This window comes from Cetorhinus maximus, chromosome 2 (genome assembly GCF_964194155.1).
Source record: "Cetorhinus maximus chromosome 2, sCetMax3.hap1.1, whole genome shotgun sequence".
NCBI lineage: Eukaryota > Metazoa > Chordata > Chondrichthyes > Lamniformes > Cetorhinidae > Cetorhinus > Cetorhinus maximus.
In genome coordinates, this window is record NC_135880.1 from 194,508,652 (window position 1) to 194,580,740 (window position 72,089).

Below are 72,089 nucleotides of genomic sequence, written 5' to 3' on the forward strand. Positions count from 1 at the left end.
AACCAGAGGACACAAATTTAAGATAATTGACAACAGAACCTGAAGGCTTGTGAGTTTTTTTTAAATGCAGCAAGTTGTTACAATGCGAACATACGAAATAGGAGCAGTATAGGATATTTGATGACTCCGCCTCCACTGCCTTCTGAGTCAGAGAGTTCCAAAGTCGCACAACCCTCTGAGAGAAAAAAATTCTCCTCATCACTGTCCTAAAAGTGTGATCTGGACTCACCCACAAGAGGAACCATCCTTTCCATGGCCAACCTGTCGAGACCGTTCAGAATATTATATACTTCAACCAAGTCACCCCTCGCTCTTCTAAACTCCAGTGGAAATGAGCCCAGTCTGTTCAACCTTTCCACATAAGGCAACCCACTCATTCCAGGTATCAACCTAGTAAACCTCCCCTGACCCACTTCCAATGCATTTACATCCTTCCTTAAATAAGGAGACCAAAACTGCACACAGTATTTGAGATGCAGTCTCACCAATGCCCTCTATAATTGAAACACAACATCCTTACTTTTATGTTCTCCTCTCATTATAAAGGATAGCATTCCAATAGCCTTATTAATTATTTGCTGTACCTGCATACTAACGTTTTGTGTCTCATGCACTAGAACATCTAGGTCCCTCTGCACCCCAGAATCCTGCAGTCGTTCTCTGAATCACAGAACCACAGAATCACAGTATCTAGGAACATAGGAACAGGAGAAGGCCATTCAGCATGTCGAGCTTGCTCCTCCATTTAATACAATCATGGCTGATCGAATACTTCAATACCTTTTATCCACACTACCCCCATAACCCTTTACATTATTGTTAATCAGAAATCAATCAATCTCTACCTAAAACATACTCAGTGACTGAGCTTCCACAGCCCACTGGGATAGAGAATTCCAAAGATTCATAACCCTCTGAGTAAAGAAATTTCTCTTCATTTCAGTCCTAAGTGGCTTCCCCCTTATATTGAAATTGTGTCCCCTGGTTTTAGACTTTCCAACCAGGGGGAACATCTTCCTGCATTTACCCTGTCTATTCCTTTAAGTATTTTGTAGGTTTCAATGAGACCACCTCTCATTCTTCAAAACGCTAGAGAATACAGGCCCAATTTCCCCAACCTCTCTTCATAAAACATCTCGCCATTCCCAGAACCAGTCTGATGAACCTTTGTTGCACTCCACTATGGCAATAATATCCTTTCTGAGGTAAGGGGGCCAATACTGCACACACTACTCCAGGTGTGGTCTAACCAAGCTTCTACACAATTGAAGCAAGACTTCACTACTCCTGCATTCAAATCCTTTTGCGATAATTTTATTAGCCTTCCTAATTGCCTGCTGCACCTGTATGTTAACTTTCAGTGACTTGTGGACAAGGACATCCAGGTCCCTTTGTACATCTACGCTTTCTAATCTCTTACCATTTAGGAAATACTCTGCACATCTGTTCCTTCTACCAAAGTGGATAACCTTGCATTTTTCCACATTATAATCCATCTGCCATGTTCTTGCCCACTCACTAAGTCTGTCCAAATCCTCCTGTAGCCGCTTTACATCTTCCTCACAACACACATTCCCACCTAGCTTTGTATCATCCGCGAATTTGGAAATATTACATTTGGGCCCCACATCCAAATCACTGATATATATTGTGAACAGCTGGGGCCCAAGTACTGATACTTATGGTACCTCACTAGTCACAGCCTGTCAACGCGAGAATGACCCGTTTATTCCTACTCTCTGTTTTCTGCCTGTTAACCAATCCTTAATCCATGCCAGTACATTGCCTCCTATCCCATGTGTCTTTATTTTGCTAATCAACCTCCTATGGGGGACTTTATCAAAAGCCTTCTGAAAATCCGGGTATACTACGTCCATCAACTTTCCTTTATCAATTTTGTTAGTAACATCCTCAAAAAACTCCAACAGGTTCGTCAAACATGATTTCCCATTTATAAATCCATGCTGACTGTGCCCAATCAGATCATGATTATCCAAGTATCCATTTATCACATCCTTTATAATAGATTCTAGCATTTTCCCTACTACTGATGTAAGGCTAACAGGTCTGTAGTTCTGTTATAGATTTGATCATCAGACAACTTTTCATGGTGGAAACAATGAACTTTATTTACAAGACAGCATCTGCAACTACACGGGTGCATCAAACCCCATAACTAAAGAAGAACTCCCTTGTAGAGTTTCCCTGGGCTGTTCGCACATTGGTTTACATAGATCATGTGATATTACAACAAAGGATTATTCTTAAAGCTACAGTCCTATGTTTATCAGAACTATAATTACTGCATTCCTCCCCCTTTAACTTTTCTGTACATTCTGTATTTGCAAGGACATTACACAGGTCATGAAATTACAAGTTCAGTCTTTCAGGTGGTTTCCTGATCCATGTGGAACATCATAGCTCTACGACTTTTGATTATTTGACAGGATTCTCTGGAACAGCATTAACATCAGGTACCTCATTAGGCACAGGCAGTTCAGTGTCAACCACTCCGACAGAGACATCAGGCATGTCTTTCCTTGGTTGAGCAACTTCAACAGGAACCACAGGTTCTGCAATAGTTACAGGTGGAACATCATTTTGTTATGGTATCACCATTCTTCTTAAATAATCCATGAGCTTACGGGTGATCTGGCCTTCCCCTTTACGTGGTACGTCAATGGTCTCGTCACAGTGCTTACTTTACCAGGTAACCACTTCAGTCATCCACCGAAATTCCTTACATATACTGCTTCACCAACAGTAAATTGTCGCTCATGACTATGCAAATCATGAGTCGCTTTTTTGGTTCTCTTGACTTTTCTCCACCTTCCCTTCCAAATTGGGAAGTATTAGGCTTAGTCTTGTTTGAAGACGGCGCCTCATCAGGAACTCTGCAGGTGTTGCATCTGTCACAGTGTGGGGGGTTGTTCTGTAGTAAAATAGGAAATAAGCAAATTTAATTTTCAACTATTCACCTGTTAACTTTTTCATTGTCTTTTTGGAACCTTCTTCCTTCTCACCTTCTTCTTTCTACCAGAGTTGAGTCCCATCCTCCATTTTGACTTCACAGTCAGCCAGACTTTTCTCAAGTGAAATCACAGCTCATCTCAGCTCGATAGTGAAGCTACCCATGATTTCATTACCTACTCGCCTCTTGGAAAATTCTATGACTTTTGTTTTCAAAGCCTCTTTAGCTTTATTCAGCTGATTCTTCAGCTCTTCTGTCTCCCTCTTGTATCTGTTGGCTTCTTCCTGGGATCTTGAACATTGCAGCCTTTTCTCTGCCAACTGGTTCTTCAGTTTGTTCAGAGTGACGTTAAATTCTTCCTATTTCTCTTCATAATTTTTCAGAGGTACAACCTTTGACCTGAGGGATGCTTGTCAGAATCAGAATCACAGAATCACACAGTGCAGAAGAGGCCCTTCGGCCCATCGAGTCTGCACCGACACGAGAAAAACACCTGACCGACCTACCTAATGCCATTTGCCAGCTCTTGCCCCATAGCCTTGATTGTTATGACGTGCCAAGTGCTCATCCAGGTACTTTTTAAAGGATGTGAGGCAACCTGCCTCCACCACTCTCCCAGGCAGGGCATTCCAGACCGTCACCACCCTCTGGGTAAAAAGGTTTTCCTCACATCCCCCCTAAACCTCCTGCCCCTCACCTTGGACTTGTGTCCCTTGTGACTGACCCTTCAACTAAGGGGAACAACTGCTCCCTATCCACTGTGTCCATGCCCCTCATAATCTTGTATACCTCGATCAGGTCGCCCCTCAGTCTTCTCTGCTCCAACGAAAACAACCCAAGTCTATCCAACCTCTCTTCATAACTTAAATATTTCAGCCCAGGCAACATCCTGGTGAATCTCCTCTGCACCCCCTCCAGTGCAATCACATCCTTCCTATAATGTGGCGACCAGAACTGCACACAGTACTCCAGCTGTGGTCTCACCAAGGTTCTATACAACTCCAACATGACCTCCCTGCTTTTGTAATCTATGCCTCGATTGATAAAGGCAAGTGTCCCATATGCCTTTTTAACCACCCCACTAACATGCCCCTCCATCTTCAGAGAGTTATGGACACACACGCCAAGGTCCCTTTGTTCCTCAGAACTTCCTAGTGTCATGCCGTTCATTGAATACTTCCTAGTCAAATTAATCCTTCCAAAGTGCATCACCTCACACTTTTCAGGGTTAAATTCCATCTGCCCATTTGACCATCCTGTCTATATCTTCCTGTAGCCCAAGACACTCAACCTCATCGTTAACCATCTGGCCAATCTTTGTGTCATCCGCAAACTTACTAATCCTACACCCCCACATAGTCATCTATGTCATTTATATAAATGACGAATAATAGGGGACCCAGCACAGATCCCTGTGGTATTACACTGTACACTGGCTTCCAGTCACTAAAGCAGCCTTCTGTCATCACCCTCTGTCTCTTACAACTAAGCCAATTTTGAATCCACCTTATCAAGTTACCCTGTATCCCATGTGCATTTGCCTTCTTTATAAGTTTCCCATGTGGGACCTTGTCATGTGTGAAGGTCTTTCAACAGGTTTTCCTTTTCTTTGCGACGCACACGCACTTCAGCTTGAATTCCGTAATTCAGCAGAGTCTCCTTGAGTTCCTTCTACTGTTTTTCCATGTTGTCGTTTAAGACAGTCTTCATTTCTTCAGGTTGCTGAATGGCTACACATTCCTATCTCATCCAGTTGCGGTCCTTGGACTCTCCAGGCTCTTTCTGAAGCATCTTGCCTTGTTCCTTTCCCAACTCAGGAACTCTTCCTGCTTCCTTTTCAATTCTCACTGGCCAATCAAGGTTAATTTCCCTCAACCAATTTTGACCTAGGAGGCTTGGTCCTCTGCCTTCTAGTACCATCACTGTTAGCTGTGCCGATTTATATCTATAATGAACAGTTGCTCTAGTGATACTTCTTACTTGGATTTCTTCACCTGTGTACATTTTCAACTTGGCAAATGTTTGTTCCAAATTTAATTGTTAATCACCTTTATTTAAATATCTGAAAGTGTGTTCTTCTATTACAGAGGTAGAAGCATTCGTGTCTACTGCCATTTTTAATGGTTTACCATTCACTGGCACTGTAACAAATATTGGCTTTGTCTTCCCAACTTCCATGTTGAATAATGAATAAATGTCAAAATTTGTTGTTTCTGGCTCTTCTACACTATAGACTTCATTGGGCTTCATTTCTTGTTTTGAGGCCTGTTTAAATCTCACTTTGTGACATTATGTATCCACTTCTGTGACAAAAATGACATTTTACTTTTTTAAATTGCCAATCACTAGAAGGTTGATTGTTTCCATGTTGATGAAAGTTATTGTTAGATTTGGTTGCTAAACTGCTTTCTCTTACTTTTCATTTAGCGGAGACTATTTCCTGCTTCGTGGCGGAGTCCTGGCTTTTCGTGCTACTTTCGGCTGACTGTTCTCACCCGACTAGGAGGACGGCACCATTTTGTGCCCCTTGAATTGCTTGCGAATCCCTTACAGCGCTTTCCATCACCAGCGCTATTTCTAACGCTTCCTTAAAATCAAGATTCACTTCAGCCAGCAATCCTTGCTGAATAGCATCCTCCTGCGCGCCACATACTAAATGATCTCTGAGCATGTCATTCAGGGTTTCATCGAAATCACAATATTCCATTAGTTGTTTTAATTTTGCCAGGTAGCAATTGTCTCCCCAGGTGCTCTGTTCTGTGAATTGAACCTGAACCTCTGCATCGTGACTGAGGGCTTGGGTTGAAAATGTCCCTTAACGCGGTCCTACTAATTCACTGAATCTGGGGCACTGGGGGGCTATCAAGGTTCGAATTAAACTGTGCGTCTTGCTCCCAGAAAGGCTCAGGAGAATCACTCTCTTTTCCTCCCCCGTGATTTTGTTTGCTTGAAAGAGGAACGCAAGACATTCTATATATTGGGACCAATTGTCTATGGTTGGCTCAAAGAGATTGATTCTGCCAAACTGTGGCACTTTGGATGAGTACATCTTCTTTTATTTTTAATGATCTTAGATACTCACAATTGCTGGGTGGGGTACAGCACCGAATCTGAGTTATCCTCGTCACCAGTTTGTTATAGAATTGACCTTCAGACAACTTTGCTTGGTGGAAACAATGAACTTTATGAATTTTATTTGCAGAATAGCGGCAGCAACTACATGTATGCATCAAACTTCATAACTAAAGAAGAACTCCCTTGTAGTTGGTTTACACAGATCATGTGATCTTACAGCACAGGATTATTCTTAAAGCTACGGTCCTACATTTATCAGAACTATAATTACTACAAGTTCCCTGTTTTCTCTCTCCCTCCCTTCTTAAATAGATGGGTGGCATTTACTATCTTCCAATCTCAGGAACCATTCCAGAATCTATAGGATTTTGGAAAATGATCACCAATGCATCCACTATCTCTATAGTAACCTCCTTCAACACACTGGGACGCAGAATATCAGATCCCAGGGACTTAACAACTTGCAGTCCCATTAACTTCTACAATACAACCTCCTTACTTATAGTAATTTCCTTCAACCCCTCATTCTCCTTAGTTGATTGGATCCCTCAATCTGGGAGTTTTCCTGTATCTTCCTCAGTGAAAACAGACACAAGGTAGTCATTTAGCTTCTCTGCCATTTCTGTATTCTCCATTATGAATTCTCCTGACTCTGCCTGTAATGGGCCCACATTTGACTTAGCCAAACACTTCCTTTTTACAAACCTGTAGAAGCTTTTACAGTCTGTTTTTATGTTTTTTTCTACATTGTATTCATATTCTATTCTCCCTCTCTTTACCAGTTTCTTGGTCTTCCTTTGCTGTATTCTAAAAAGCTCCCAATCCTCAGGCTTACTACTACTTCTGGCAACTTTATAAGCCTTTTCTTTTAATCTTATACAATCCTTAATTTCCTTTTGTCAGCCACGGTTGACTGGATTTTTTGGGTTTTTGAACCTTGAAGGAATATATAGGTGCTGTAAGCTATGTAATAGTGCTTCGAAGACTATCCATTGCCTATGTACAATCATACCTTTTAATGTATTTTCCTAATCCACCTCAGCCAATTTGTCCCTCATGCCTTCATAATTTCCTTTATTCAACTTTAACGCCCTTGCTTCAGAGGGAACTACCTCCCTTTCAAACATACAGTAAAATTCTATCATATTGTGGTCACTCGTCCCTAAAGGTTATTTTACAACAAGATTATTAATTAGCCCTTTTTCATTACATAATACTAGATCTGAAGTAGTCTCTAGTCAGCTTCTCAACATACTGCTCTAGAAAACCATCCCCAACGTGCTCCAGAAATTCGTCTTCCACAATTTAGTGCTCAATTTATCTACCCAGTGTATATGCAGATTGAAATCACCCATGATTACTGTATTACCCATGCTACATGCTTTTTCATCTCCTGATTAATACCATTCCCCACATTACCACTAATGTTTGGTGGCCAATAAACAACTCCAACCAATGTCTGCTGCCCTTTGCTGCTTCTTAGCTCCGCCCAAACAGATTCCACACATTGTTCTTCTGATCTGAGATCCTCTCTTACTAAAGCACTGATCCCATCCCTTATTATCAGTGCAACTCCACCTCCTTTCCCTTCTTGTCTGTCCTTCCTAAACATCGAATATCCTTAAATATCCAGTTCCCAGTCTTGGTCACCGTGCAGCCATGTTTCTGTAATGATAATTATATCATACCCATTTACCTCTATTTGTGCCTTTAGATCATCTACCTTATTGCGAATGCTGTGCGCATTCAGGTAGAGCACCCTTAACTTTGTCTTTTTGACATCATTACGCATTTGAAGCATACTCAATGCTCTGCTTTGTTTCTTCTGCCATCTAGTCTCACTACTACTTCCTTTTACAACTTTACTTTCTTCCAATTTGGGCCATCCCTCCTGACAAGCTTTACAGCAGAAGGAGGCCATTTAGCCCATCAAGACGGCACTGGCTCGCTGAAAGCTCATTTTACCTAATCCCACTCCCCTGCCTTATTCCTGTAATCTTGCACATTCTTTCATTTCAAGTAGCAATCCAATTCCCTTTTGAATACCTTGATCGAACCTGCCTCCACCACCCGCTCAGGAAGTTCATTTCAGGTTCTAACGAACCTCTGGGTGAAAATTTTTTTCCTCACATCGCTTCTACTCCTCTTGCCCATTATTTTGAATCTGTAACCTCTAGTTCTTGATGTATACTTGAGTGGGAACTATTCACCCTGTCCATACCCCTTTGGATCTTGAATACCCCTATCAAGTCTCCTGTCAGCCTTCTTTTCTCCAAGGAAAACAGTCCCAACCTCTCCAATTTATCCTCATAGCTGCAGTTCTTCATCCCGGGAATCATTGTTGTGAATGTCCCCTGTACTCTCACCAATACCTTCACATCCTTCCTCAAGTATGGCGTCCAGAACTGTACGCAGTACTGCAGATGAGGCCTAACTAGTGTCTTACACAAGTTCAACATGACCTCCTTACTTTTGTACTCAATGTCCCTAATAATAAAATCTAGGATACAAATGCTTTACTAGCTGCTCTCTCAACATGCACTGCCAACTTCAATGACTTATGTTCATATACACCAAAGTTCCTTTGTTCCGGCACCCCCTTTAGAGCTTCTCCCTTTATTTTATACTGTCTCTCCATATTCTTCCTGCCACAGTGAATTACCTCACACTTCTCTGCATTGAACTTCATCTGCCATTTGTCTGCCCAATGCATCATTATGTCTATGTCCTTTTGAAGTTCAAGACTATCCTCATCACAGTTGACAATGCTTCCAATCTCCATACCATCCGCAAATTTTGAAATCATGCCCTGCACACGACAGTCTAGGTGATTAATATATATGAAGAAGAGCATGGGTCCCAACGCTGACCCCTGGGGAACCCAACTACAAACCTTCCTCCAATCTGAAAAATAACCATTTATCACTACTCTCTATTTCCTGTCACTCAGCCAATTTCTTATCCAAGTTCCTACTTCCCCTTTTACTCCATGAGCTAGGAACTTGCTCACAAGTCTATTGTGTGGTACTGTATCAAATGCCTTTTCAAAATCCATATATACCATATCAACAGCATTGCCCTTAACAACCTTCTCTGTTACCTCCTCAATAAACTCCAGAGAGTTAAACATGATTTTCTCTTAATTAATCTATGCGGGCTTTTCTTAATTATCCTGCACCTGTCTAAGTGACTATTGATTTTGTCCCGAACTATTTTATTCTGCCTGCCAAAGTGAAAAACTTCAGATTTTCCCACATCTGCCATATTTTTGCCCACTCACTCAACCTGTCTATATCTATCTGCAATCTCCTTATGTCCTCTTCACAACATACTTTCCTATCTATCTTTGTGCCATCTGCAAATTCAGCTACCATGCCTTCACTCCCCTCATCTTAGTCATTGATATAAATTGTAAAAAAGTAGACGCCCCAGCACAGACCCCTGTGGGACTCTGCTCGTCAGATCTTGCCAATCAGAAAAAGATCCATTTAGAAGCTTGGAAACATAGAAAATAGGAGGAGGAGTAGGTCATTCGGCCCTTTGAGCCTGCTCTGCCATTCAATATGATTATGGCTGATCCTCTATCTCAATGCCATTATCCTGCTCTCTCCTGATATCCCTTGAAGCCTTTAGAGTCGAGAAATCTATCTATTTTCTTCTTAAGTATATTCAGTGACTTACAATATGGAGGGGCTGTGAGTAGCCAGAATATTTCCCAGCACCTACAGGAGCCAATGACTAATATGGAGCAATGAGAGTGTCAGCACTCCAAGTGTATAAATAGTATGTTATTCCCAATGAAGAAAAACCAAAAAAGCCCCAATCTCAGTCTGTTATTTCTGCTGTTAACTAATCTTGGGTGGATGTGATGGAGCCACAGAAGCGGAAATCAATGGTTCTAAGCGAGAGTGAGGATAAAGAAAGGCCATTTTCTGACTATAATAAAAACAGAAAGTGTTGGAAATACTCAGCAGGTCAGGCGGCATCTGTGCAGAGAGAAACAGAGAGCTCAGGTTGTTCGTCAGAACTAACGAAAGATCATTGAAACAAAGCATTAATTTTGTTTCTCTCTCCGTAGATACTGCCAGACCTGCCGAGCACTTCCTGTTTTTATTTCAGGTTTCCAGCACCTGCAGTATTTTATTTTTGAGTTACCATTCCCTAACTGCCCTCCTCACACCCTGCTCGACAGTGCAACTTTTGATTGAGAATGGAGTCAGGTTCAGTCGCAATGCACCCTTTTATCCCGAATTCAGGACAGACTCCTACTTTCTGTTCTACATGCAGGTTCCAGCTACAAGCCATTACAGTTTCAACTCTTGTAAGTTGACGATGTTGGCGACCTCATAAAAGAATGGGGTTTTCCATGTTTGTGTTTTTGAGCTTCAGGGAAAGTCCCAAGCCCAGCTTCTGCTGCTATGTGACCTCAGCCGGATTTTGGGTAGGATCACTGAAGCTGGCTTTAGAACCCATGGAAAATTTCTATCCTGACTTCCCTTGTGCGGGGAAGTGTGTATGTGCCAATACTGGAGGAGGACATGGAATTCGACTGCAGTGTATTTCATACTGTCGAAAGGAGATTGGTCTCGGTCGGTGCTTCCCAAACTGTTTTTCTATGTGACCCCTTTTAACACTTGAAAATTAAGGCGATCCCAGACACCAACAAAACAAAACAGCAATAATGCAGCATAATAGTGTTCAGTATATAATAATTCAAGTTTGTGCATTATCGGTCAACATATAAGAATACATCATATTGTTGCATCTGGGGCGTGGGGGTGGGTAGATGGAGGGATGTGGTGATGAATTGTTCTACTTGCCTTAAAAAAAAGAAAGAACAGGTGTTACCGTGTATAGGTTGAAGTAGCATAAGGTCCTTGACTTAATACATGATAGTGCGATTGCTCATTTAAGTACAAGCAGATGAAACAACTAATCAGATGCAAGGGTTATGATTTTACACATCTCTCTAACGAGTCAAATAATTCAAGCTTGAATATTAAGCCTATCTTCACATAACCCAATGATTATGAGCTTCAGTTGATTACAAAATAATATTCATGGGGGCAGGATTTTCTGTGCCCGCTGGCATCGGGTGTGTTCGGTGGCATGTGTGGACAATATGGTGAGAAGGCCAAAAATTGATTTCATGACATCGCGAAACCAGTGTGTGGTTGTTCACTCAGCCTGTCGATGGTGGGCTGTATTCCTCATTGTCATATATCAGCTAGTCATGATAAGGCCAGCCTGCTCTACTCAATCCCCCCCACCCCCCCACCCGTGCTGTAGCATCCGCCCATGTTGGCAGGAATACACGCTGGTGCAGAACACGTCTTGAGAAGTATGATGTACAGAAGGCGGGACTTACCGCCAGGGCCTTGCTCACATCGTGGACATCCGAGGTGCTGGGAGCCTGACACCAATGGCACTCTGGGGGAATGTCCATGGCACGCTGGGTGGATTCTCATGGACGTGGCTCTTGCTGCGAAGCAGCTCACCAAAGCTGGATAGTCACAACGGATGATGGTCGAGGGAGCGGGGGAGGAAGTTTTAGGATCGACTTGGAGAGGAAGAGGTGTCGGGGTGGGGGGGGGGTGGGTGGGGTTTAAGGTTTGGGAGGAGGGAATGAAGGTGTTGGGGGAGGTTGTGGGGAGGGAGTACGGGGGAGGAGGGGTAACGGGGAGAAGATGGCAGCTGGAGACTTAGGTTTAAGGGGCTGGAAGGTGGAGGGAGTAAGGGTGGAGGAAGGAGTATGAGTGGAGGAAGGGGTTGGGAAAGGGGAAGGAGTAAAGCTGGAGGAAGAAGTGAAGGTGTCTGAGGGTGTCAGGAAGGGGGAAGGAGTAAGGCTGGAGGAAGGAGTTGGGAGGGACGCACTCCTCTGACTCACTGCCACTCTGTTGAGGGCTTCCAACAGCTCTGTGTGATATTCCCCCGCCTCTGCTGACTCCTCCACGATGAGTTGGAAGGCCAAACCCAGAGGTTCATCATCGGACTCGGACCTGACAGATGCCTCCTCCCCAGCAGTCCTCCGAGTGGCAGGCAGCTCGGCTGAACTGGCCTCCTCCTCCTGCTGCGACACGTGTCCGTCTGGTGACCATCAGATTGTGAACCTGAGCCTGCTCTAGATCTAGGTCCCACCGAGGTGTGTGTCTCTGCGCTGATGCAGGGTGTGGGTAAGCACTGTGACAGATCTTCCAAGCTGCTTATTTTCAGCTCTTCAATAGACGAAGTGTCCTCTTGGCTGGAGGTGAGGACTGGATGGAGCTGGGGGACTGGCTGGCTGATAGTGTCAGTCCCTTGGCAGAGCTCCCTGTGAATAAAATGATAGATAATTACTGCATGACAGCAGAGTCAAAAGCAGGAGAAAGAGCGCTCACAGTTGCATTGAGCGAGGGACGATGTGATGCTGGATCCTTAGGTGGGTGTTCGCTGCCAACCTCACTGTCATCACAGGCAGGGTCCATGCCCTCACCAGTCAAAGTGGTGGCACCCTCCTCAAAGTAAGTGAGGGACCTAATGTGGGCCACTCCACCCCCTCCCGGTCTTGGGCCTCTCCCTGCTGTTGTGAGCCAGCTCCTCCTGCATGAAAACAGATGGAGAGAGTGTGAGCAGGACAGATGGAGAGAGTGTGAGCAGGACAGATGGAGAGAGTGTGAGCAGGACACATGGCACTGCGTGGAATGTTTGTGTGGTGAGCGGAGCCATGGACACGATGAGGATGTGAGCTCGAGAGGGTATGAGCCTGATGGAGATGTGAGGGTGTGTGTGAGTTAGTGATGTTGTCCTTGAGGTGTGAGGTCCCTTTAAATGTGTGGTGGGTTTGTGAGTGTGTGAGTTGAGAGTGATGAGACGAATGAATTACCCTGGCGGAATGGATGAGACCATTCATCCTGTAGTGGCACTGGGTGGCTGTCCTCTTTTGCAGGGTATTGGCACTGCCACCACCTCCCATGCTGGTTTGGTGATGTTCCTGCCCACCCTGCAGCCAGAGCGGGGGTAGAGGACATCATGGCGAGCATCCAATGTGTCCAAAAGGTGCTGGAGGGACGCGTCATTGAATCTGGGGGCTGCAGTCTTTTTGCCTTTCGGGCCCATGTCTTCTTTGCAGCACTTGTGGGTTGGAAGCTCTGAGAGGTGCGTGTGTGGCTGGACTTTAAATATGGCGCCGGGCGTGAGGAAGCGGTGAGATGACGGTGTGGTGGGAAAATGAGAGCCCGCCCACCATGGAAATGGCGCGTTTCCCGGGAACGCATATTTAATGCGGTGGGTTTGGGACAATATGGCGTGATACACCATTGCGGCCGGTGAGTAAAATGTCGTTTTACCCGCCCGCTACCGCACTTCGTACAAATCTGGGACAACTCCGCCCTTGGTTTATTCAACCTTAAGACTCTACTTTAATGGATTATAAGGATTAAACTTAAAGCACTAAAGAAGTGTTCCAGCATTGAGTTTTACTTTTACTATGTGTTGTGGATATTCTAGTCATTAGAAAAAATAAAATCATAACCTAGTTCAATGCATGGAGTAATACCAGCATTTCAAGTCAAGTCAACGTGAATCATAAGTTAACAACTGTCCACAACATCTTAAACATAGTCAAACTTATAGTTTGATAAGAATCTTTCATTACTTGGTTACGCTATACAACAATTTGTAAATAGAAATATATCATCCTAACTAAAACAAAAGATAGAAAGGAGACACTGTATATAGATTGAAGTAGTATATGGGAGTGGCAAGATGGCCATTACAGAGCATTGTATTTCCCACTCCCGAGCAGACTGGTTCATTGTCTCTATGGGGGGATTTGGTTGTGAATTAACTTTTAACTTTTAAAAAGCTAACAAAAGGTATATTTGCAAACAACTACATTTTAAGCCCAAAGGCCGGAATTTTCAGGTCCCGCCACTGGCAGGAAGGGCGGATAATTCAGAGTGAGGCCAACAGTTGATATTTGCCGGTGGGAAAACAAGTCGGAATTTTCCCCTTGGCACTCTCATGGCAACATAATGGCCGGTCGACTTTCCCACTGATCCATGTCGGGAACCCCATCTGCATCCATTAGCATATCATGAATACTCATTAAAAATGCAAGTCGCAGGAATCACATTCTCCCTCCTAATTACGTGCCATTCCGGTGGGTAGTTAGACCTGTCTGCATCATTACGGGGTGTAGGTGGCATGCAGCTGTCCACCCTCACTTCACTTGTGGCTTTGAGGTAAGTGCAACATTCAAACCCTACCTGCAACAGCGCTGCTCCGAGTCACCACTGATGCCAAAGCAGCTGTGTAAGGCCAGGCTGCTGGGGGTCGCAGGCAGGGCTGCTCACAGTGGGTGCTGTGGGACTCAGACAGGGCTGCTCACAGTGGGTGCTGTGGGACTCAGACAGGGCTGCTCACAGTGGGTGCTGTGGGTCTCAGACAGGGCTGCTCACAGTGGATGCTGTGGGCCTTGGACAGGGCTGCTCACAGTGGGTGCTGTGGGTCTCAGACAGGGCTGCTCACAGTGGGTGCTGTGGGCCTTGGACAGGGCTGCTCACAGTGGGTGCTGTGGGTCTCAGACAGGGCTGCTCACAGTGGGTGCTGTGGGCCTTGGACAGTGCTGCTCACAGTGGGTGCTGTGGGTCTCAGACAGGGCTGCTCACAGTGGGTGCTGTGGGTCTCAGACAGGGCTGCTCACAGTGGGTGCTGTGGGTCTCAGGCAGGGCTGCTCACAGTGGGTGCTGTGGGCCTCAGGCAGGGCTGCTCACAGTGGGTGCTGTGGGACTCAGACAGGGCTGCTCACAGTGGGTGCTGTGGGTCTCAGACAGGGCTGCTCACAGTGGGTGCTGTGGGCCTTGGACAGGGCTGCTCACAGTGGGTGCTGTGGGTCTCAGACAGGGCTGCTCACAGTGGGTGCTGTGGGCCTTGGACAGGGCTGCTCACAGTGGGTGCTGTGGGTCTCAGACAGGGCTGCTCACAGTGGGTGCTGTGGGCCTTGGACAGGGCTGCTCACAGTGGGTGCTGTGGGTCTCAGACAGGGCTGCTCACAGTGGGTGCTGTGGGTCTCAGACAGGGCTGCTCACAGTGGGTGCTGTGGGTCTCAGGCAGGGCTGCTCACAGTGGGTGCTGTGGGCCTCAGGCAGGGCTGCTCACAGTGGGTGCTGTGGGACTCAGACAGGGCTGCTCACAGTGGGTGCTGTGGGCCTCAGGCAGGGCTGCTCACAGTGGGTGCTGTGGGCCTCAGGCAGGGCTGCTCACAGTGGGTGCTGTGGGACTCAGACAGGGCTGCTCACAGTGGGTGCTGTGGGTCTCAGGCAGGGCTGCTCACAGTGGGTGCTGTGGGCCTTGGACAGGGCTGCTCACAGTGGGTGCTGTGGGATTCGGGCAGGGCTGCTCACAGTGGGTGCTGTGGGTCTCAGACAGGGCTGCTCACAGTGGGTGCTGTGGGTCTCAGACAGGGCTGCTCACAGTGGGTGCTGTGGGCCTTGGACAGGGCTGCTCACAGTGGGTGCTGTGGGATTCGGGCAGGGCTGCTCACAGTGGGTGCTGTGGGTCTCAGACAGGGCTGCTCACAGTGGGTGCTGTGGGTCTCAGACAGGGCTGCTCACAGTGGGTGCTGTGGGCCTTGGACAGGGCTGCTCACAGTGGGTGCTGTGGGATTCGGGCAGGGCTGCTCACAGTGGGTGCTGTGGGTCTCAGACAGGGCTGCTCACAGTGGGTGCTGTGGGACTCAGACAGGGCTGCTCACAGTGGGTGCTGTGGGTCTCAGACAGGGCTGCTCACAGTGGGTGCTGTGGGTCTCAGACAGGGCTGCTCACAGTGGGTGCTGTGGGATTCGGGCAGGGCTGCTCACAGTGGGTGCTGTGGGTCTCAGACAGGGCTGCTCACAGTGGGTGCTGTGGGTCTCAGACAGGGCTGCTCACAGTGGGTGCTGTCGGCCTCAGGCATGGCCTTTCACAGCGGCAGCTGCACTTCTCAGTCAGGACTCCAGTCTACCAACAGAGATCACCATGGGTACTGGGGTGGTGGTTGGGAGGGTTGTTGGCAGAGACAGAGCTCTGAGATGCAGAGGGATTTGGGTGTCCTTGTGCATGAAATGCAAAAGGTTAGAATGCAGATACAGCCGGTAATTAGGGAAGCTATAGAATGTTATTTATTGCGAAGTGAATTGAATGCAAGAGTAGGGAGGTTCTGCTAAAGTTATTCAGGGCATTGGTGAGACCATATCTTGAGTACTGTGTACGGTATTCCTTATTTAAGGAAGAATGTAAATGCATTCAGGAAACAGTTCAGAGAAGGTTTACTAGACTAATACCTGGAATGGGTGGGTTGTCTTATGAGGAAAGGTTGGACAGACTAGGCTTGTATCCATTGGAGTTTAGAAGAGTAAGAGGTGACTTGATTGAAACATGCAAGATCCTGAGGGGTCTTGACAGGGTGGATGTGGAGAGGATGTTTCTTCTTGTGGGAGAATCTAGAATTAGTGGTTTAAAAATAAGGGGTCGCCCATTTAAGACAGAGATGGGGAGAATTTTTTTCCTCAGGGAGTCTTTGGAACTCTCTTCCTCAAAAGACAGTGGAAGCAGTTTTTGAATATTTTTAAGGCCGAGGCAGGTAGATTCTTCATAAGCAAGTTGGGGAGGGGTGGGTTGGGGGGGAGGTGGGGGTCGGGGGGGAGGTGGGGGTCGGGGGAGGAATGGCTATCGGGGGTAGGAATGTGGAGTTGATATTAAAATCAGATCAGCCATGATCTTATTGAATAGCAGAGCAGGCCTTAGGGGCCGAGTGGCCTACTCCTGCTCCTAATTCGTACGTTTGTATTTCCGTATGTTCGAATGAGACATGAGGGTGAAGGGAAGAGGGTAAGGTTGGGGGATGGGGATAAAGATGGCAGGCAGAGGGATGGTTGGGGTGGGGGAGTTGGTCCCTGACATGGAAGGGGTACACGCAGACTCAGCAGGGGAATGGGTGGACTTTGTATGGCATGAGAGGGAGGGGGGTGCATATAGACTCAAGACTAGGAAAAGTGGGGGGAGGGTTTAGTGTTGTGCAAGATGGACTCATGACTGGTGGGGATGGGGTGAGGTTTGCACAAGAGGGAAGGGTTACATAGAGACTTATGTTGGGGGGCAGCGGAGAAAGGGTGCTGTGGTCAGCCCTGAAGGAAACAAGGGGCTGAGTGACAGACAGTCATAGTCCTGAGACTGGTACCAAGGCGATTGAGAGATTAAAGGCAGCCCTGGGGCTTTGTGGGCCTCACAGTCGGCTATGCATGGCACGCACATTGTGATCCCAGTCCAGGGAGGGTCAAGGCTAGTGTGCTCAATGAGGGTTGTGCACAGCTTGGCATGCTGGCTGGTCAGTGCCACATACACGGTGGTCCTGGGAGTGACTGACTCGGTACTGGGCTGCAGATGGAATAGTTATGGTCAGGGGAGGCATCTGCAGCCTGTAACTGGGGAAAACGTAATAAAGTGGGGGGCACTCGAAGCTCTCTTGGTGGTGGAGGGGGAGGTGGCCCCTGTGTATGACCATGCACACAGCCTCAAGATGGGAAGGATTGAGGTTAACATGGGGCATGGGGACACTCACAGTGATAGGTTCAGGGAGAGGGTAGGAATGTCCACAACAATCACTATGGGCTCCAGGGTTACTGAGGTAGGAGAATTAGCCTCAGGGAGGTCTACCTGCACAGGGTGGGGTTCCAGGATGATTGGAGAGACATGAGAATGACAGGGGTGTGGGGTCAAAGCTGGTCTTGAAGTAGAAGTGCAGCACCACCATCTTGAGGCTCTGAATCAATGACGCAGTTTAAAAATGAAACTGGGATAAAATCTCCAGGGGAGGGGTCTGAGGCAGTGTGGGAGGAGCACTCGGCTGGACTCCAGGGACCTTTCAGGAGGAAACCTCATAGTGATTAGATTCTCAATGTGGAGAGGAAGGCTCAGCTGATAGAACGCATGAACACTTTATTGAGAAGAGAGAGTTGGAACCGCTAACTAACTAATGGTGTGCTCCTACGTGAGACTGCAATAGTCATTGGGGACACATTAGAGGTGGTCTCATTGAGCGTTTAAACATCAGGGATATGAGAGGGGAAGAGGCAGCCAGCCATTAAGGAAGCACAGCTGCTGGGCATCTACTAGATGCTCTATGAAGCTCTGTGAAGTGCGTGGTCCAATTTACACAGGTCCCAGGCCACTAGGTATCAAATCATTCCAAAAGTGCAAGCCGGGGGTAATCGCTAATCCTCATCAGGCAGGGTCAGCTTTGCATGGCAGTGCTGAAGCCTCTTCATCTTATTTATAGAGTTGTCCAGTTGTTGGGGTGGCTTCTTAGGCATCTATAATCTGTGAGGGAGAGCCTTAGCTACAAGGCTGGAACATAGAGGGGTGAGGAGCGCAAGCACAGCATAACGACATGCCAGTGGCTTTCTTGCTGGGAGTGGGAGGTCTGCAATAGTTGGTTAAGCTACACTGATCTCTTGGATCAATCTGTCCACAGGAAGAAGGAGGATTTCAGAATGGAGGCTGCACTCAATGCTGTCTTCTTGATGGCAGTGCTCAGATCGAGGAGGAGAAGGGCCCATCGCCGTCTAGCACAACTTCGAGAGGAGCCCCACCCTGAGGTGCAAGGTCCAAGGGAGCCCCAGGAAGAACCAAAGGCTGAGGAGGTCAGATCCATCCCACAGAGGCGACTGGCACGTCCAAGGGCCTACTGAAGACGCCTTTCCTATTTGGAGATGAGTGAGAGACAGTACTGTGCACATGGTGCACTCTGTGACAAGGTCCACCATAGAGCAAACGACTGGCGTCCTGAAGATGTGTATCCAATATTTGGACCACTTGGGTAGGATTCTTTAGTACTCTCCGCAGAGGGTGTCCCACATCATTGCCCTGCACAACCTAACGCTTCAAAAGGGGAATCACTCACCACAGGGGACATGGAGGAGCTGAGAATTCCTTGGATGATGAAGACCTGAAAGGGCAGGAACCTGAAGAGGGCAATGCTGGTCAGCTTCCATGTGAGGATGTCCTGCAGCGGCACGCCAGGGAAGATGTGCCTGTGACACTTTGGTAGCCGCAAGGTTCCAGGAGGAGCAAGGAACAGGCAAGGGGGCCCGAGCACATTTCTCCTGTCCTTTAGTGCCATGCCAGTGATTGGAAAGGCCTTTACGATCAATGACATTGCAAGCAGGGTCAGCATTCGGCCTTGGACCTGCAACCCTCAAGGATTCCGAGGCCCCAGTTCTTGGAAAGGTCAGCAGCCAAAGCTGTATACAGCCGCTGTGGGACACCAGCACAAACCCTGCATCAGCTGCACATTGAGCAGTTGTTTCACCTGAAGGAGACACTTTGTGCAGCCAGGGATTTGCACATGGTTGTTGAGACCACAATGGGTGTAGGTCAAGTGCTTTCGCAGTCACATTGGACACAGCTCAGTATTGATAAAAACAACATAACTTTTAACTCTCCAAGACACACGAGCATGCATAATTCTATGGTGTGTTGCAAGGCTTAAAGGTTCAAAACTCAATGCGCAGTCACTTTCGGGAAAGAGCTTGACATCACACAACGGGCGAGTAACTAACTTGAGTCTGCTGAACATCGCATGAACCTGAGGCTCGCAAAAGGAGGCAATTACAGAGTGGGAGCTTGGGTCACCCTCACAATATGAGAGCACATAGATGCATATGTGCAATGCATTCAAATCATGTGACCATTGTTGTGAACAGGAAATATTTTTACAAAGGTGCCTGATTTCTACTGTGAGTAAACACCCATGCCACCATAGCATTCTCAGAATTTCTTAGGGTGGATGTCATGAAGCTAGTAATGTATATATTATTGGAAATTAATTTTCTTTTAAAATAGAGGTTTAGTCTGTGGGTGTGTCTTAATTGGATTAAAGCCAGCTAGTCTGGGTGCTTTGATGTGTACTAGTTTGGAGATGTAAGAGAGGTAGGGTGCATTTGCATTTTTTTTTGAAGAGACCATTCAAGGAGAGGGGTGAAATCTGGCACTTCGCTATTAAAGGCCAAGAAATGTTTATATTACTGATAAAATTGGTACTATGAAAGGGGTTTTATAGTTAGAAGCGGTGGAGTTCAAAGGGGCTGGTGATACAATGAGAATTTACATTCAGTGAGATGTGTTGGATATAATCCATAGCAGTTTTATGTGTGTAGATTAGAGACATGTAACATCAAAGCAGCTGTGAGCCTACCACTTTCTGTACAGGAACCAAAGTGGAAAGAACCTCATTTTGAATTTGTAAGTTGAAAATGTTTTGCCTGGTGCCTGGTTAAGTCTATGGGTTGCTGTTGCATTAATGGAGATTAGTTTGGGAATTTGTTAAAAGTTATGATAGTGGTAATTTGTAGCCATGTGTATGTGTTTAATGTGTTGTAACTTAATAAAATGTTTCATTTAGTCTAATATAAAAACCTCTCAAGAACTGATGGTCTGATTCCTGAATTTAGAGATGCATCTCAAACATACCACTTAAAAATATAGATTATGACAGTTGTTTAAAGTTTCCCTCTGGGATTTTTAAATAACTCAGTTTTACCAAGTGCTGGGTCATAACAGCGGGTGTGTTGGGCAGGCCCGGGAGAGGTCACAAAGCCGACCGTGATCGGGCTCTGGCATTGAGCTCACGCTGGTTGGCCAATTAATGGCCATCCAGCATAAAACGCACGCTGCAATGCTGAGCGCTGCTGGGGTGGGGGAGGGAGGGAGGAGGGTGAGCGCAGAAGTTTGTGCCTATGCGTGGGTGTGCGCAATGAAATCTCCCTGAGGCACAGAGCCTATGACCCCATTACATGATGGCGGGGCGGGTGAATCAGTGCCTGCCCCGCCACGTGATTCGGAGAAATGTTTGCTAATGTATTATTGATGACCTTCCAAGTGTAAAATCAGGTGCGATAACCCCCCCCACATAGCTCAGCGGGAATTGCACTGCTTACCCTGCCCGTCATCACACTTTGGGATTTTCTGCTCCCGAGGATAAGCGGGGTGGCAGGTGGGAAAAGTTTCTGAGCCAGATCGTCCACTTTTCAGCTCATTACATATGCACGAATAGGAAGCATGTTGGATCTTGTGGCGAGATCAGAGTGAGGCTGCAATACACCTGATATGTGCTCTTCATTATCAACGATTTGGGCCCTTAAGGGCTAGGTGGAGTGGCAGCGTTTTTTGAGAGCACAAAAGCCACAGCTAGGCTTCTGGGGAAATTGGGAGACTCCAAACAGAGGCATGCTCATGAACGGCAGGCAGATATCAGAATATGTTGCTTGAGTCTGGGAAAAGTCACCGTCGCCGGGAAGCAGTCTGGGAAGAGTGTCCTCTGCATGTCACCGTCGCCGGGAAGCAGTCTGGGAAGAGCGCCCTCTGCAGTCACCGTGCTGGGAAGCAGTCAGGGAAGAGCGCCCCCTGCAGTCACCGTCGCCGAGAAGCAGTCTGGGAAGAGCGTCCTCTGCATGTCACCGTCGCTGGGAAGCAGTCTGGGAAGAGCGCCCCATGCAGTCACCGTCGCTGAGAAGCAATCTGGGAAGAGCGCCCCCTGCAGTCACCGTCACTGGGAAGCAGTCTGGGAAGAGCGCCCTCTGCAGTCACCGTCGACTTGAAGCAGTCTGTGAAGAGTGTCCCATGCAGTCACCGTCACCGGGAAGCAGTCTGGGAAGAGCGCCCTCTGCAGTCACCGTCGACTTGAAGCAGTCTGGGAAGAGTGCCCCATGCAGTCACCATCGCTGGGAAGCAGTCTGGGAAGAGTGTCCTCTGCAGTCACCGTCGCTGGGAAGCAGTCTGGGAAGAGCGTCCTCTGCAGTCACCGTCGCTGGGAAGCAGTCTGGGAAGAGCGCCCCCTGCATGTCACCGTCTCTGGGAAGCAGTCTGGGAAGAGCGCCCCCTGCATGTCACCGTCCCTGGGAAGCAGTCTGGGAAGAGCGCCCCCTGCAGTCACCGTTGCTGTGAAGCAGTCTGGGAAGAGCGCCCTCTGCAGTCACCATCGACTTGAAGCATTCTGGGAAGAGCGCCCCATGCAGTCACCATCGCCGGGAAGCAGTCTGGGAAGAGTGTCCTCTGCATGTCACCATCGCTGGGAAGCAGTCTGGGGAGAGTGTCCTCTGCAGTCACTGTCGCCGGGAAGCAGTCTGGGAAGAGCGCCCCCTGCAGTCACCGTCGCCGGGAAGCAATCTGGGAAGAGCGTCCTCTGCAGTCACCGTCGCCGGGAAGCAATCTGGGAAGAGCGTCCTCTGCAGTCACAGTCGCCGGGAAGCAATCTGGGAAGAGCGCCCCCTGCAGTCACCGTCGCAATGAAGCAGTCTGGGAAGAGCGTCCTCTGCAGTCACTGTCGCTGGGAAGCAGTCTGGGAAGAGCGCCCTCTGCAGTCACCGTCGCCGGGAAGCAGTCTGGGAAGAGGGTCCTCTGCATGTTACCGTCGCCGGGAAGCAGCCTGAGAAGAGCGCCCCCTGTAGTCACTGTCTCCGTGAAGCAGTCTGGGAAGAGCGCCCTCTGCAGTCACTGTCGACTTGAAGCAGTCTGGGAAGAGTGCCCCATGCAGTCACCATCGCCGGGGAGCAGTCTGGGAAGAGTGCCCTCTGCAGTCACCGTCGCCGTGAAGCAGTCTGGGAAGAGCGCCCCATGCAGTCACCGTCGCCGTGAAGCAGTCTGTGAAGAGCGCTCTCTGCAGTCACCATCGACTTGAAGCAGTCTGGGAAAAGTGTCCTCTGCTGTCACCGTCGCTGGGAAGCAGTCTGGGAAGAGCGTCCTCTGCATGTTACTGTCGCCGGGAAGCAGTCTGCGAAGAGCGCCCCCTGCAGTCACCGTCGCTGGGAAGCAGTCTGGGAAGAGCGCCCCCTGCAGTCACCATCGCCGGGGAGCAGTGTGGGAAGAGCGTCCTCTGCATGTCACCGTCGCCGGGAAGTAGTCAGCGAGGAGCGCCCACTGCAGTCACCGTCGCCGAGAAGCAGTCTGGGAAGAACGTCCTCTGCATGTCACCGTCGCCGGGAAGCAGTCTGGGAAGAGCGCCCCATGCAGTCACCGTCGCCGGGAAGCAGTCTGGGAAGAGCGCCCCATGCAGTCACCGTCGCTGGGAAGCAGTCTGGGAAGAGCACCCCCTGCATGACACTGTCGCTGGGAAGCAGTCTGGGAAGAGCGCCCCCTGCATGTCACCGTTGCTGGGAAGCAATCTGGGAAGAGCGCCCCCTGCAGTCACCGTCGCTGTGAAGCAGTCTGTGAAGAGCGCTCTCTGCAGTCACCGTCGACTTGAAGCAGTCTGGGAAGAGTGCCCCATGCAGTCACCGTCGCCGGGAAGCAGTCTGGGAAGAGCGCCCTCTGCAGTCACCGTCGCTGGGAAGCAGTCTGGGAAGAGCGTCCTCTGCATGTCACCATCGCTGGGAAGCAGTCTGGGAAAAGCGCCCCCTGCAGTCACCATCATTGGGAAGCAGTCTGGGAAGAGCGCATCCCTGCAGTCACCGTCGCTGGGAAGCAGTCTGGGAAGAGCGTCCTCTGCAGTGATCGTCGCTGGGAAGCAGTCTGGGAAGAGCGCCCCCTGCAGTCATCGTCGCTGTGAAGCAGTCTGGGAAGAGTGTCCTCTGCATGTCACCATCGCCGGGAAGCAGTCTGGGAAGAGCGCCCCCTGCAGTCACCGTCGCTGGGAAGCAGTCTGGGAAGAGCGCCCCCTGCAGTCACCGTCGCTGGGAAGCAGTCTGAGAAGTGCGCCCCCTGCAGTCACCGTCGCCGGGAAGCAGTCTGGGAAGAGCGCCCTCTGCAGTCACTGTCGCTGAGTAAAAAAAAACAAAGAGTGACATCACAGGAAAACTGTATGTTCCTTGGTTGGTAAGTAACTGCTAGTTTGAACGACCTATTCTAAATTGATTTCAGATTAAAGGTGACTAATGGGGCCCAGGATCAGAGGCCTAACACTTCAGCTTCAAATCAGCAGAGAGAGTGAGTTCCAGTTGATTTTAAAAAGTGTATTTTGTTGAATGTGGACTATAAGATTCTGTCCAAGGTCATTGCCAATCGGGTCAAGTTCCCTCTGGAATTGGTGATCCACCCTGACCAGACCTGCACTGTGCTGGGCAGGAAGATCTCTGACAACCTCGCGCTGCTCAGGGATACGATTGCCTATGTACAGGACAGGGGTGTGGATACCTGCCTCATCAGCTTGGATCAGGAGAAGGCCTTTGACAGAATATCGCACACCTACATGGTGGATGTGCTCTCCAAAATGGGGTTTGGGGAAGGAATTCGAAATTGGATCCAACTGCTCTACACTAACATCAGTAGCGCAGTCTCAATCAATGGGTGGGAAACAGATAGCTTTCCGATTAAATCTGGAGTCAGGCAGGGCTGTCCTCTCTCGCCTGTTCTTTTCGTGTGTTGCATAGAACCCTTTCATGAGTCCATCAGGAAGGATCCGGGCATAAGAGGAGTGATGATCCCAGGCAGTGGAGGCACTCAGGTAAAAGCCTCCCTGTACATGGATGATGTCGCCGTCTTCTGCTCGGATCCGCTGTCGGTGCGCAGACTGATCCACATCTGCGACCAGTTCGAACTGGCCTCGGGAGCCAAGGTAAATCGTGGGAAGAGCGAGGCCATGTTCTTTGGGAACTGGGCTGACCGATCCTTTGTCCCCTTCACTGTCAGGGCTGATGGCCTGAAGGTGCTGGGGATATGGTTCGGAGGGACCAGGGCATGCGTTAGAAACTGGAAGGAGTGAGTGTCTATGGTGAAAAGGAAACTGGCCATGTGGGAGCGACGCTCCCTCTCCATTGTGGGTAAGAACCTGGTCATCAGGTGTGAGGCACTCTCGCTGTTGCTGTACGTGGCGCAGGTCTGGCCCATTCCACACTCCTGCGCGATGGCAATCACTCGAACCATCTTCCGCTTTATCTGGAGGTCAAAAATGGATCGTGTCCGCAGGGACGCAATGTACAAGCCTCTAGATAAAGGGGGAAAAAACGTGCCCAACATCGACCTCATACTGATGGCCACCTTTGTGTGTGGCTGCATCAAGCTGTGCGTAGACCCTCAGTACGCAAACACCAAGTGTCACTAAGTGCTGAGGTTCTACCTGTCCCCGGTGTTGCGAAGGATGGGTCTGGCCACGCTGCCGCGGAACGCTCCAAGTAGCTGGACCGTGCCGTACCACCTGTCCCTCGTGGAAATATTTATGCATAAAAACATCTTTGACCACATGTCCATCAGGCAGTGGTCGGCACGTAATGTCTTAGAGGCCCTGAAGGAAAAGGAGAGGGTGGATCCTGTGGGATGGTTCCCCGAGCAGACTGTCAAAGTCATTTGGCAGAATGCCTCATTGCCAGAACTTTCCAACAAGCACCAAGACGTGGCTTGGCTGGTGGTGAGAAAGGCCCTCCCCGTCAGATCCTTCCTACACGCCAGGAGTCTCACCCCCTCTGCACGTTGCCCTCGAGGTGGCTGTGGTGGGGAAGAGACCGTTGTTCACCTCCTTGTGGATTGTGCCTTTGCAAAGAAGGTCTGGAGAGAGATGCAGTGGTTGCTGTCAAGGTTCATCCCGAGCAGTTCTGTGACACAGGACTCTGTGCTCTACGGGCTGTTCCCAGGGACACACACCGAGACAAACATCAACTGCAGCTGGAGGATCATCAACTCGGTGAAAGACGCATTTTGGTCTGCCCGAAACTTGTTGGTCTTCCAGCACAAAGAGTTGTCCCCGACCGAGTGTGGCAGACTGGCACATTCCAAAGTCCAGGACTACGTGCTGAGGGACGCACTAAAGCTTGGGGTAGCAGCCGCAAAGTCGCAATGGGGAAGGGTCGCTGTCTAAGACCTTTCTGCCACAGGGCACCGAGGGACTGGGAACTGTTTAAATCCCCTCAGGCCGTACAGCTCAAAATGAAAGGCTGTAAATGATTGTAATATTGTTTGTACTAATGCACCTGGTGATACATTTTGTAAAAGTTGAACCTGATTGTACCTTTGTAATGGTGTTTTTGAAATGGTTTGGAATGTGGTTGAAGATATTTTATGAATAAAGTATATTTTTGCCAAAAAAAAAGTATTTTGAATATCTATTCTAACTTGTTTTCAGATTAAAGGTAAATAGGAGAAATACTTTACAGATTGGTAAACTAAAGACCAGTAAGAAATTTAAAAACAAATTGAAAAACTAATTAGATAAAATAGAGATGCAGGGCCAGGCAATGTGTTGTAGCTGCATGATGTGGGAGCTGGTGGATCCCATTGTGGTTCCTAGTAACCACATCTGTAGCAAATGTTGGTTGCTCGAGAAACTCCGGCTCAGAGTTGATGAGCTGGAGTCTGAGCTTCGGACACTGCGACACATCAGGGAGGGGGGAGAGTTACCTGGACGCTGTGTTTCAGGAGACAATCACACCCGTTAGATTAACTACCTTAAATTCGGCCAGTGGTCAGTGACCAGGGGGTGTGACTATGAGTGAGGCAGGTAGAGGGATCCAGGAAGTAGCACTGCAGGAGCCTCAGCCCTTGCCCTTATCCAACAGGTTCGAGATTCTTGCTCCCTGTGTGGACGAGAACGTGGACTGTAGGGAGGATGAGCAAACTGACCATACTTGGTACGGGGAGCCATTCAAGTGGGGGGAGAAAAGAGAAATGTATTTGTAATCGGGGATAGTATAGTTAGAGGAATAGATACAGCTCTGTGTAGTCAGGATCGAGAGTCCTGAAGGCTGTGTTGCCTGCCTGGTGCCAGGGTTAAGGATATGTCATCTGCGCTGCAGGGGAATTTGGAGTGGGAGGGGAAAGATCCAGTTGCCGTGGTCCAGGTAGGTACCAACGATAGAGGTAGAACGAGAAAAGAGGTTTTGCTGAGGGAATACGAGTAGCTAGGGGCTAAATTAATAAGCAGAACCAAAAAGATAATAATCTCCAGATTACTACCTGAGCCATGAGCTAATTGGCACAGGGTCAATAAGATTAAAGAGGTAAATGCGTGGCTCAAAGATTGGTGTGGGAGAAATGGGTTCAAATTCATGGGACATTGGCACCAGTACTGGGGACAGAGGGAGCTACTCCATTCGGACGGGCTCCACTTGAATCATGCTGGGACCAGTGTCCTGGTGAATCGCATAACTAGGGTTGTAGATAGGGCTTTAAACTAAATAGAGGGGGGGGAGGGTTCAGTTGCATGGAAATATAAAAAAATCAAAGTTTAAGGTGAGGGTGAGAGTGCAGGTTAGCGATGAGGCTGATTGTTACCAAAAAGTGAAAGGAAAGGACAGTGTGTGTGAATGCCATATTCCACCGAAGAATCATATAAGAGTAGGGAAAATTGACAATAGGGCAAACTTAAAGGCTTTGTATCTGAATGCATGTAGCATTCAGAATAAAACTGATGAATTAACAGCGCAAATAGAGATAATTAGGTATGATTTGGTGACGATTGCTGAGACGTAGTTACAGGGAGAACAGGTTTGGGGGTTGAATAACCAAAGGTACTCAGTGTTTCAGAAGGATAGGCAGGAAGGAAAAGGAGTTGGTGTAGCTTTGTTAGTAAAGGAAGAGATCAGTGCTATAGTGAGGAATGATAGAGGCACTGGAGAGCAAGACGTAGAGTCAGTTTGGGTAGAAATAAGAAATAGCAAGGGAAGGAAGTCCCTGGTGGGAGTAATCTATAGGTCCCCAAACAGTAGTTCAGCAGTAGGGCATAGTATAAATCAGGAAATACTGGGAGCATGTAAGAAAGGTACGACAATAATCATGGATGATTATAATATGTATATAGACTGGACTAATCAAATTGGAAGGGTAGCCTTGGGGGAGAGTTCATAGAGTGTATTAGAGTTTGTTTCTTGGAGCAATATGTTGTGGAACCAACCAGGGAGCAGGCTATTCTGGATTTGGTTTTGTGTAATGAGATGGGATTAATTAATGATCTCATAGTAAAGGATCCTCTAGGGAAGAGTGAACATAGCATGTTAGAATTTCAAGTTTAGTTTGAGAGCGAGAAACTTGAGTACCACACTGGTGTTCTGGAGTCAAACAAAGGTAACTTCATAGGCATGAGGGCAGATTTGGCCCTAGTGGACTGGGCAGGAAGACTACAAGGTAGGACAGTTGATGAACAGCGGCAGATATTTAAGGAGATATTCAATTCCTCCCAAGTAAAATATATTCCAAAGAGGAAGAAAGTTGGCAAGAGGGGGGAAAAGCATCCATGGCTAAGCAAGGAAGTTAAAGATAACATAAAGGCAAAAACTAAGGCATACCCAATTGCAAAGGTTAGTGGCAGGCTGGAAGATTGGGAAACTTTTAAAGATCAACAAAGGGTTACTAAAAAAATTAATAAAAAGAGCAAGGGTAAATTATGAAAGAAAACTAGCATAAAATATAAAAACTGATAGCAAAAGCTTCTACAAGTATATAAAAGGAAAGAAAGTAGCTAAAGTGAATGTTGGTCCCTTGGAGGATGAGACTGGGGAGTTAATAGTGGGGAACGCAGAAATGGCAGAGACGCTTAATCAATATTTTGCCTCAGTTTTCACGGTGGAGGACACTAGTACCACCCCAATAGTAACAGGTTGTGCAGAGGGTATAGAAAAGGAGGAATTTAGAACAATCACCATCACTGGAGAAAAAGCACTGAGCAAACTATTGGGATTAAAGGGTGCCAAGTCCCAGGACCTGATGGCCTACATCCCAGGGACTTAAAGGAAGTGGCAGCGGAGATAGTGAATGCATTGGCTATAATATTCCAAAACTCCCTGGACTCTGGAAAGGTTCCAGTGGATTGGAAAAAATGCTAATATAACGCCCTTGTTCAAAAAGGGGGAAGGCAGAAAGCAGGAAACTATAGACCAGTTAGTTTAACGTCTGTCGTTGGGAAATTGCTGGAATCCATTATTAAGGTAGTAGTAAGGGGGCATTTGGAAAGTCAAAATGCAATCCATCAGAGTCAGCATGGTTTTATGAAGAGTAAATTGTGTTTGACTAATTTGCTAGAGTTCTTTGAAGATGTGACAAGCAAAGTGGATAATGGGGATCCTATAGATGTAGTATATCTGGACTTCCAGAAGGCCTTTGATAAGGTGCTGCACAAAAGATTAATACACAAGATAAGATCACATGGAGTTAGGGGTAATATATTAGATTGGTTAGAGGATTGGCTAGCCAACAGAAAGCAGAGAGTTGGGATAAATGAGTCTTTTTCTGGATGGCAAGCTGTGACTAGTGGGGTGCCACAGGGTTTGGTCCTTGGGCCCCAACTATTTACAATCTATATTAATGACTTGGATTCAGGGATAGACGGTACTATAGCTAAATTTGCAGATGACACCAAAATAGGTGGGAAAGTAAGTTGCAATGAAGAAATAAGAAATTTACAAATGGATATGGACAGGTTAGGTGAATGGGCCAAAATTTGGCAGATGGAGTTTAACGTGGATAAGTGTGAGGTTATCCACTTTGGTAGGAAGAATAAAAAGGTGACTTATTATTTAAATGGAGAGAAGCTTCAGAATGCTTCAGTGCAGAGGGATCTGGGTGTCCTCGTGCATGAATTGCTGAAAGCTAGTATGCAGGTACAGCAGGTAATAAGGAAGGCAAATGGAATTTTGGCATTTATTGCTAAAGGAATAGAGTATAAAAATAGGGAAGTGTTGTTGCAACTGTACAAAGCATTGGTGAGACCGCACCTGGAGTACTGTGCACAGTTTTGGTCCCCTTACTTGAGGAAGGATGTAGTTGCATTGGAGGCAGTTTAGAGGAGGTTCACTAGATTGATTCCAGAGATGTGGGGCTTGTCTTATGAGGAGAGATTGAGCAGTTTAGGCCTATACTCGCTAGAGTTTAGAAGGATGAGAGGAGATCTAATTGAGGTATATAAGATGCTAAAGGGATAGACAAAGTAGATGTGGAGCGGATGTTTTCCCTTGTGGGGCATTCTAGAACGAGAGGCCATAGTTTTAGGCTAAGGGGTGGTAGATTTAACTCAGAGATGAGGAGGAATTACTTTTCTCAAAGGGTCGTGAATCTGTGGAATTCACTACCTCAGAGTGCAGTGGATGCTGGGACGCTGAATAAATTTTTAAGGAGGAGATGGACAGATTTTTAATTAGTAATGGGATGAAAGGTTATGGGAAGAGAGCAGGAAATTGGAGTTGAGGCCGAAATGAGATCAACCATGATCGTATTGAATGGCGGGGCAGGCTCGAGGGGCTGAATTGCCTACTCCTGCTCCTAGTGCTTATGTTCTTATGAAGTTTTAGAGGTTCATTGAAAGGTGAGCTGAGCTGCAGCCTCGCATCCTTCACTGAGAGTTACAGATGACTGTGTCCTGAGGATGTGTGTGACACTGAGGACTGAATGCGATGAAGAGGCATCAACACTTGTCTTCCATGAACGATTGGCTGTGCAGAAAAACTGCAGAGTGGACTCAGAGTCAACCTCACATAAGATGGCGATACCCATTGAGTGAAGATTGACCTCTGTGAGGCGCCTTGTCACAATGCAGGCATACTGCCATGAGTGCGCTGAGGATTACAGTGCTGCTCCAGGCTCTTGTAGGTTGCTGTAGGCAGTGAAATGTTGGCGAGATGCTTGAAGCAGCTGCACTATTTCAATGGTGCTCATGAACTACCCTGTTGCAGTTATTATCACATTACAGAAAGGCCACATGTTCCCGAGGCTACCTTAGCTTCCAAGGACGAGGACATTGTGACGCTAGAGTGTAACTGCTCATTCAGAGATTGAAGTGGTGAGTTGAGATGAGAAGAATATTAACGAAGGTGGCAAGGTGGTCCCAGCATGAAGATCAGTGGTGAAAGAGAATCGTCATAGCTAGTCGTCATCATCCTCCTGGAACCTGGTGGCTATTATTGTATTTCATGCATCCATGCCTCATCAGGCCCATGCTGTGTCCTCTCCCTCTGGACCTTCAGCTTCCTCGCCCTCGTTGCACTCAGCCCTCTTGATGTCCTCATTATCAGAGGACACGCGCAGCTCCTCCATCTCAGCATCTGGCAAGATATTCCCCATTTGAAGTGTCAGGTTGTGTAGGGCGCAGCAAGCCGTGAAGATGCATGAGACCCTCTGGGGAGTGTACTGGAAAGCCCACCTGTTCTGACCAGACATCGGAAACACATCTCCAAGCTACCATTGACCTGTTCGATCAATGAGCATGTTGCAGCATGTGCAGCATTATACCTCTCCTCTGAAGCACTTTGTGGCCACTGAATGGGTGTCATCAGCCACTTTTTTTGCCAGTAGCCTTTGTCCCCGAGGAGCTGACCCTGGATACACTGAGGATTCTCAATCTGGCACCTGCGAGTGACTCAAGATGTACGACTCATGGGAGCTTCCACACATACCTGCATAATCTGCTTGTGGTGATTGCACACCAGCTGTGCATTGAGAAAGTGGAACCCCCTCCTGTTGATGAACTGTAGTAGCTGTTCCCAGGGAGCTCTTAAAGCCACAGGAGTGCAGTCGATGGCACCCTGTAGCTGTGGGAATCCAAAGATAGCAGCAAAGCCCACTGCTCTGGCAGCCTGGCTGATGTCATCCAAAGAAAACTGCATGTAATGGTAAGGCTTGCTAAATAAGACGTCCGTGCCTCCCATATGCACTTGTGAGCAGATGCTTTAGAAATCCCACAGAGGTCCCCAGTGTTTCTATTTTTAATAATGCACACAGGCCATCGACATTGTAGCTGAGCTAACTTTATTGATAACACATTTTCCTAACATAAACACATATCTGCAGTAACTGAATTCTATCAAGACAGGCTCCAACATGTGCTATCCGACCTTCAACCCCCAGGTCAGGTGACCCTGTAAATAGTGCAGAGTACCGTATAGTATCTAATACTGGAGTCCACAACCACAATCAGCTATTATTATGACAGGGCCCTGGAATGAACCACTCGTGAAGAAGTTCAGAGCAGTGCTGACTGTGAGAACCACTGGCAATGGATGGCCTCCCAGTCCCTGCGGCGTCAACTCCTCCCGGAGAATGTCACAGATGGGAGCCGCTACATCCCTAGACATGTGAAGGCATCGACGGCACTGCCTCTCGCTCATTTGCAGGTATGAGGGGCATCTTCTGTACACCCTTGGTCTTGCCGGATGCCTCCGCTCAATGGCAGCCTCAGATTCTGGGTGTTGAGGGGGCCCTGCTGGCCCTTCTTCATCAGGGTGAGGCTCTTCCCCTTTCCAAGTATGGCAGTGATGGGCCCTTCTTCTCCTCCTTTTTATTTGCCTGATTGACAGCGTGTATGAAACACTGGCTCCTCCGTCTGTGCTTCTCTCGTGCTTGTCTCTGCAGGAAGATTGAAAAGAACCTTAAGCGAGCAGAAGCCTGCTCATCTTCCTGTCGCTTACTAGGGAGTGACTGTGGGGCCAGTCGTTTACATTCATCCCAGCCATTACATCCCCACTCACTCCCTTTGCAGCGCTATCACAGCCTTCAGGATCACCTGACGTACACTCACCACACCCCCGCCCCCAGCAGACGCCATTCCAATGATGGTGCTTTGACACGGGGGCTTGGATCTGAACCAGTTCTGCCAGGCGCTAGAAGCGACAGGCCGGGCACTCTCAGGCTGTATCCTTTGGTTTTCACAGCAGCCCCAGCTCACAGTGATGGAAGGAGAGTTTGTTGGGGTTGGGTGGGGGTTGGGGGCGGTTCCCATATCTGAACCTGCCAGATGCAAGGTTTATAGGTCTTTTGGCCACTAGGCATCTGCATTTTGGTCTGTGGCCCCTTTTCCATTGGTTCCTTCTAATACTCGGGATGTCCCACAAGTGGGACAAAGGGTCTATGAAAGACCTTGGCCCCAATTAGAATTATACTCTCGCATGAATATGCTATAAGAGTTAAGGTGCCAAATTCCCTAAATTGACGTTTGACTGCTCCTGACATGTCTCAACTGTGCCTCCTTTTCCATGGAAAAGCGGGAATTAGTTGGATGCCCCTTGAACCAACCCACAAGCACAGTGGTCGACTCTTCCCACAGGCCCTGAGAGTCCTCCCCCCATCCTTTGATGTCGATGTCCTGATGCCCCATGTAGACCTGACTCCTCCCCATCTTCAGGCCTATTTCACTGTGACCTACAGAGACCCCCCACACCCCATGGGACCATCGCCTGCCCACCCCTACATGACCTTTTTCCTATCTCATGCTGCAGGTGCTTTCCCTGACTGTGACTGTGCCATCTGCGACTCAGTATGAAGCCAGAAACCCCCAGGACTGACGTGTGTGAGAGACTGATGTGTGTGAGGGACTGACCACGCCCTGCACACACCATGCTGGGTATGTCTGACACAGGACTGACAGGCCCTCCCTCTTCCTGGACTGGGGCAAGCACAGCCCTCTAAATTGTGGCACAGAGCCGCAGGACTATCAATGCTTTCTGGCCCCGACTACCTCCTGTGCTCTTGCCCAGGGCTGTCTGTGCTTTTGGGCCCCGAATAATTCCACACCCCACCCCCCCGCCCTTGCCAAATTATGTGTCTGTGTGCACCATTCCCCAGTCTTCCCCCACCAGAGTTTTGTGTATGGGTGTACCTTTCCCCAGGATTCCCTCCCCAGGTCATGTGTCTGTGTGTACCCTTCCACAGTCTTCCCCCTCCACTGACACCCCCAGTCAAACATTTGCCCTAGAGCACCTTCTTTTGCCCCTGTCTTGGCTCACACCCTCCCAGGGGCACTCCAGCCCCTTCCACCCCTGCCCTCCCACCCCATCTCACTACTAGCCTGGAATGGAGAACCTTGGCTCTGAACTCCCTTGAGCTCCCACTGGTCTAGCCTGTGCGGCCTTGGCATTGGAGTCACTGCGAGTGCAGTGCATAGAAAGATAGGCGAACATACCTCAAAGTCACAGCAGTGTAGTTCACCAGGCACATGTCACTTATACCTGGTCGTGAATCACACTGGCCTAATTAGGAGTAGTGGAGTGGGTGGGGGTGCATGATTCTGGCTCTTTAGTGGGTATCCATGACACTTAAATGCATGCAAATGCGGCTCCTGACATGGCGCGGTGACCTACCTGACCCACCATTAAAGCCAGGGACGGACAATCACGATCTATTTATACGCCGGCGGGAAACAGGTTTTTGGACGACTGCCAAGTTCTCCTGTCACACTTGCCATGATGCCCGTTGCTGGCAGGACCAGAAAATTCTGCCCAAAATGTTGAGTAAACATATAAAGAAATATTAAAAATCGGATGGTGAGTGATTTCTTGGCATCTCACAGTATAAATATGAAAATCTGATTTTTTTGAAGTGCTTTGCAAAAATGTTATTATCTTACGTACTCAACTGGCCCAAAGAGAGATTGAGGGAGAGAGAGCGAGAGACGCGGAGGGAGCGGGCAAGAACAGATGTTGCCGGTGTGAGGCACAGTCTCGCAGGAGGGGCAGCTCGTGACCCCATTTGCTGCTTTCGCAAACCCAATGGGGGTCACGACTCACATTTGGGAAGCACGGCTCTAGAATTCAAAAGGCGCTTTGTGGCTAGCGAGCACAACCTGAGTGACATCATCTACACTCAGAAAACCCTCCTGTCTGTCACCTGAACTTTCGAGCCCCTACACCGCGTCGTATCTCTGCTGGGACGAGGCTGCTAGAAGGAGTTGTGTGGGATGACAACTAGGGTACCTTTCTCCACCCAGCTTGGAGACACTGTGAGCTTGTGTGTATGTTTGAGTGTTGAAAGTTAATCCCCAACTGTAGTTAATGGAGAGACTTCAAGCGATGGGTCATCAACTAAAATTTCAATTTTTAAATCCTGAGTCAATGAATCCAACTCAGAAATCTAGTCTGCATGACTCTTCTTCAGAGCTCTGAAGAAAATTCAAATGGGCCCGAAACATTAACTCTGTTTCTCTCTCCATAGATGCTGCCAGACCTGCTGAGTTTTCCCAGCATTTTCTGTTTTTAATTTTGGATTTCCAGCATCTGCAGTATTTTATTTTTTTATCAGGAATCTAGTGCTTTTCCTAATGCTGTTGCTGAGTCATAGGGTTGCCAACTGTGATTAAATGTATCCCTGGAGGTTTCAGCATGACTTGGCCCCGCTCTCCAGCCATTAATCGGCCAACACATCGATCCATGTGATAGACTGCCTTCCTGCACCAATTGGAAAGCAAAAAGACTCATTAGCCAATTGGATGATGCTGGACTCTCAGCCAAGCAGAATTTATTTCCCATTTTCAATATTTTTATAAAAGCAAAATACTGTGGATGCTGGAAATCTGAAACAAAAACAGAAAATGCAGGAAAAGTTCAGCAGGTCTAGCAGCACCTGTGGAGCGAGAAACAGGGTTAACATTTCAAGTCCGTATGACCCTTCTTCAGAGCTGAAGAGAAGTGGAAATGTGATGAAATTGATACTGTTTAAGGGTGGTGGGGCAGGTGGACCTGGATAGAAGACCAGCGATAGGTGGGGACAAAGGAGGGATTGACAAAGATGTCATGAACTAAAGGACAAAGGGAATGTTAATGGTAGTGGTTAGTGTTAAAAAAGGTGCTGATAGTGGCATAAAGGTAAGAAAGCAGAATGTGATAATAGCAGAATAAGGGTAGCATTGTGTGAAGGAACAACATGGAACAAGTAACAGATGGCCCTGTAGGGTATGGGATGAGGGATGGGGTGGTAGTGGGAAAAAAAAGGATAGAAAATGGGATATAAAGGGGAGGGGGGTTAAAAAAGGGAATAAAGCCACAGATAAATGATTAAAAATAAAAATAAGTGGATAAAAAATAAAAATGAATGTAGATAAAAGGGGATTGAGAAAGGGGGGTGAGGGTGGAGGAGAGAGTTCGAGGTTAACCGAGCTTAACCGACATTAAAGCCCCCCACTGCAGTTGACAGGGCCCTCAGCCGTGTCCGACCCATCTCCTGCTCCTCTGCCCTCACACCTTCCCTCCCTGCCAGAACCATGATAGGCTCCGCCTGTTCTCAATTTTCACCACATTCAACGGATCATCCTCCGCCATTTCTGCCAACTCCAGCATGATGCCACCACCAAACACATCTTCCCCTCTTCCCCCTTGTCAGCATTCCATAGGGACCGTTCCCTCCGGGACACCCTGGTCCACTCCTCCATCACCCCCAACACCTCAACCCCTTCCCACGGCTCCTACCCATGGAATCACAGAAAGTGCAACGCCTGCCCCTTTACCTCCTCCCTCCTCACCATCCAAAGGCCCTAACACTCCTTTTATGTGAAGCAGGAATTAACCAAGGCTCCTTCGACAGCACCTTCCAACACCATGACCACTACCATCTAGAAGGACAAGGGCAGTAGATACATGGGAACACCACTGCCTGGAAGTTCCCCTCCAAGTCACTCACCATTCTGACTTGGAAATATATCGCTGTTCCTTCACTGTCGCTGGGTCAAAATCCTGGAACTCCCTCCCTAACAGCACTATGGGTGTACCTACACCACATGGCCTGTAGCGGTTCAAGAAGGCTGCTCACCACCACCTTCTCAAGGGCAACTAGGGATGGGCAATAAATACTGGCCCAGCCAGCGAAGCCCACATCTCGTGAATAAATTTTGAAAAAAGCAGCGCTTCACTTGCACCTCCTTTAATTTAGTCTACCGCATCCGCTGCTCCCAATGTGGTCTCCTCTACATCGGGGAGACCAACTGCAGACTGGGTGACCACTTTGTGGAACACCTCCAGTCTGTCCGCAAGCATGACCCAGACCTTCCTGTCACTTGCCATTTCAACACACCACCCTGCTCTCATGCCCACATATCCATCCTTGGCTTGCTGCAATGTTCCAGTGAAGCCCAACGCAAACTGGAGGAACAGCACCTCATCTTCCGATTAGGCACTTTACAGCCTTCCGGACTTAACATTGAGTTCAACAACTTCAGACCATGAACTCTCTCCTCCATCTTCATCCCTTTTATAACCCCCTTTTTTCTTTTTTCATTTTTATTTTTCATTTTCTTTTTTCATTTTTATTTTTTATCCTCTTATTTTTATTTTTATTCATTTATCTGTGGTTTTATCCTCTTTTTTTTATCCCCCCTTCTATCCCATTTTCTATCCTTTTTTTCCCCACCACTGCCTCCCCCCCACCCCCCCCCCCCCCCCCCCCCCCCCACCCCATCCCCTACAGGGCCACTGTTACTTGTTCCAAGAAAGTTGTTCTTTCACACACCACCCTTGTTCTGCTACTATCACATTCTGCTTTCTTATCTTTATGCCACTGTCAGCACTTTTTTTTTAGCACTAACCATTATCATTAACATTCCCTTTGTCCTTTAATTCATAATATCTTTGTCAATCCCTCCTTTGTCCCCACCTATCGCTGGCCTTCTATCTAGCTCCACCTGCCCCACATTGAATATTTTTATATCTGGTAAAGAGAAATGCTCAAAGAAAATGAAAAAAAAAGACAATCTTTTTAATGCCCCTTTTCTCCAGGTTTGCACAATGCCCTGGGGACTGTTCTTCAATTCCTGAAGATTCTAAGCAAATCTAGGTCGGTTGGCGACACTACCTCATTGCTTGAATCTCTACCGGAACCATCGGGTATTTCATCCTTTTTTAAATTCATTTTTAAATCAACAAGTTTCCAAGTGCACTCTGGTGATCAAACAGGGAGGCATGTTGTGGAGGCCGTGACATTTAGATTTGAGTAATTAATAGCGGTATTCTCACAACACAGCTAATTGAATTCTGAACGTTTGAAAAGCACAGTCATTGAAGAAGAGCTTAGGAAATTGAGGCTTGACAATCATGCTCTCTGGGAGCCACTCTGCTGTTTATTCGATGCACAATCATAGGTTTGGTGCCTAGCTAGACTATTCAAATTTGAGCCTTTTAAAAATCCAGCAAGGGTCCTGAGAACCATAACTTAAGACCTAATACTTGAGCACCGTGGATGCTAAAAACCATTTCTTAAACAAAGTAAAAAGTAATTAAATTGACTCAGTTTTAGAGCCTGATTTCATTTCCATTGTTTTGTGGGCAAGGTGAAGAACATACTGTTGCAAAGCTGTCACACGTGGTTAATATGAAACTGATAATGAAGCGTGTTCCAGCCTGTATTTTTTTTTAGCTTTCTGTCTGTAGATTTATTTGTCTGTAAAATTTTAACTCTCCTCTGGTTTTGTAGGGTCGGTGAGTGCTCAATTTCTTGAGGCTTAGAAAAGCAGTTCTTCTGTAGAAGGGGACATTTTAGGAATGGGATTAGATGGCGGCAGCTGCTGGCTGTTAGTTTAAATTGAAGGATGGGTTCATCTTTCATGTGCGATGCTCTTTCTCTCTCTCTCTCTGTCTGACTGGTAGAAGGACCACGTTAAAGCCCAAAGATTCTGCTCTGTTTTTTAAAATCTTTTTTGTCGCAACAAACAGCCCAATTGTGGACAGTTGGAATCATGTTTGACAAATTTATTAGCATTCTTTGTGGATGTAACTGAAAGGGTAGATAAAGAGGAGCTAGAAGATGGGATATACTTGGGGTGGAGTTTTTTGGCTCTGTAGAGGCGGTGACGGTCCTTAAAATGTGACAAGGTGTTCAAAATTCCATTTAGTTCAATGAGACCGGAAAATCCAGCCAGTGGAAGGAGGTGTAAAATTCCACCCCTCAATTTCCAAAAGGATTTCAGTAAGATTTCACACAGAAGGCTAATATATAACTTAAGAGCTCATGGTATCGGGGGCTTGATTAACAGACAGTAGACAGAATGGCTGGATAAAGAGGGCATTTTCAAGTTATCAGACTGTAACTATGTGCAGCGCTAGAAGGATCAGTGCCAGGGACTCAGATATTTACAATTTATACCAGTGACGTAGGCAAGGGGACAGAGAGTAGTACATCGAAATTTGCTGATGCTGCAAAGCTTGATGGGAATGTTGGCAGTGAGGAGGACATAGAGTTCGAAGTAATCCCACTTTTACTCACAAATACTGGGGTTTGCATCTGGTGTATTTTTACAGATCTCACTATGTGCTGCAGACAGATATATTGTTGTTTTGGTACACTGACTGTAGGACAGTAGTGAGTGGTGTGGCATTGTGGATGTACATGCATACCTATGCATGACAACATAATACAAACCAATTTTGGAATAATGTAACAATACAACACTGATAATAAAAAAGAAACATCTATCTGGATGGATGGATGGATGGATGGATGGATGGATTGAGGGATGGATGGATAGATGGAGGGATGCATGGGTGAAGGGGTGGATGGGTGCAGCAAGGGACAGAGAGAGGGAGGGGCAAAGAGAGGGATGGAAAAATGGAGGGATAGATGGAGGGAGGGATGGATGGAGGAGGGATGGATGGATGGAGGGATGCATGGATGAAGGAATGGATGGACAGTGGGAGGGACAGAGAGAGGGAGGGATGGAGAGAGGGATGGGAAGATGGAGGGATGGATGGCCGGAGGTATGGAGGGGTGGAAGGACGGATGGATGGAAGGACGGATGGATGGAGGGATGGATGGATGGAGGGATGGATAGATAGATGGAGGGATGGAGGGATGCATGGATGAAGGGAGGGACTGAGGGAGGGGTGGATGGAGAGATGGAATGAGGGATTGATGGATAGATGGAGGGATGGAGAGATGCATGGATGAAGGGATGGATGGATGGATGGATAGACAGATGGAGGATTGGAGGTATAGATGGATGGATGGATAGAGGGTTGGAGGGATGCATAGATGAAGGTATGGATGGACAGAGGGATGGACAGAAGGAGGGAGGAACGGAGGAGCTATGGAGGGATGGATAGAGGGAGGGATGGATGGATGGGCAGAGGGGTGGAGGGACAGAGGGATGGAGGGATGGAAGGACAGATGGATGGAGGATTGGAAGGACAGATGGACGGATGGAGGGAAAGATAAAAATAAAATAAGTAATTATAATTCATAACATAGTTATAGACATTTATTAAAACAAAATAAAGTATAAAATAATAAATTAATTGAATAAGTATGAATATTTAAGTATACAAATAATTACAACACATTGAAAAATGCAGGTCTCCTTAATTTACAGAATAAAATGAAATGTCTATTGCACTTTAAATTTTGTGTTAAAGTCCATGGCCAGAATTTTACATTCCCCTACTAGTGGGATTTTAGGTGGTGGGTGGGGGGAGTGTGAAATTGAAGGGACAGGATTCTCTCCGGTTCCCACCCATCACTTAAGGGCTGTTTCCCGCCCATCCTCAGTTTCTCAGGTGCGCGGGAGGATTGAGCTGGTGTGGGGAATGCCGAAAATCTATAGGGTTACATCTCAGGCAGGGAGTGGGGGAGGTGCAGACCTCCCTCCCCCCCGAGCTGCTGACCAATCTAAGGAGGGACGTCCTCCCGAGTGAGGACGGAAGTCCTGCCTGCAGCTATTTGACGCTCATTCAGCCTGAAATGGTTGTGGAGCACTCGGAGTTGGCGGGGAACTCTTCAGATGGTGGGAACGAACCATCCAAAAAAATTGACACCCATGGATCATATGCCGTCAGGCTCAGTTAATTAAATTCTCAGTCACTTGCATATTAGTTATGAGTTTTATAAAGTAGTGGATTGGGCTGTCTGGTATCTATTTGTTCCATATCTTAGTTGTGGAATATATCCTCTCCTATGTAAGAAACCCTTTATTTAGCTGAAATTTTTTTTTAACAAGATCCCTTTGTTCACCGATATCATTTTCTGGAGCAGCTGAATATAGACAAGCCACATGAGAAAGTGCCAATTGTGAAAAAGCTATATCTCAATTGTCACGGGCAGAATGTATGTGCTCTCTTACTTCCTGTGATCAGTATGTTTTATATGGAAAATGGTGTCTTTTCTTACCCTGTTTGAGTGCGTGTCTCAATTAAATAATTGATAATAATAATTTTGTGAGTTTCAAAATAAAAAGGTTATTTATACTCATACACTTTTCCAGAATTAAATGCAACATCAGACACACTTGCTCTCACACACACACTCGTACACACAATAATTAGGTACAGTAAAAGGTCATGCACTTTTGCAGATTACAGCCTCTGGTTTGCTCCGCTTGTGTTGTTAGACCACCCTACCCCACCCTCCCCACCCCAGTGACCGTCCAAGTCCATCATATTGTCCTTGAAGAGCATAATGCGCACGTGTCCCTCCCTCCGATCACTCTCCTTCCCTCTCCCGGTCTCCCGCATGGCAGGCGTATAGTTTCTTGGATGGTTTTGATGGTGTAAAGTTGAAAGGAGGGTCTTGTAAAGCAAAGGGTTCACAGCAGGTGCTGAGGTTTCTTGCAATTGAATTTCCAGGAGGCTGGTTCTCAGGTGAACTTTAACTGCAACAGGTTACATACTCTGGCTGCCTGATGTTTTGCAGCTGGTTTCCAAGCCTGGGTCACAGGTTGACCCAATTGATGGTTCGATGGCTTTGGTGGGACTGCCTGAAAACAGCTCCTAGCTGATCTTTAAAAGAGACAAAGACAACATGGTTGCCTCCATGTGGCGGCTCCCAAAATCCAAACTCTTTTTCGAAATAAGGTGGGGTGTCCATGTAGATTATACGCCCTGGGTGGGAGTTTCCTGTCCGGCCATTGGCTGGGGCAGGACGGGAAAATTCAGAGTGCAGCCAAAAGTCTGTTTCCCGCCGGCATAAAAATGGTTTGCAATTCTCCGCTCCCGAGTTTCCTGGCGGGTCGGGTAGCCCATGTCGGGAACCGTTTTTGCATGCATTTGAATATCATGGTTTCATGGGGGGGGTCGCGGTATGTGACTGTGCATCGGGCCTCAAGGTGGGGAGGGGTCAGGCTGACATGGGGAATTGGGGCATCCACAGAAAATAGTTCGGGGGTGGGGCGGGGATGGGGATTTCTACAAGAATCACGATGGGATCCCGTATTAGAGAGGGAGGAAGGAGCGTGATCAGAGGGAGGGACACCTGCGCACGATGTTCTTCGAGGACAATATGAGGGACTTGGACGGTCACTGGGGTGGGGAGGGTGGGGTAGGGTCGTCTAACAACACAAGCGAAGCATCATCATCTTGACAGCCAGAGCAATGATGCAGTTGAAAAATAACCTTGGAAAAAATTTGCCAGGGGAGGAGTCTGACGGATTGTGGGAGGAGTCAAGGACTGCACTTTTGGGCCGATTGAAGGGGCACCCGAATAATTTCCACTTCAGGATATAGGGAGCAAGGCTCAGCTGAGACATGTTGGGAAGACTCAAATGCCAATTGAAGGGTTTGGGTAGCTTAACTCATGGTGGGCATTCTTGCCACAATCCATTACGGCTTGGTATCAAATGTAGATTGGGTTCGAATGACCGTTTATCCCTCTCATAGGATAGCGCAAAGGTCACAAGAATCCATACTTACATGGGCCACGGCTAAAGTGAATATGCACAAAGCTCCAAAGAGCTCCACAAATCACAGCTGACAGGTTTTGGCTTTGCATGTCTCAATGATTACAGTCATTACATTTGTGCAAGATTGGGTTCTGGTCTAATCCAAAGGAGCCAGCCTGACAGTCCCTGACTGAGGCTGCTCGTGCCTGGCTACACTCATCCAGATCCAACTCCCTTTCTGAAAGTGCTGTCATGCCTGGGGTGTTTTGGGGATGGGGGTGGGGGGTGTGGGTGCGAGGTGGGGGGCCACTTCCAGTGATCCTTAAGGCTGTACTACGGCTGCAAGGGACAATCTTGGGATGGAATGCCTGGAATGAGGACAACCCGAGGGCTTAACAATGACTCCCTAGCTTGGCAATGGAAAGTGTCATTGTAGGGTTCTGTTCAATCATGTTCAATGTCCTACAGAGATGAGGGTCAGTGCAGAATGGATGCAGCAAGCAATGCTGCCTTTATCATTGCAAACAGGCAACTGAGGAGAAGAATGGCCCATTGCCGGCATGCAGGGCAAAGGGAAGAGCCTTGCTCTGAGGAATATGGGCTAGCAGAGCCCCATCAGGACCCAGAAGTTGAGATTGACAGACTAATTCCATGGAAGCATTTGGCTCGACTAAGAGCATACTGAAGATGCTTCTCATACCTGCAGATGACCGAGAGACAGCACTGTAGGCATCTTCACTTGTCAAGGCATGTGGTGACGTGCATCTGCCACATTGTTCAGGAGGATTTGACACCACAGGGATTGGGAGGCCATCCATTGCTAGTGGCTCGAAAGGTGACTGCTGCAATCAACTTTTTCGCGAGTGGCTGGTTCCAGGGATCCACTGTGGACCTCTGCGGAATATCACAATCCTCCACTCATGATGCATCCGCGAGGTCACCGATGGCCTATTTAGCAAGGCACTCAATTACGTCTAGTTCTCCCTGGATGAAGCCAGCCAGGCTGCCAGAGCAGTGGAATTTGCAGTGATCTCCAGATTCCCGCAGGTGCAGGGTGCCATCGACTGCACATATGTGGCTTTGAAAGCTTCCTGGCAGCAGCCACTACAATTCATCAACAGAAAAGGCTTCCGCTCTCTCAATGTATGGATGTGTCCATTTGTAAATGCCAAAAGCAGATTATACAGGTCTATGCGAGATACCCTGGGAACCCGCACGACTCTTACAGCTTGAGGCATTTGCAGGTGCCACAAATCTTCGAGGGCCCTCAGCACATCCAGGGTTGGTCCCTCAGAGACAAAAGCCAACTGCACACGACATGGCTAATGATGCCCATTCAGGGGCTACAGTGTGGTTCATTCTGCAACACGGTCCTCGGTTGAAATGGCTTCCACCCTCTCAACATGCAGCTGATCTGTGATCACCGAACGCAGGTTATGCAGGTCTGTGCGAGATACCCCAGGAGCTTGCACAACTCTTACATCTTGACTCACTTGCAGGTGCCACAGATCTTCAAGGGTCCTCAGCACTGCTGTGGACAGAAAGGCGACGCACTGTACTGAGATTGTGTGTCACACCATGGACCAGAGGCACATGATGGGAGACATGTGAGGATGGGGGGGCACATGTTACACTTGTATGACCTCGGAGCATTGCATCAGATAAAAGAGCCATTCACTAGATGAGAATTTCAGAGAAACACAATATAATTACAGATGTGCAAAGTAGAAACAGTTAATGAATAACCTTTGTCCTCTCAAAATTTCTTTATTTTTCTTACCCTACCACTGCGTCTAGATGCTTCCCTGACATGCGCAGCAGAGATGGAAGCAGCCTACTGGCTGCTGTCTGTGATAAACTTGGTGGGTGTCCCCTGGTGGACTGAGGCATGGAGAGGCAGGACAAGGACAAGGGCAGCAGACACAAGGGAACACCACCACCTGGAAGTTCCCCTCCAAGCCACTCATCATCCTGACTTGGAAATATATCGCCGTTCCTTCATTGTCACTGGGTCATAATCCTAGAACTCCCTCTCTAACAGCACTGTGGATGTACCTACACCACATGGGCTGCAGTGGTTAAAGAAGGCAGCTCACCACCACCTTCTCAAGGGCAATTAAAATGGGCCATAAACGCTGGCCCAGCCAGCGAAGCCCACATCCCATGAATGAATTTAAAAAAAAGTGCACCCTCCTCGGCCTGAGGAACTGGGGTTGTTGGGGTGATGGACATAGGGAACTTGGAACAGCTGGATAGCCCAGGAGAGCCCATGGGTAGATTTCCCTGGGGTGTCTAGCTGATGCTCCTCACTCCTGTGGGTATCCGAGTGACCCTCCCTGACTCTTTGAGGAGAAAGGGCTCCTGGAGTGAGACTGAGGTGCTCAGCCCCCTTCTTGCCTACTGCCGCTTACACGGTTGAAGCCATGATGGTGTGCAGGTCTGAGCGCATATCTGGTACAAACTACTGGACCAAGGTCTCCATGGCAGCCGCCACCCTTCTAATGGTGACCCCGATGGGCTGGCATGTCGGCGCAACAGCATCAGACTGAACATGGATGCACTCCTCCATCCTCCGTTCTAACCTGGTGATGGCCTCTGACAGCACTGCCCAGTGTACTCCTGCCTGTCTTTGGAGCTCCAACATCTCTCTGAGGCCTATTCCAGAGGCCCATCATTGGACTTCGGTTCAGTAGGAGCCTGGCCTCTGAGTGTCAGTGACCTTGGATGTCACTGCCTCCGCCTGCTGTGAACCTGAATCCATGTCTTGCTCACCAGATAGTGACCCCCAAGCCTGCTGTAGAACTGGGTCCCACCACGGTGTGCGTCACTGCATGGTGGGGGGTATGGATGAATGCAGTGACAGTTCTACATCTAGTGCGTCCTCAGGATCCTCATCCGAGGTGGTCCGGGCGCTGGGGCTGATGGGCTGGCTGGCAGTGTCCCTCCTCCTTTTCGTGCTGGTGCTCGTAATAAAGAGAAGAGAAAATTAGCGATTGGCTGGATAGTCACCTACATTAAAAAGCACTCTCGGTTTTGGCAGGTTAGTGAAGACTAGTGGATGGAGCCTCATTGGCTTGTTGGAGGATGCCGGTCTCTCGTTCAGCACGGTCACGGTCCAGGTCCTCACCAGCCAGCTCTGCCGCTTGCTCTGCAACGTGGGATGAGTGGCCTGAGCTCTGGCATTCCCCCCTCCTGTCTGGGATCTCTCCCTCTTGCTGTGGGCGATCTTTTCCTTCATAAATTCAGATGGGCAGGCTGTGAACAGGACGGATGCCAAAGCAGATGATGAGCTTGCCTGCCTGCTGTGTGTGCTGAGTGGCCCTATGTAAGGGCTGAAGAGGCGACTTGTGACAAGAGATGAAAATGTAAAGTGTGTGTGAGAGAATCAGTGGTAATGTCCCTTGTGCTGGTAGTGTGTGAGATCCCTGTAGACTGTAACCTTGTGAATGTCTGATGGCCTTCTGAGGGTTAGAGTAGAGACTGAGGAGAAGGTGACCTTACCCTGGTGGAACGGATGAGATCATTCATCCTCTTACTGCACTGGATAACAGTTGTCCTCTGGAGAGCGTTGGCACTGACTGCACTGGCGACATCCTCCCAAGCCTTGGTTGTGAGATTGGTGAACCTCCGGCTCCCATCTCGGGAGTAAAGGATCTCCCGCCGGTCCTCAACTGCCTGGAGAAATGCTGCCAGTGCCTTGTTGCTGAACTTTGGGCATAAGGCTTTTCTCTTCTTGGGGCCATTACGTTGCTCACCACGACAAGTCCTGGGCTGTGGATGTGTGTGTGTGTGTGGGTGCCGTTTAAATATGGCACACAGAAATATAAGCAGATGACTCCCACCCTGCCCCATCAGATACAGCATGCTGCACATTTATGCATATATAATGAGCTAAAAAAAAGGATGATCTGTGTGGCAACCCACCATGCCGGCTGACAGGAGCCACGCTGCTTTTCCCGCCCGCCACCACATTTAGTCTCTGAATGGAAAATTCCACCCCCTGTGGAATTGTGATATAGTAGCCATCATCGAGACATGGTTGAGGGAGGGGCAGGATTGGCAGCTCAACATTCCGGGATATAGAATCTTCAGGCGAGACAGAGGATGGACTAAAAGAGGAGGAGGCGTTGCATTATTAGTTAAGGAGTCAGTTACTGCAGTAAGGAGAGATGATATCTTGGAGGGGGCATCGAATGAAGCTTTGTGGATAGAGCTTAGGAATAAAAAAGGGGCAGTCACATTGTTAGGTGTTTATTATAGACCCCGAGGTAGTAAGCGGGAAATTGAGGAGCAAATATGTGCACAATTTGCAGAGGTGTGTAAAAACAATAACAATAGGGTAATTATATTAGGTGATTTCAACTTTCCCAACATTAATTGGAATGGACATAGTGTTAAGGGCTTGGATGGAATGGATTGCTTGAAATGTGTACAGGAGAACTTTTTAGGTCAGTATGTAAAAGGTCCAACAAGGGACAGCGCAGTGTTGGACCTAATTCTGGAGAATGAAGCCGGACAGGTGGCTGAGGTGGTGGTGGGAGAGCATTTTAGTGATAGCGACCACAACATGGTACTTTGTTATGGACAAAGAAATAGACAAGTTGCAAAAAAATGTTTTGGATTGGGGGAGAGTGGATTTTAGTAAAATAAGGCTGGTTCTGGCCAAGGTAGACTGGGAACAGCTACTTGCAGGGAAATCTACAGAGGAGCAGTGGGGGGCATTCAAAAAGGAAATGGGGAGGGTACAGGCTCAACATGATCCCTCTAGGGTGATAGGAAGGAGTAACAAGCCCAGAGAACCATGGATGACCAGAGATATTCAGGATACGATGAGAAGGAAAAGAGAGGCTTTTAGCAGGTACAAGGAAAGCAAATCAGCGGAGGCATTAGTGGAGTACAGAAAGTGGAGGGTGCAGCTTAAGAAAGCAATTAGGAGAGCAAAGAGGGGATATGAGAAAGCTCTGGTTGGTAAAAGTAGGGAAAATCCCAAGATATTCTATAAGTATATCAATGGGAAGAGGATAACCAGGGAAAGAATAGGGCCCATTAGGGACCAAGGGGGCAATCTATGGGTGGAGCCAGAGGACATTGGTAGAGCATTGAACGAATACTTCACATCCATCTTCACCCAAGAGAATGAGGATGATGGTTATGGAACTCGGGGAGAGAGACTGCGAGGTTCTTGAGCAAATTGATATAGGAAGTGACAAGCTATTGGAGGTGTTGGCCGGCTTAAAAGTGGACAAATCTCCAGGTCCGGATGATTAGTGTCCCAGACTGATGAGGAAGGCAAGGGAGGAGATCGCAGGGGCTCTGACCCAAATTTTTAATTTCTCTCTGACCACCGGGGAGGTGCCAGAGGACTGGAGAACAGCTAATGTGGTTCCGCTATTTAAGAAGGGTTGTAGAGATAAGCCAAGGAACTACAGGCCAGTGAGTCTCACGTCAGTGGTAGGGAAACTATTGGAGAAAATTCTGAAGGAGGGAATCTATCTCCACTTGGAGAGGCAAGGTTTGATCAGGGATATTCAGCATAGCTTTGTCAGAGGGAGGTCATGCCTAATAAATTTGATTGAATTTTTTGAGGAGGTGACCAGGTGTGTAGATGAGGGTAGTGCAGTTGATGTAGTTTATATGGATTTTAGCAAAGCCTATGACAAGGTCCCACATGGGAGACTTATAAAGAAGGCAAATGCACATGGGATACAGGGTAATTTGATTAGGTGGATTCAAAATTGGCTTAGTTGTAGGAGACAGAGGGTGATGACAGTCAGATGCTTTACTGATTGGAAGCCAGTGTCCAGTAGCGTACCACAGGGATCTGTGCTGGGTCCCCTATTATTCTCATTTATATAAATGACATGGATGGCTATGTGGGGGGTAGGATTAGTAAGTTTGCGGATGACACAAAGATTGGCCGGGTGGTTAACAGTGAGGTTGAGTGTCTTGGGCTACAGGAAGATATAGACAAGATGGTCAAATGGGCAGATAAGTGGCAGATGGAATTTAACCCTGAAAAGTGTGAGGTGATACACTTTGGAAGGAGTAATTTGACAAGGAAGTATTCAATGAACGGCATGGCACTAGGAAGTTCTGAGGAACTAAGGGATATTGGCGTGTGTGTCCATAGATCTCTGAAGCCGGAGGGGCATATTAGTTGGGTGGTGAAAAAGGCATATGGGACACTTACCTTTATCAATCAAGGCATAGATTACAAAAGTAGGGAGATCATGTTGGAGTTGTATAGAACCTTGGTGAGGCCACAGCTGGAGTACTGTGTGCAGTTCTGGTCACCACATTATAGGAAGGATGTGCTTGCACTGGAGGGGGTGCAGAGGAGATTCACCAGGATGTTGCCTGGGATGAAATATTTAAGTTATGAAGAGAGGTTGGATAGACTTGGGTTGTTTTCGTTGGAGCAGAGAAGACTGAGGGGCGACCTGATTGAGGTGTACAAGATTATGAGGGGCATGAACAGGGTGGATAGGGAGCAGCTGTTCCCCTTAGTGAAGGGTCAGTCATGAGGGGGACATAAGTTCAAGGTGAAGGGCAGGAGGTTTAGGGGGGATGTGAGGAAAACGTTTTTACCCAGAGGGTGGTGACGGTCTGTAATGCGCTGCCTGGGAGGGTGGTGGAGGCGGGTTGCCTCACATTCTTTAAAAAGTACCTGGATGAGCACTTGGCATGTCATAACATTCAAGGCTATGGGCCAAGTGCTGGTAAATGGGATTAGGTAGGTAGGCCAGGTATTTCTCACGTGTTGGTGCAGACTCGATGGGCCGAAGGGCCTCCTCTGCACTGTGTGATTCTTTAATTCTGTGTCATGGGTGAACACTTCTGAAGGTTTGTGACAGTTAGTGTCTTTGTTTTAGAATGACCAATTCAAATCTGACAATACCCTTTTTATTGGTTTCAGGGAAGGGCATCAACTCACATCAGTTTGGAATGTTCTTTTTGTTCCCTCTTGAGATAGGGGAGTGGATTTAATGCATAAAAGAAATCAGGTGGCTTTGGCAGTCAATGTTACGAAAGTATAATAATTTTCATAATATTTCTCTGGTTATGGTAAAGTAGGTTTATGGTTGTAAGTATAGGTGGTTCTGTCTGTGTGATTCAGTTATATTTGGAGTCAAGTAGACTGAAATCATCAAAAGAAGCTAGGTGTAGAAATGTGCTTGACATGCTAATGAGTAAACATGAATGCTGGCTTAGCATGTAAGGTATGAATGGAATTTGCATTTTTAGATAAATGAAGGGACTGTTTGGATTTCAAGGGGATTTTAGTCTGTTTACAACTAGCCAGATAAGTAAGGCTAAGGAGTGTGTTTATTTTTGCCATGTAAGATCTAACAGGAGTGTGTGAAACAGCCTTTAAGAAGCCTGCAGCCATTTGTGCATAAGTCTGCTATGTAAAGTGACTGAATTTGGGGAGGCCATTTGAAATTCCACTGTCAAGTGGGTATTGTGTTAACTTGCTGGTTTTGTTTTAAATCTAAAATCTAATTTGTACTGTTGCCTTAAAGTGTAACTGGGAGTCGGGTCAATTAGGATTTTTAGAATTTGTTATAATAGTAATTGTAGTCTTATGTATGTGCTACAAATCTTTTAATTTGTTAATAAATATTTTAATTTAATTTTTAAAAACCTCTAAAGGACTTAGTGGACTCATTACTTCTGAGTTCAGTGCACACATCTTGTAATAAATACAAATTGCAAAATTGCATTATGAGTTCCCCTCATGGATTTGGTCCATCTGGCACACATCATCTGCCACGTCATAACAAAACTGGGAGCTCTTTGTGGGATATTTGAAACTCCTTGAATGGTTTGGAGTTGACGAGTCTTAAGGCTTTACAAATATGAGAAGCACATTGAATTCAGGAGTTGGCGTGAGGGATTTTAAGGCGGTGAGACTGCAAAAAATGGCTGTATCCATGGCTAAAACCTTTATGGAAGCAGAAGATATAACTCTGATGGGGTTACAAAAAGTATCTAAGGGTAAGATAACAGAATTGGCGGATAAGTCACAGTTGAGTTTACCTGTAGGGGCAAAGAAAGGAGACACAGTTGAAGTGATAGCGCAGCATTTGAAGTTGGAAGGGATACCTGACACTAGTGAGTCACAGTTGGAGATAGTGAGACATCAGTTACAAATGAAGAAACTTGAACTTGAACAAGCAAAGGATCAGAAGAAACTGGAATTAGAGGAAAAAGTAAAAGAGAAAAAGAGTGAGTATTTCAAAGAGAAATGGAAATGCGAAAACTCGACCTCCAGAGGTAGAAGTTAGCAATGGAGGAAAGAGAGTAGGAACGAGAAAGGAACCAGCATTAAAAACCTAGGCCTAAATTTTTCCCGCATCGGGCGGGCTCAGCTAGAGTGGGTGGGGGCGGTCACAGAGCCAACAGTGATCGGCTCCGCACCGCCATTTTACACAGGCAGGCAAATTAAGGCCCGCCCAGTGTAAGATGCAAGCGGTAGCGCTGAGTGCTACCTGTGGGGGCGGGGGGAGGGGGAAGAGTCAGTGCCAGCGCTCTTTCGCGCATGTTGCCTCAGGGGGATTGAAGCGCTTTTGAAATAAATAAATAAATGTCTGGGTCACATGAGATGGGACATGTTTTTATATTTCAGAAATCTTTTTTATTTAATTCATTAAAGATTTAGGAAACTTCATCCCGCTCGTGGATGAGGTTTCCTAAAAAACGTAAAGGCTGCCTGGCCTTTTCGCCCGCCTGCGAACCATAAGGTTTTTTGGGCAGCGTAAAATTGACCTTAATTACTTCCTTAGTGGCCTTAACAGGCCTTTTAAATATTGGCGGGCGCACAGCTGACTCTGGCGTACGCCCGCCGAAAGAAACATCGCGAGACAGTGTGATGACGTTGGGACGCATGCACAATGCCATCGCACGTCATTTTACACGCTGGCGCATCGGACCCGCCCCCGCACGCCAACTGAAAAATCCTGGCCCTAGACTTCAAAAATGGATCTCAGATGCTGAGGAAGGTTCTGATGATGAAAAAGCCTTCAACCTAAAACCCAGTGGGGAGATGTTTAAATTTGTGCAAGCCCTTCTGAAGTTTGAAGAAAGGGATGTAAAGGCATTCTTTGTCTCATTTGAGAAGATGGCTAAGCAGATGAAATGGTCACAAGAAATCTAGACATTGCATTTACAGTCTAGGTTAGTGGATAGAGCTCATGAGGTTTATGCTTCACTCTCAGAAGACGTGTCTGTGGATTATGATACAGTAAAAAAGATTATTTTAAGTGCGTATGAGTCGGTTCCTGTGGCATACTGGCAAAAATTTATAAATATAAGGAAACAGCCTGGGCAAACATATACAGAATTTGAGAGACTAAAACAAAATAATTTTGTCCAGTGGATATGGGCATTAAAGACAGAGATAACATATGCAGCCCTTACAGAATAATTCTTTTAGAAGAATTTAAAGCTTCAATTCCTTCGGTAGTGAGAACTCATGAGGAGGAACAGAGGGTTAAAACGATAAGACAAGCAGCAGAGATAACTGATGATTATGAGTTAGTTCATAGATCTAAATCTTTTCTTCGTCACCCTTTTAAATCAGAAAAGGATAGAAAGTGGGAAGGTGAAAGGAAGGTAGTTAGTCAGGGAAGAGAAGGAGTAGTTGGAAATTCTCAGTTTTTTCTCAGACTAAAAAGAAAAGTGCTGAGGGTAGAAGTGACACTCAAAAATTGAGGTGTTTTCATTGTAATAAGGTTGGACACACAATGTCAATGTGTTGGAGGTTATAGGGAAAATCTATTGCAGTAATTGGAATGCAGAAAAGTTCTGGAAGTAAAAGTACTTTGAGTTCTGAGGTCCCGGCACAGGAAAAGCCAATGGTTTGTGTACAGGTAAAGCAGGAAGAATCAGTGATCAGTAAAGAAGTAGGAATGTGTTCACAATTTACCCAAGGGAGTTCTGAAAGGTAGGTTAAGCAAAAATGCTTAAAGGTTTTGTATGTGAAGGGGAAGTCTTTCCATGTGTACAGGGTGGAGCAGGTAAAGATGTTAACATTTTAAGGGATACAGGGGCAAGTCAATCCTTAACGTTATGGGATAGTGATGTTTATTGTTCCAAGGGAATATTGCAGGAAAAAGTGATAAAAAGTGGGGTTCATGGAGATACTAAACTATTCCATTGTGGAAGGTAAATTTAAAGAGCAAGTGGAAAACAGGTGAGGTGATTGTTGGAGTAGTGGGAAAATTGCCCATTGCAGGGATTCAATTTATTTTAGGTAATGATATAGCTGGGTCACAAATGTGGATGATGCCTACGGTAGATGAGCAGCCTGTGGAGGTGCATTCAACAGAGGTATAGCAGAAAAAGCATCCTGGATTGTTTCCAGATTGTGTAGTGTAGTCACAGACTCACAGGTTAAAACAGGAAGAAGAGGAAGTTAAAAGGCAGGTAAAAGGTGTTGAAGTTCAATTAGCTGATACTATCTTTGATAAGATTATTCAGGAAAAGAGAATGAAGCTGAAATGTTTAGCTCAAGGAAGTTGGTAGAGTTACAACAAAAGGATCCATGAATAAAGCAGTTATATTAGACAGCTTACTCAGAAACAGAGGCAGAATGTATTCCAGAATGTTATTACCTTAAAGGTAATGTGCTAATGAGGATGTGGAGACCGTATCATATTTCGGCAGATGAAATGGATGTAAGTGCATCAGATTGTTATATCACATGGATATAGAAATGAGATACTGATGGTAGCTCATGAAATTCCAATAGGGGGACATTTAGGAATTAGGAAGACACAGGTGAAAATACAAAAACATCTTTATTGGCCTGGATAGCATAGAGATGTAATCAAATTCTGTAGAACATTTCACACATGTCAGGTGATGGGGAAATCACAAGCATTGATTAAACAGGCACCTTTAATTTCAATTCAAGCATTTGAGGAACCTTTTACTAGGATCATGATTGATTGTGTAGGACTCCTCCCTAAGACTAAAAGTGGAAATCGTGTATTGCTAACAATAATGGATGTGTCTACAAGGTTTCCAGAAGCGATGCCTTTGGGAGATATTACAGCAAAGAGAATTGTGGAAGAGTTGACTGTTTTACAAGATATGGTTTGCCGAAAGAAATACAATCAGGTCAGGGTTAAAATTTCATGTCACAGCTGTTTAAGGAAGTAATGAACAGTTTGGGGATAAAACAGTTTAAATCAACAGCTCAAACCCAAAAGGCAGTTTATCTAAAAATCCCAGGACTGTACCTGCAACCTGCCCTGTGGCCGAGGTTTAGAGTTAAAAAGGAGAGAGAGGTGGGCTTGCATTATACAGTCATAGAGTCATAGAGTTGTACAGCACAGAAACAGTCCCTTCGGCCCATCATGTCCATACTGGCCCTCAAGTACCTATCTATTCTAATCCCATTTTCTAACACTTGGAAAAAGAACCTCAGAAAAATTGGCTATGTTTCTCAGGATCTTTCAAGGAGATTGCTTCAACAGGAGGTATTCAACTGTAGGGAAGGCCTTTTGTGTTTGTAAGACAGCTGAGGAAATTAAAACTCTCACAAAAAAGTGCTTTGTATTTTGTGTGCTTTATTTAGAATTACACAAGTAGCAAAAGTTACATTTTATAAAGTATTTTTATAAAGTATTTTTATAAAGTATTTTTATAAAGTGAAGCATGCAGAATGAGGTATGACTTAATCCAAAGGTGTTATTTAATGGAGTTGGTAAAGGTTTTGGCTACTGGCAGGCATAAATGAGCCACTTAAGGGCCTCAATAAGCGGTGGGGTGGGAAGGACGCCCACCAGCCTTTCTGCCCTGGGCTTCATTGCTTGCTTCCTGAGTAATTACCCCCTGCCACCAAACACCATGTGGTATTAAATCCAGTCCCATGACTGAGAACATAATTGACCAAAACAAAAACAGAATTACCTGGAAAAACTCAGCAGGTCTGGCAGCATTGGTGGAGAAGAAATCAGTTGACGTTTCGAGTCCTCACGACCCTTCGTCAGAACATAATTGACCACTCTGACCTCCAAGCAGCCCAATCAACCCACAACTGCACATTCCCCCAATGTGGGGGCAATAGCAGGACTTCCTCTAAAACTCCAGCAGGAGTTAGCACCATCAGGAGGGCAGAATGAAGGGAAATTGAAAATGTCAGGGTAATTTTAGTCAACAGGCTTGGCAGGTTGGATTTATACCTATATTTAAACTGATTACTTCTCCACCGATGCTGCCAGACCTGCTGAGTTTTTCCAGGTAATTCTGTTTTTGTTTTGGATTTATACCTCGTTTAATGTTATTTCTAATTAACTCATAGTGTTGTGCAAGACAGAGAGGCTTGCATAATTTGTAAACATGAAGACATTTCCTTGATTAGGAAAAGTCTAATTGTTATTGGATAGTAAAGGCCTTGATGATTGCTGAAAAAAGATATTTTGTCAAAGCTTTTGGTCTTGCACTCATCAGGACAATCTCAGGAATGGTATGCCAGGGAAAACAACAACTTTACACTGTATGAGAAATATGTGCTGATTGGTTGGCAAGTTGGCAATTGGTAGAGGCATTGCCAGGGGAATGCACCAGTTAATGGTGACTGACAGTTAACTGCCAATCATTATTTGAAAATTTAAACCAGGCACCTTGATTCTGATTGGTCAAGGCATTGCCCTAAGGAATGAACCAGTGAATAGCTATCACTTATTTTGTTTAGTTGCAACAGGCACAATTTGTGCACATGTTCTTTCCATCAGCAAAATACAGGGCCCTGTGTATTAATATATATATAGCTTCCAGTATACGCAAATGTGCCACACTGTGAGCCCAACTGGCAATCTTAAATTGACTGTCAAAGTAATTTTTAGCACACTGAGGATTATTGAGCAAATTTTGTCCAATCACAGAATTACATCTAATGTTGGACACTGTGTTTTGTGTTTTGAGTTTTGGAAGCATGGGCTGGGTGCATATGGTAGGTACCTTGCCATTGTGAACAGCAGCTGGGACATGCTATTGGATATGATCTGCCAATCTTTGGGGTGTATGGCCATTCTCTGGTTCATTCCTCAGGGCAATTCTTGACCAATCAGATTCAAGCTGCCTGGTATAAATTTTCAAACAATGCTTGGTAGTTAGTCAGTCTTCATCAGTGGTGCATTATCCATGGCAATGCCTCTATCAATCAGATCCATTTGCCAACCAATCAGCACTCTCTTCTCGTACAGCTTAAATTGTCATTTCCCCTGACATTGGTATTCTTGTGATTGTCCTGATGAGTGCAAGGTGAAAAGCTTCGACAAAATGTCTTTTTTCAGCAAAGGATCATTGAGAAGGCCTTTCTCTCGTGTTAGTTATATAAAAATTAGTAAACTAACTTATTCTTAATTAAAATCTTATGGGAAAAGCAAAATTGTATTGTTATTGCTAAGCAACTTTTACATCTATATTGAATATAAAATACAACATAAATTACTTGAAAATATAAGTAATGTTCCATGATGTTAGTTTCAAGCTTTATCTCCCAGAAGGACATGGATTGTTCCTGAAAAAAAGGTGAATAAAAATCATCAGACAGCCAGAGTAAATATCTGGCAATTTGGCTAAGAATTTCCTTGGACCTGCTCCCAGCCCACCTGTCATAACTTGGTCAGATGTTCTGCACAATACCAGTTTAATCATTTGATGTTTTTAATTGGTTAACTTACTTAAGCTAGCTTGCATCCAGTGCTGTTTACCTATCGCTCTTGTCTTGAAACAGACACTCCTGGTCCAGCAATGTCTCAAATTTACTCTCATCCTCACATTCAAATCCCACCATGGGCTCATCTCTCCCTTTCTCAGGCATAGTTAGGGATGGGCAACAAATGCTGGCCTTGCCTGTGATGCCCAAATCCCATGAATGATTAAAAAATAAAAAAGTATCTGAAATGTGCTCCAGCCCTCCAAGATCTCTGTGGTTCTCCAATTCTGGCCTAATGAACAAACCCAGCTTCCTTTACCACCACCACCCACAACCGCTCCCTGCTGCCCCCTCCCACCCACCCCACCCCCACCCACCCACCCACCCACCGACGAACCATAATTGACGGACATGACTTCAGCAATCTAGGTCCTAAGATCTGGAATTGCCGCCTGAATCCTCCTCTTCTGGAGGAGTTCATAGAATGCTTTTGAGATAGTTTCTTAGAGCAACACATTCTGGAACCAACCAGAGAGCAAGTTGTATTAGATTTGGTAGTGTGTGATGTGGCAGGATTAATTAATGACCTCAGAGTAAAGGCACCCCTAGGTAGCAGCAACCACAATATGGTTGACTTTTACATCCAGTTTGAATGGAAGAAGAGTGGGTCTAAGACTAGTATTTTAAACTTAAAGAAGGGCAACCATGTGGGGATGAAAGCTGAATTAGCTGAAGTGAGCTGGAATACTAGGCTAGGGGATAGATCAAGAGAGAAGCAGTGACAGGCATTTAATGAGGTATTTCAGAATACTCAGAATAAGTACATTCCTACTATAAATAAAAATTCTAAGGAGAGGCCATCCATGGTCAACTAAAGAAGTTAAGGAAAGCATCAAACTTTAGGAAAAAGCATTTGGCTGCGCAAAAATGACTGGCAGATCAGATGATTGGTCAGAGTATATAGAGCAGCAGAGAACAAAATAAAAGGTTGATCAGGAAAAAGAAATTAGAGGAAGAGAGGAAGCTAGCTTAGAAACATAAAAACAGATAGCAAGAGCTGCTACATGTATTTAAAAGGAATAAGAGTAAATAAAGTGAATGTTGGTCCTCTAGAGAGTGACACTGGGGAGTTACTAGTAGATAATAAGGAAATGGTGGATGAAATAAACAAATGTTTTGCTTCTGTCTTCACTATCGAGTATACAAAAAACATTCCAGTAATAGCTGTAGATCAGGAGGTGGAAGGGAGAGAGGAACTTGGTGAAATTACAATCACTAGGGAAGCGGTACTGAGCAAACTGATGGAGCTGTGGGCTGACCAGTCTCCAGGTCCTGATGGACTTCATCCTAGGGTCTTAAAAGAGGTGGCAAATGAGGTAGTAGATACATTGGTGTTAATTTTCTAAAATTTGCTAGACTTTGGAAAGGTTCCATCAGACTGGAAGGTAGCAAATATAATCCCTTTATTCAAGAATGGGGGGAGGCAGGAAACAGGAAACTATAGGCCAATTAGCTTGACGTCTGTCGTGGGGAAGGTATTAGAATTGATCATTAAGGAGATAATAACTGGGCACTTAGAGAAACTCAAGGTAATTGGGAAGAGTCAACATGGTTTTGTGAAAGGGAAATCATGTTTAACCAATTTATTGGAGTTCTTTAATGGAGTAACATATGCTTTGGATAAAGGGGAGCCTATAGATGTGCTGTACTTGGATTTCCAGAAGGCATTTGATAAGGTGCCACATCAAAGGTTATTTCAGAAAATAAAAGCTCATGGTGTAGGGGATAACATAGTTGGAGCTCTCTGCCTATGAAGGTGGTGGGGGTGGAGTCATTGAATATTTTAAGGAGGAGGTAGATAGATTCTTGTTAGGCAAGGGAGTCAAAGGTTATTGGGGGTAGAGGGAAATGTGGAATTCAAAACACAAATAAATCAGCCATGATCTTATTAAATGGCGGAGCAGGCTCGCTGGGCTGAATGGCCTACTGCCCCTATTTCGTATGTTCATATGTTCGTATATGTCCATTTATGCAGAGAACTCCAACGTTGCACAACCCTCTGAGAGAAAACATTTCTCCTTATCTCTGTCCTAAAAGGCCGCCCCCTAATTTGAAAAAAGTGCCCCCTAGTTCTGGACTCACCCACAACGAGACGAATTGAACAGAAAAGTAAAGGTGTTATGCTTCAGTTATACAGGGCAGTGGTGAGGTCACATCTCGAATGTTGTGTGCTGTTTTGGTCTTATTTAAGAAAGGATGTAAATGTGTTGGAGGCAATTCAGAGAGGGTTTAATAGATTGATATCTGGAATGAGCTATTGCCTTATAAGGACCTTATATGAATGTATGTTCATATGTTCGTATATGTTCATATTATGATGCTCCTTAAAACCTGCCTCTTGGCTTTTCGTCACTGGTTTTAATGTCTCATTCTTCAACTTTTGATTAAGTGGCTATGAGGCCCCTTGTGATGATTTACTACATTAAAGGCGCTGTAAAATGCAAGTTGTTGTTGTTTAAAAGAGTGAATGAAGTTAGGGAACAAGGCAGGATAAACTTGATTGAATATTTTGAAGCGGAGACTAAAGCAGTGGAAGGGGGGATGTCTATATATGTTCTTTCTATCTAGAAGGCATTTGTTAAAGTTCCTCAGAAGAGACTGTTAGTTAAAGTTGAAGTACATGGAATTAAAGGCAAATTATTGCCCTGACAAGGTAATTAATTGAGTGGCAGGATTCAGACAGCAGGGATAATGGATAGGTACTCTAATTGGCAAGGTGTAATTAGTGGTATCCCAAAGGATCTATATTTGGCCTCAATTATTCTTTATATTCACTAACAACTTAGATGATGGACTAGAAAGCCTCGTATCCAAATGTGCCAATGACACAAAGATAAGCAACGTTGCAAATAGTGTAGTTGAAAGTATAAGTTTACAAAGAGATATTAATAGGTTAAGTGAATGGACAAAACTCTAGCACATAGCTTTGAATGTAGGCAAATGTGAGGTTCACTTTGAACCCAGAAAGGATAGAACAGGGTACTCTCTAAATGGGGAAAAGCTGGAAACAGTGACAGCCCAAAGAGTCTTGGGGATCCAGGGACACAGATAACAAGAATGTTCTGAACAGGTACAGAAAACAAACAAAAAAGGCCAATTGAATGTTGGCCTTTATATCTAGAGGACAAGATGGTGGAAATCATACTTCTGCTATACGAAGCTCTGGTTAGAGCACACATGGAGTACTGTGAACAGCTCAGAACACCGCAACTTAGGAAAGAAATATTGGCCTTGAAGGGAGTGCAGCATAGATTTACTGGAATGATACCTTGACTCTAAGGGTGGAATCATCCCAGATTTGCACTAAGTGTGGTGGCAGGCGGGTTAAACAATGTTTTACCTGCCGGCCGAGATGATGGGTTTTCATGTCGTATCGTCCCAAACCTGCCACTTCATTTATGCATTCCAGGGAAACACGCTGTTTTGATGGTGGGTGGGCTCTCATTCACCCACCCGCCATCACTTCACCGTTTCATCACACGGGCACCATACTTAAAGTCCAGCCACGCGCACCTCATCTCAGTGCTTGCGGCCAATGACTACTGCAGGGAAGATGTCCGCAAAAGACAAAAATTCTGCAGCCCCCAGGTTTAATGATGCGTCACTGGAATGCCCTTTGGACCCTCACGTGTCCAACAAAAACAAAAATTGCTGGAAAAGCTCAGCAGGTCTGACAGCATCTGTGGAGAGGAAGACAGAGTTAACGTTTCGAGTCCGTATGACTCTTCATCAGAACTAAAGAGAAATAGAAATGTGGTGAAATATAAGCTGTTTAAGGGGGGGGGGGGGCGGGGTGGGGTGTTGGACAGGTGGAGCTGGACAGAGGGCCAGTGATAGGTGGAGGCAGAGGAGAGATTGCCAAAGATGTCATAAACTAAAGGTCAAAGGAGTGTTGATGGTGGTGATATTAGCTAAAGGATGTGCTAATGGTGACATTAAGAGTAGAAAGCAGGATGAGCAAGTGGCAGATAGCCCTAGTGGGGGTGGGGTGGGGGGAGGGGATCGAAATAGGCTAGAAGGTGGGGATAAAACAATATGGAAATAAATTGTAAAAATAATAATAGAAATAGGTGGGAAAAGAAAAAAAATATAAAAAAATAATAATAATTATTAGAAAAAAAGGGATAAAAAAGGGGTGAGGATGGAGGAGAGAGTTCATGATCTGAAGTTATTGAACTCAATATTCAGTCCAGAAGGCTGTAAAGTGCGTAATCGGAAGATGAGGTGCTGTTCCTTCAGTCTGCGTTGGGCTTCACTGGAACATTGCAGCAGGCCAAGGATGGACATGTGGGCATGAGAGCAGGGTGGTGTGCTGAAATGGCAAGCGACAGGAAGGTCTGAGTCATGCTTGCAGACAGACCGAAGGTGTTCCACAAAGCAGTCACCCTGTCTGCGTTTCGTCTCTCTAATGTAGAGGAGACCGCATTGGGAGTAGAGAATGCAGTAGACTAAATTGAGGGAAGTGCAAGTGAAATGCTGCTTCACTTGAAAGGAGTGTTTGGGCCCTTCAACAGTGCAGAGGGGGAAGTAAAGGGGCAGGTGTTGCACCTTCTACGGTTGCATGGGAAGGTGCCGTGGGAGAGGGTTGAGGTGTAGGGGCTGATGGAGGAGTGGACCAGGGTGTCCCGGAGGAATGGTCCCTACGGAATGCCAACGGGGGGGTGAAGTGAAGATGTGTTTGGTGGTGGCATCATGCTGGAGTTGGTGGAAATGGCGGAGGGTTCATGTGGGCATGAATCACATCTCCATCTGGCCTCATCTGCTCTGGAGACTGCCTCCTCAGCCCTCACCATCTTGAGTCCACTTGTGCAGATCAACATGTGCCCCCACACACCCTGGGATACCCTCCTTCCCCAGTACAGTCCTCATCCTGCAGCCTCTTCTCTTGCCTGAGGCCAATTCTCCCCCTTCCCCAGCAAGACCTTGCCCTGCAGCTATTGAAAAGCCACCCACATCTGGCTGATCTGGTAGGTAGAGACCCATCCGTGAGCCCCCGCTAAAAGTGATGTGCTGCTGTCTGTCAAGCCTGGTGCTGATGACTGCGAGTGCTGACTGAAGCAAGATAGGTAAACAAACATAAGAACTAGGAGCAGGAGTAGGCAATTCAGCCCCTTGAGCCTGCCCTGCCATTCATTACATCATGGCTGATCTCATTTCGGCCTCAACTCCAATTTCCCGCCCTCTCCCAGAACCTTTCAACACATTACTAATTAAAAATCTGTCTATCTCCTCCTTAAATTTATTCAGCATCCCGGCATCCATTGCACTCTGAGGTAGTGAATTCCACAGATTCACGACCCTTTGAGAAAAGTAATTCCTCCTCATCTCTGATTTAAATCTACCACCCCTTAGCCTAAAACTATGGCCTCTTGTTCTAGAATGCCCCAGAAGGGGAAACATCTGCTCCACGTCTACTTTGTCTATCCCCTTTAGCATCTTAGATACCTCAATTAGATCTCCTCTCATCCTTCTAAACTCTAGCGAGTATGGGCCTAAACTGCTCAATCTCTCCTCATAAGACAAGCCCCACATCTCTGGAATCAATCTAGTGAACCTCCTCTGAACCGCCTCCAATGCAACTACATCCTTCCTCAAGTAAGGGGACCAAAACTGTGCACAGTACTCCAGGTGCGGTCTCACCAATACCTTGTACGGTTGCAACAACCTATTACCTATTTTTATACTCTATTCCTTTAGCAATAAATGCCAAAATTCCATTTGCCTTCATATTACCTGCTGTACCTGCGTACTAGCTTTCAGCGATTCATGCACGAGGACACCCAGATCCCTCTGCACTGAAGCATTCTGAAGCTTCTCTCCATTTAAATAATAAGTCACCTTTTTATTCTTCCGACCAAAATGGATAACCTCACACTTATCCACGTTAAACTCCATCTGCCAAATTTTGGCCCATTCACCTAACCTGTCCATTTGTAAATTTCTTATTTCTTCCTTGCAACTTACTTTCCCACCTATTTTGCTGTCATCTGCAAATTTAGCTATAGTACCTTCTATCCCTGAATCCAAGTCATTAATATAGATTGTAAATAGTTGGGGCCCAAGGACCGAACCCTGTGGCACCCCACTAGTTACAGCTTGCCATCCAGAAAAAGACCCTTGAAGCTCCAAAGGAAGTGTGGCCCACCAGGTGCACATCGCTTATGTGCTGTTGTGATACACGTCAGCGTGTTTTCCCACCGATTTGGGTGGACGATCCAGTGGTGGGAGGGGGGATGAGGCCAGCAGGTTGGCCTTATAATGATATGCTGATGTTTTACAATTAGGCTCCCGATATCTGGTAGTTGGAAATGTGGTCCACCATCAGTGGGCTGAGCAGACGATTGCAAACTGGTTTCACGCTGTCGTGAAACAATCGCGCCGTATTATCCATTCACGCCACCGAACACACCTGACGCTGACGGGCATAGAAAATCTGGGCCTAGGACTGGCGGCAAAGTCAAAAATTTAGAGCCAGACCTTTCAGGAGTGAACTAAGCAATATACAAAGGGTGGTAGAAGCTTGGAATGCTGTTCCGCAAATGATAATTAATAATGGACGAATTATAAATTTTAAATCTACGATTGACATATGTTTGTTATCCAAAGTTATTAAAGAATATGAGGCAATGTGGAGTGAGGTCATCGATCAGCCATGATTTTATTGAATGGCTGAATAGGCTAATTGACCTGCTCCAGTTCCTATGCTCCTATTTGGACCTCCAAGAAATTGTCAAGGCCCTGATTTTTGAAAGGATGTCTTTGATACTTAGTGACTCACCAAACTCGATATCTTCGTTGATTCAAGTAATTCAGAGACCTTAGAAGGAAAAAAACAGATGTTAGGAACACATGTACAATAGAAGAGAGGAACTAGATTTTCAGAAGCATGAACAAAGATTAACCAGTAAATAACAGACCAAAAATTGGCATTGATTTTATGCTTGACAATGATATCAATGCTGTAGATTGGAACAACTTCCACCTACCTTTTTCCTAACAATATGCGTCAAATGTCAGAAGATCACCCTCTGTACATATTAATTAGAATTATATAGGCTGCAATATTTGCGGGGAGGCAGGGAGGGAATGGGGATGTGTGTTATGGGGGGGAAGGGTGCAGGGCTAAACTCAGCAATGGGAATGTGGAGACCCCGCCAAATTTAATTGGTGGCTCATTTTACATTTCCTCTTTTAATTTTTCCATTGAAGTCACAGGAAGTAAAATCCGGGGGAGATGTCAAACGTACCCCAAATTCGCTATCAATGCTTACACTATCGTACAAAGTCACAGGTTGCCCCCCCCCCATATCACAACAAGAAGAACTGAAAGGCAGTAATTGCTGGTGGTACACCTTGGTAATGAGGAACCTCATCCGCTGTCTGCAGCCACTGCATGTTGAGGCCTGTGTGCCTCTAAGCTGCTGAGTTTAGACATATGGTGGAGATGGCTGCTTGCCACCAGCTCATGCTCCAGATATCTAGAAGCTTACTCTCCAAAGAAGCTGATTGGAAGAACACAAATTTTCCTTGCCCTCTGTCACCAGTTTTTTCTGTCCATTTTTCTTTTACCGCCTTAAGATATTGACTTCTTGTGGGGTCAGGTTCCACGGCCATCGATTGGTCTCTTGTGCTCATTCTGTTTTAAGTTGCCAGCTCAAGGCTCAGTGGTAGCAATATTTCCTTGGAGTCAGAAGTTTGTCATTTCAAACCCATCTCTAGAGACTCGAGCATAAAACCCAGGCTGGAACTTCAGTGCGGTACTCAGGGTGTGCTGCACTGCTGCAGGGTTTTAATGGCCCCATAATGGGGTTTTGGAGGCAGGCAGGGGCCAGTGAAAATAGAGGGGCTGGCAGATGCAACAGGACAGCTACCCCTGCTGCCAGGCAATTTTCCCAGGGGCAGGCTGAGAGTAAGATCTCACCGTCAATTGAGATAATTAAGGACCAAACTGGGGACAATTTAGTCAATATGCCGCCATTTTGCCACCAGTGTTTCGTCCCTTGATCACATACAGAGGCCACCAGCTCAGTGGAGGTGGAGTCAGAGCCAGAGGCTCCGTGCCCCATAGACAGGGCTGCCAGCTTGGAAAATCCATACCTGTGGCCCAAATAGTGAACCCAGAGGACTTTCCTCTCCACTTCAAATGGCCCAATGGCTTCACTTCTAAAAATGTTTACTTTAACTACATGCCTTAATAGGTCAATGAGCACCGAGGCAGCCAATCAGGAGACAGCCTCCAGAAAGATTGTGCCAAAGGGCATGCTGCCGGCAGGTTTGGGCTCGGGCACTTATTTCATCCCAAATTCAGAGTCCCAAAGCTCTTGGGAAAACCCAGCCCTCAGAATCCCAGTCCTCTCAGTAACATAAAAGATTCCAAAGCACAATTTTGAAGAAAAGCATGGGAGATCTCTAAGGTGCTCTGGCCAACCTTTATTCCTCAAATGACATCACTAAAGCAGATGGCCATTTTTGCATTGCTGTTTTGAGTCATCCTGCTGGCTCATTTTCTGCATTACATTTTACAAGTACTTAGCTGGCTTTATTTCAGCTTTGACTGCTTCAGATATGGTGGGTCAACTGGCCAAGATCAACTCTGTCTTTATTCAATATATATCAGTGTATTTTCAGAAAGGGACACTGAACCACCATTGAGGTGGGAAATTGGGCTGATTTATTTTCCTTTCTATCCCAAAAAAAGGCGATCCTTAGGCCCTTACAACTGTCTAATCCCTGTCACTAGTTACATTATTCGTTTGTAAACATTTCATCACCCTTGTGCTTGCTAATTTACACTGGCACCCAGTTAAGCAATGTCCGGATTTTAAAATTCTCATTTTCAAATCCTCCCATGGCCTCGCCCCTCACTACCTCTGTGATCTCCTCCAGCCTCACAACCCTCCGAGATCTCTGCACTCTGTGGAATTCTAGCCATGTACATCAATGTATTGGGCTGTTTTGTGGGAATAGCAATTAGTTTAAACAGCATTTAATTTTACTGAACAGTGTGCTTTGCGAAGCAGGCCTAAGGCAATGTTGAGGAGCTGTAGGAATTTGGGACATCTAGAGTTCATGAGAGACACTTTATAAAACCAAATCTCTCTTTTCTTCTTGGTAGGTGAAGAATTAAGAAGGCTTAAAAGTCGTGCTCTTTTTTCTACTGGAATAAAGAGGGCTCGGTGGTGGTGGGGAGTGGGGGTGGGGGGGGGTTTCCAAGATCAATGTAAGGTTTTCAGGAGGAAAATGGTTGACGAATGTCACTGCTGGTCAGTAAGAATCTAGTAGTTCTGAAGAAGAGTCATACGGACTCGAAATGTTAAGTCTGTCTTTCTCTCCACAGATGCTGTCAGACCTGCTGAGGCAATTTTTGTGTTTGTTTCAGTAAGAATCTATGTTGACCTTGGAAACTCTTCATAGCATAGGGAAGTATTCAAAAATGCCTGGAGGCAGCACTGCAGATTGCCTGAGTTAATAATTGCCAAAATAGTACTCTCGATGACTCAGCAATTTCTTTTCCTTCAGTAGCTGAGATATGCAGATCAAGAAATCCTGAATTCATTGTCCCATCGGCAATAAACGTGCTGGGCTTTTGTAAGGGTCCAAGGATATCCTTGGGATAGGATGGAAAAAATCAGCCCGGATTCCCAGCACTGATTGTGGGTCAGTGTCCCTTGGTGAAAACACACTTGTGTATCAAAAGGTTTCCAAGATTCATGGAAGTTTCTCAGAAGGCAAATGGTGAATGATGCCACAGCTAGTCAGTAAGAATCTACACTGTCTTGGACACACCGCATAACATGAATGGGAAGGGAATGTTCAACAATACCCAGAGGCAGCATTGTAGACTGATATAGCTGCTAAACATATGTAATATGCCCTCAAAAACTCAGCAATTTTTTTCATTCAGTAACTGAGATATGCTACCAGGGATGCCACAAATTTAATGTCTCACCTGCACTGACTGTTGTAAGGGTTCAAGGATAAAATTAAGAAATATAAAAAGGTTTAAAACTGCAGTGGGAGTTGTGTATAGGCCCCGGGTAAGGTGACAGCTTGTATAAATGCAGAGATTAGGCAAGCACATAGCAAAGACAAAGAGGTTTTAATAAAGGATTTTAAGTTTCATATCAATTGCAATAAGCAGACTATTGCACAGAGGTGGGTATATGGAGTTAGGTCGCAGATCAGTTATGATCTCATTGAGGGCAAAACAGGCTCAAGGGCTAATCTGATGTTACTTTGGTACCTATGTGGTACCTGTGTGTTTCTTATGTCAAATTGTCAGTATTGCCTCAGCATTTATTGGAAAAAGTTTGGGGAGTGGGGGCGGGGGAATGGAGTTTAATGTTGGTCGGGGAGCCTGGAATTCCCCAGAACTATGGACATGCTGCCGAATCTAGTGGATTTGACCTCCAGGAATTGGGAAAAATCGAGTGTGTTTCTGGTGGGAGGTGGGGGACAGAGCCCAGCTTTCAATAGGGAGGAGGTAAAGAACGGTGGGTGGGTGGGTTCAGCAGATCATGTCAGTGAGGAGAAGCCATGATTGGTAGAACATTTTCTGGAGGGGCCTCTGTTAATTCCTCCACAGATGCTATCTAACTTGCTGAGTGTTTTCCAGCATTTTCAGCTTTCATCCTGTTGTGTGTGTTTTAATGATGGAAAGGCACCAGTCGCTCATAAGGGATTGTGCAAACATGTTGGAGGTTCATTTATTAAGACCAGGCACATGGGAACAGATATACATGGACAGAAAGCTTGAGGACATCAGCAGCAGAGCTGTGCGTCTCTGCTCTTCTCCAGGCTGAAGTGAAACTGAGACTGGATCACATGACTCACTGCCCTTAAATTGATGGCATGGTGCTATCCCTTAAAGGCATATTACAACACATTCTATATTTACAGCCTCCACAATATTTTGCTTCACCCCCCACCCAATGAGTTTATATTGCCCCTGAGGGGTATCACTACTGCATCCAAAACCTGGATGCATGTTTCCTGTTCAACGATAAACAAAGTAACAAAATGGACTTGCATTTATATTGCGACTTTCATGCAGGGTGTCCCAAATGCTTTATAATTAGCTGCTTTACATAGTTGCGGAGGGCGGTTGAGGTCTGTGTCCCCTAGAGGCTTCTGTGCCTAGTGGGTCAACTGAAGCTATTGAAACTTGGATTCATGGATTTTTGTTGCGCAAACGTGTTAAGGTTTGGGAAGCAAGTGCGTGGATGGGGGAGTGATGTGGTAAACTGTGGTCCGGTTCAATACTTGAACATGGGGGCTGAATGACTAATCCTGTTTCTATGGCATGAGAGTCAGATCTGAATCTTGACAACCAGCTCAGAAACATCCCCTGGGATCTCATGAATCACAATTGACTCCGCTGATAAATAGCGGATTGAAAAGAGGGGCCTGAAGGGATTTCAGATCTATAATAACAAGGTAGAAGTTTATATTTTGACTCTATGGCCAAATGAGATCTTTAAAATTGTGTATGGGTTTAATATGGTCAACATCGTGAAGATATTTCCACTTGTGGACAAAGTCGAAACCATAAATATAAGGTAGTTACTAATAAATTCGAACCATGAATTCAGGAAAAATGTCTTTACCCAGAGACTGGCTAAACTGAGGTAACTTTCTACTAGAGGAGTAGTTAGGTGAATAGGATAAAGGGGAAAATTAGATAAATACATGAAGGAGAAAGGAATAGAAGGATACGTTGATGGGGTTAGATGTAGGAGGAGGCTCATGTGGAGAATAAACACTGGCATGGACTTGTTGGGAAGAATGACCTGTTTCTGTATTGTTAATATTTGGCAACATTTGTACTCTAGGGTCTGGCCCATGTTCCAGCACCATCTGGAACAGTGTGAACAAGCAACTCTTAGAGCCTTGCTTAGGGCTACCTTGAATTCATTCATTGCATTATAAGGGTCTGGCAAAGAAAGGGTTAATGTGGGACTGGATACGGTACCATCTACACTATGATGTAAAGGAACACATGACCTGAGTGTAGAGGGCAGTCTTGTACTGGACAGAGACGTGTGTAGAGGCAAGTATGGAGACAGCTTCTAGTTTAGACCTAATACTGTATATATGTATATAGTTACAATTAGTTACTAAACGCTTACTGTTAGACCTTTGTTAGACCTACTGAACTACACACAACTTCTTACAACACCGTGACAGCCATCGGAACAACCCAGAACCTCACAGAAGCTGGAGAAGAAATTTAAAATGTGCAAGATTCTAAAAGCAGCATTCTGACCTGATGAAAAAACAACCTAATGATTAAAAAACCCAGCAAATTCCAGGATTCAAGGGCTTCACGAACCGAAAATACTTAGATAGGTCGATCCAGGGAGTCACTGTTGAAAATTTTAAAACGCTGACATTGTGACCACCATTACTGCGGGAGCCCACCAAAACCGACAAGCGTGGTAAACCTCACTGAGAAGAAGTGTAAACAGCGCCATCTTGGATTTCCTAATAGCATTTAAAGCCACACACACTTACAATTTTAAATGACCATGGATCAAAAATCTACCTTATCAGGCCAGTTTTGTAAAGAAAATATATTTTCCCCAATATTACTGCGGGATACTGTGAAGCAGGCTTGTGGGGGCTGTGTGCACGTGTGTGTGTGTGTGTGTGTGTGCGCGTGCGTGTGTGTGACTAATTTAATTAAACTGAAGACATTAGACTGCAATGTTTAAATCATCAAAGGGGTAAGGTGTAAAAGTAGGCATTTTGAAGTGGAGATGGACGAGCTAAGATGGAATCCCAGGAGATACAGCACAAACAGGAATTTGCATTAGCAGATATTAGTAGATAGATAAGGAGTTGAATTTTTAGCTGTTGAATTTCAAAGAGGCATATCAGGAAGTTTTACAACTGGAAAAGATCATAAATAAATAAAGCAAAGTTATTAAGTTCATTTTTCCTGAAAATGCTGGCCATAAAGACAGCATGAAAGATTTTTCAATTCTGGGAAAGATAGTTTTCAAAAGAAGGTTAAGAACAATGGGTTTAAAGATAAAAGTGGAGAAAATATATTTAAGGAAAGATTGAAAGTTGTATGAGGAGTGGCCACATGAGATTTTGAAGGGTAGGCTGTGCAAAGGCAGCCTCTAGCCACCCCTGAGAAGTGCTTGCTTGTTCCAGAAAACAATTGGATTTCCATTGCTGAGTGAGAGGGAGAGAAAAAATTATGAAATACATCCCTTATAGCATCAGTGGGTGCCTTGCGTTAATATTACAGGATGTTTTATGGATTAAGAATCTATAGGGATTCTTGCCTGGAAAAGGCTATTTACTTTTGAAGCTAGATAAGTAGAAATCTTTTGAGAAATGTTATAAGACTAACCTTAACAGTGTAACTATATTCTTGTGTGTTTAAGTTTTCTTTCTTTTGATAATATTTTAATTTAATGATTAAAATCTCCAAACATGATAGTGGAATCTTTACTTCTGACTTCAGTACACATACCTTCTTGTAATAAATACAAATTGCAAATCGTTGTGATAGTCTGGCCAAGTTTCTCTTTGGGATTTGGTCAGCCTGGCAATTACCACCTGCCATATCACAACAGTTTGGACTCACTCAAGGCCAAGACCAGTCACAAATTTGGAGACATTGGAGAAAGAGATTCCTTATATACATGATTGCTTCTGGCCTAGACAAAAATCCAGAAGCTGAACAAATTAACACACTGTTCTATTCGGCAGGTCCAATAGCCGATGATATAATCAAGGAATCAATGAATCCTCAGTAAAATTTGACAAAGTTTTAAAATCATTTGACACCTATTTTAATTTGAGCAGTAGCATGACCCTTGAAAGAGAAAATTTTTAACAAACATGTCCAACAGCCAGGAGAACCTGTTGACTCCTTTGTTAATGACCTGTGCAGAATGTCTGAACGGCTGTGACTATGGTGACTTGAAATCAGAGCTAATCAGGAACAGAGTTGTTGTCGGATTGGCTGACAATGTACTCTCAGACATGCTTCAAGCTAAGGAAGGTTTGACCCTTGAAAAGGCCGTTCAAATTGTCAGGCACGGGAGCCAGTGTTACGGTTCTCTCGGACAAGGAACTGTGGCTGAGAGATCTCTGGCTATGAATGACAGACACACCACTCTATGGGCCCAGGGGAATCTGACTTCCTGTTATCAGCATGGTTCTGGAACCATGAAGATAGGGTGGCAAACAAATCTTTGAAATCATATAGGTCATCTGTAACTAGTCTTTTTCTCTTCGGAGCAGAGATGCTTGTGTTGCCCTGAAGCTTCTTAAAATGTCACAAAAAGTCAAAATAACCTCTGTTTGTCAATTGCACAAAGCTGTAAGTTCCCAAGAGTCCGAAAAGGACTCCCGCTCTGAATTGTCTTCACTCTTTGCAGAGCCAGTTCGTCCGTTTTCTTTGCAGAAGCTCCTCGTTGGTCAGACCAGCCAACCACTCAGATGGTTACCATGACGCCTCAAGTGGAAGACAGCCAAGAGATGAACCAGCAGCAAGAAGAGCCTTACCTCTGGCTCCGACATCTGTTGGTAAGATACCGCAAGATACTATGACACATATGCTGCAACCTCCAGCCAGTACAACTGTTAGCTAGCCAATCCTGGAAAAGAGAAGCAGCCATCGTTGATTGCTGTACATCTCAGTGTTGCAAGGGATCAAACCAAAGAGAAAGTCTTCGCACAGAAAACTAAACTGCAAAGCGAGCCTATTGATAAGTCACACCCACAAAATAGGAAGAGACATCTTCCATCCCAACGTGCATCATTGCGAGCCGCTCATAGGAAGAGAAACAGAATGCGGACTATAGACAAGCTGCATGTTTGTTCTCTCTCTAAGGAACTGGATAAATCAATGACCATCGATAACACCAGATGGGAAGTGGAGAAGGATCAGTTCAATTCCAAGGGATGAGAAAAGAGAATTAAGATCAACTAACCAAACGCCAGAATGACCACATCCAAAACAACATCCTACTCATTAGGGTATTCCCAGTAGGACAGAGTCTAACACTCCTCTAACTATTGTAAAGACAAGATCTGGAAGAGTTATAAATCCACTAGATCACCTGAAGCTATAAACACATGGACTTCAGGGGGGGAGAAGGGGGAGTAGAAGTAATGTAAATAAGTTGGGTAAACAGGAATGTATTATAAATACTTTGATAAAGACTGGCGTGGAGGTGTAGTATAAGGGTCTGGTGTAGAAAGAGTTAATGTGGGACTGGGTACAGTAACACCATACTATGATGTAAAGGGACATATGACCCAAATTTAAAGGGCAGTCTTGTACTGGACAGAGACATGTATAGCGGCAAGCATGGAGACGCCTTATACTGTATATATTTTTACACAATTATGAGTAGTTAAGTATTTACTGTTAAACTATACAAGACTCAGATCCTCTTTGCGAGACCTACTGAACTACACATAACAGGTGGAATAATATGCTGGGCGCTGAGGTTCCACACCAGGGAGTCGATAGGGTTTCAACTTCTGGGTCTGTCTTCAGAACACGTCCGATAATATGATGACTGGGGCTAATTAAGCTGAAGGGCAGGTTTGAGGCCATCATCCTGCCCAATGAGTGCTGGAGGATTGGATGTCCAACCACCGAGGTCGTAGGCTGTGACCCGGAACAAAGTCACGGCCAGTACTTCAAAGGGCCCCCTGTCACGGGACAGTGTCAGGGGGCCCAGCAAATGCAGGATTGTGAAAAACATCTTTGGATAATTTGTCATTGAGCAGCTTGCAGGCTTCTAAGGTAAGTGCATTTTATTTTGAGTTCTGCTGTCTCCAAACCTTGGCGCTGTTTAGAGGTGGCATTCTTCTTAAAACTCAGCAAGTTCACCACTCCTTTGCATGGAGGAATTGTACAGTTATTACGTTCCCCTACAGAGATGCCAGCGCCATTGGAGTGAGGGGAGATGTGGGGGTGAAGGGCCAAACCAGGGCCAAATGTCATTGTGCGTTTCAAGTAATGGTCCTGTAGTGGGGGGTGGGTGGTTTGCACAATCAGCCTGACCAAAGCAT